Source organism: Oreochromis aureus, linkage group 3, assembly GCF_013358895.1.
Source record: "Oreochromis aureus strain Israel breed Guangdong linkage group 3, ZZ_aureus, whole genome shotgun sequence".
Classification (NCBI taxonomy): domain Eukaryota; kingdom Metazoa; phylum Chordata; class Actinopteri; order Cichliformes; family Cichlidae; genus Oreochromis; species Oreochromis aureus.
Window position 1 is genome coordinate 129,716,613 of NC_052944.1, and position 72,089 is coordinate 129,788,701.

Genomic DNA, 72,089 nt, shown 5'->3' on the forward strand with positions numbered 1-72,089 from the left:
GTGTTTGGATTCAATGATCAGTCCTGGAGTCTGAGCAGCTCTGATAGATTTGGTTATTCTGTCAGGCACAATAGCATTCGAACATCCATCTCCTCCTCCTCTGTCTCTAACAGCAGGACAGTCCACATACTGTCCACCTCCACACCTTCAACACCACATTCACTGAACCTCTTTACCCTGGGTTTGTGTTCTGGCCTGGTCCCTGTGCTGAGTGTAAAGAGTGTCTCCTGTTAGAGAAACACTCTGACTGTTGAACAGATAGTTCAGTCTGTACATGTCTGTCTCTTTCACTCACAAACACGTTTTCACATTCATGGATTCAATCAGTTGATGTTTGAAACTCTTCTAAATGATTCCTTGTAAACTTCTTTCTCTTCAGTCTTTTAAAGAATGAAGCTCCCATTATTCCAGGATCCACATGTTGTTTTTCTGTCTTTTTCAACTCAAAGCTTCACAGTGAATCTCAGTATGTTGTGTTTCTCTGAAGCTCAGTTCACAACCAGCTCCTCTGCATTTTCAAAAAGTCTGAGCTCATTAAAGTGAATCCAAATGTTTGATTTCCCGTTCTTAGTGGGATCTCTCCACCTGCTCTTACTGTTTCACTCATTGTTGGAAGCTCATCATTTGAAAATGTTTCAGACATACAAGCTGAAAATATTGGCAACATAGTTTTGAATTCAGTTCTAAACAGTATCTGATTGTATTGAGGGATAACAATGCATGTGGTTTATCTAATAAACAGCAAAGGCTTCAATCCTTATTTGAAACTAGGCTTGTGTTTTTCAGACATTTTCAACATGAATATTTTGCAGTTTGTTGGTAACAGCTTTAATTTTCTTAGAAATTTGTAAAAATTCCTATATAGCATTGCATATGTTCTGTATCACATTGTTTGGTTAAAGAGTTTGTTCACTGTGCTGAATTTGTGAGCTAAATAATGAACATCGGCTTTTATTAATAATTTCTTTTATCTCTGATATGAAATAAACTTGGTTGCTTACTCACAATGTTATATTCATATGTTACACAAATATTGCACAGACCTGTTATTTTATTGTGTTTTTTATATGACTGGTTTTTTTTTTCATGCTGTAATCTTGTCAGTGAGCCTCTGACAGTCTGTCCTGATATGAGTTGTGGTCAAGTGACTAAAATATATTAGTGGTGTGTTGATAGTTGTTAGGGTTCAATATTGAGAGAAGAATCCATAAAAACCACAGATCCAGGCGTGTGCAATTTAGACGGCATTTTAATGAACACATGTGTGAGTTCAACAACCCAATCAGTGTTGAACTGAACTTACAATCATGAGACAAGGTTTTATATGGGTACAATAACAAAGCCCCCTCTTTTACAAAAATAGACAATAGTACAGCTTACGTCAATCCAAACCACAAAATGTTCCCTGACCTTTAACATTGCTCTAAAAACATTGTCTCGGTCGGTGCTTCCCCTCTTCGCTGTCGCTTGTCGGGTGCACTTCCTCTAAGTACTTGGCACACTTCTGCATTTCTGCCCTACCAAAAATAGATCTGTTATGGTGTGTGTGTGAGTGCGTACACGTGCAAGGCGCGTGCATGTTGTGTACTGCGACGTGTCATGACCTCTCACTATTTGTCTGTCTGTACTGCATCTGCTTTTCTGAACCTTAGTTGACCTTAACTTAAGCAACTTGAATTTTCCCCTATCAGTGATTCCTATAGATGTACTCTACTGAATTAATGTTTTGATCAAAAGCCTCTACTAAAAGCTTAAATCAAAGATAAATGCATACTAACTCTTTGGCTCTTTGGCTTGCACTCGCTCTGCTTTCGGTTTCACTTCTGCAAAACATGCTCTGCAGACGCGTTTCGTTTCCTGTCTCATTTTGGCACAGAGAGTATTTTCCTGTCTCTGCCCTCTACACAGAGATCATAAAAGCATTAATAACTTTTAAATTATAGATTCAACTCAACCCTTTAAAATGGTTCTTCTTTGGACCTGTAATAAAGACTAATATAATACCAATATATTTGAACATCTGAATGCATCTGAATGCAACATCACATGAAATGGTAATGATGATTATAAAATAGCAGCAAATAATAGCAATAAAATATTTCTATTCCCCACATAGTGTAACAGCACAGTTGGCGTGGTGTGAGAGTCCAGCTTCAGCCTTCATGTTCGACACTAAGATCTTGTAAACAGAAACACTAATAAAGAATCAATAATGAATAATTTTTGTTCAGACATTAGTTCCTGATGGAGAACCTCCATCTTTTTCACAGCTCTGATGGGGCTACAGTTCACTTTTACACTATTCAAGCTCTTTGTTTCAATTCAGTGGTTCTTATTTAAAAATTTCTGTCTGCTAAATCTCCTGCTGCTTTTTCTGTTACACCAACTCGACTGTGCAACAAGCGTTTTCCTGGATTTGTTTAAACAGCTGATTATTAAATGTGCTGTGACTGTTCCCTTACATTTACTCTGTTTAACAGACACATGAAGCTGTTGGAATCATTCACAAGCCAGAGTTTTAAAGCATTTTCAAATATGTTGATATCCTCAATGACATGTCACAGCCTTGATTTGTGTCTGTAATACTGTAATACAGTTAATTATTTAATTTAATGTTTCAGGTATTAAGCAGATACCTTTTCAGTTTAAGTCTTTGGGCTTTTCCTTTGGTCGTCTTTCTTAATAACTGCACATCATCAGTAATTTACAACTTGCTTTTTTGTCAGTGAATGTGTTTGTCATTCAAATGTAATGATCATTTTAATGTTTCCCCCCTCGTGAATATTTTTCTATACTTATTGAAACAATCTGTGAAATAATTCAATAAGGAGAGATTGTGTGGAAAAACTAAAGCTCTTTTATTGGGATACAGAAATTCATGAAGCTATTTGACAATTAGACACAGAGTCTGGATGCTGATGGTGGTGAAGTTGAAGACAGAGACTTGCTACAGAGAAGGCAGCTGAGAAAATGATTGGACCATGGAAATGATTTGAAGTATTATTGAGTTTGACAGGCAGAGAAATTGAAGTGATGGCAAGAATAAGCAGCCAGGAAGCAGCAGATGTTTGTGTAGATCATCCTTATTGAACTAATGCATCAGTTACATTTTCTCTGTCATCACAGTTTATGTGTGTTACATCTTTTTGTTTTGTATTTGTATTCAAACTGGGACATCTGCAGCCCTTAATTTTAGAACAGAGATTTGTGGATGTCATCAGTCACTAATAGCTCTTTTTCCACTAGTACCTACTTGGATTGGTTCATTGTGTGCGACACAAACACGACAACAAAGGTGGATGTTATTATTAATCTCATCCACATTCTTTTCTATCTCTCTATCTCTCCTTTTCTACTCCTGGCTAAAGTGGGGGAGAAGCTCCCGTGCAGCATGTTCTGTTCTACAATCAGAAAAGCAAGGCCACGATTCTCTGCAAACGGTATTACTTTTATAAAATCAGCAGTGTGAAGTACCATAAAACAGCCTAATTCATTCACAGTAAATCAGCAGTGTAATGAAAATAAAATCAGTCTAATAAACCTAATAATTTCCCCTTCAACTTCACCTTCAGGAGTAGAATGTGACCTAAAACTATATAATGGTTTCACAATCTTTAATCAGAGGTATAATGTGGCCTATAGCCGTATAATGATTCAACAATTTATTGATTAGAAGTATAATGTAGTATAAGACAGTGTCATAATTTCACACTAACTTCAACAGGGTGTCTTTTGTCCTATTCTACTCTCCTTGCTCTCATAGGAATAATATTCTGTGGAAGATGATTAATCAAACAAACTTTTATGTTAGTCAGATGCTGCCAACACCACCCCCTTCATGTGGGCACACAGGTGACATCCTGGATTAACTTCATGGGTTGAAAGCCAGCTTTGTGTGACAGTTTATTGCCGTTAACTGTGTTTTGGTAAGTGGAAAAATACCCCGGATATGTAACTGACTGGCTGTGGTGAACGTTAAACAGGATCTATTAGACTGTCAACAAGTTTCCTGGCTTTGTATGTTTGCTTTGTCCATATTCCAAAGGAAGCAAACACTGTCAGAGCTGATCTGGGATCAGTGTGTTCAAACTGGCAGCTACAACACCCAGTCTGACCAGTTTAAAGGCAAATATAAACAGTGATGAGGGAAAGGAAGCTGAAGTTAGATTAACATTAAATAACAAGCATAAAGACAGTAAAATGATCAGGATCCATTAAAAATGTCAGACTGATTTGACTTCTCTTCATTACACTTTTTCTCGATTGCTTAAACACTATAACCAATCGTTTGAACTAAAATATCAAATCCCCTGCTTTACCACATGAGTTAGATTTGGTGAACTGTCACTGCAAAACTCTAAAAATCCCTGAATTTGTCAGTGAATACACCATGTGGTCATTTAGAAAGCACTAGCATTCAATAGCTTAAGTCACCACAGCTGGAGCTCAACTAGCACACCATTAATAGAGTGGAAACACTAGAAGTCAAAACTTATCACACACAATGAGAAACTTTGATGGATAGATAAAGGGGCCAAAGTCAACTCATTCAGGTTTGAAACAATGGATCCAAAGACATGCAAAGGAAGAAGTCGAGGAGGGGGAGGAGGAGCAGGAGATCTAGGACACCAGGGAGGAGGTGGAACATAATTGGCCATCAGGTTATTGTAATGTTATTGTTGTTGTTCTTTGACAAAAGTCCAGCTGGAAAGGCACCTAAAGAACGCTCCAGCCGATCCAGGAGAGGACAACCGCTGCCCAAGCGAAAACCTTATCCATATGTGTCAGGAGTATCGGAACAGTTGAGACGCATTTTTTCTAAACACCGGGTCTCTGTGGCTTTTAAACCCCAAAACACGCTGCGCCAAAATTTGGTCCACCCCAAGGATCGGGTCCCCCGACACAAACAGAGTAACATAGTGTACGCTGTTAAGTGCCAGGAGGATTGTCAGGATTTATACATCGGGGAAACCAAACAACCTCTGGCGAAGCGGATGGCACAACACAGAAGAGCAACCTCATCAGGCCAGGACTCTGCAGTCTATTTACACCTACAGGCCAGTGGACACTCTTTCAATGATGAGGATGCACACATCCTGGACAGGGAGGAACGCTGGTTTGAGCGCGGAGTCAAGGAGGCCAGTTACGTGAAAAGGGAACGACCATCTCTGAATCGAGGAGGGGGCTTAAGGGTACATCTGTCGCCATCTTACAATGCTGTGATTGCAGCCATTCCCCAACTCTCTGTGAATGGTACTCATGGCCATTGATCAGTGGTCTTTGATCAGTGGGTTTTGGTCAGTGGTTGTTGATCAGTGGTCATGAGAATTTGCATAATTATGATTAAAGAACTGACCTCTCAGCCCATTGTTCCTTCAGTGGGCTGGTTTCAGTCATTATGCAAATGTACTGTTTATAAGGTTTGGGAAACCTGCAGTCAGCTGAGACTGAAGAAGTCACTTGGATGAGTGACGAAACGTTTCTCCCACAACATGCTACGTTCAGATGAACAGAATCAACTTTTGGAGATTTATTTTCCTGGATGATTGAGAATGCATAAAGAAGGAAGATTAGGAAAGCACAGAGTGGACATGGGAGATGAACCAAGGAGCTGATTATTGCAACCATAGCACAGAGTAAGGAATTTTTCTCATGGAAAACACTGGTGATAAATCTGATTTACCGCAGATGATCTGGCGAAGGGTGAGGTTCATGTTGCTCTTTAACACTGCTGCATTAGACTGATTAATGAGTTGCAGGCGAGAATGGCAGGATTGCTCTCAGTCGTAGCCACCCACACATGGCTCGCTCCTCAGGCAGTGGAGAATAGTAGATCCCTGATCACTTGCCTGAGACATGACAGCTTGTAAGTAAGTGACACCTGTTCATCCATTCATGATGTATGCATAATAAACTGTGGTCTGTAGTAAACATAGACATGCAACGTCAAGATATTCACATCTAAACACATCTGTATGAGGCTGACCTTTGACCTCAAACCCAGAAATAAATATCTCTGATGTGTCAGTCATGAGGCTGATGACATCACTGCCCTGTCACTGTACAGAGACTGTGGTCATAAAAATGAGTTCATCACATTAATATCAGCTCAGAAGTGTTCTAGTAGAACAGCTTCATCCTTTCATTTTAGCCGGAGGCTCAAACAGCGCTAGGAGCTCATAAAAATATAAAAGCAGAATTCAAAGAGCTTTTAATAACTCATAAATACGACAAAGCTTCAAAGCTTCCGTCAGTCTGTGCTGTCATGCTTTACTCTCAAAGATAGAGCACATCAATAACTACAGCAGTGACAGGTTTATGGATCATATCATCCACAGAATCTCCATCATGTTATTAACCCTTTAAAGCCGGTCGGAGCGGGCATGCTCAGTTTTGCGTAACTATTTTTAAATCCCGGTAGCACTGCAACCACGTAGGCTAGTGTGACCTCTGTGTAGTGTCTTCTCTGGTCTGCATTCACAACAAAAAGGCAATGGTTAGAATGCTCTCTTTTAATGTCGTGGGCAATCAGCACAAGATCTCGCAGGAATCCTCCATTATTCTGAGGATTACATTTCCACTTGCAGTGCGATCGTATAGTGGTAGATTTATATACAACCAAAATAGAAAAAGCTCAACACCATTAACATTGCATGTTAAATTTCCGAAATGAAAGGAATACAGAAATATATTTCAAAACTGTACATGAAACAATTTGAAATTCTCTAAACAGTGTGGCACAGTCACATACCTGCATTCACAACAAAAAGGCAGTTGATGAGCCAGCATGGCAGGTAATTCTACATCTTAAATATATAGTTGAGTTGGTTATTGCCCATGTCCACACAGATGAAACCTTAGCTTACCTTGAGGCCAAGATCTATGATCATAGGCAGCTCTATCTTGATCTCTTTCCACATGTAAATCTGTTGCCAAAGCATCATTATTTGGAGCACTATCCACAAATGATTTAATGCTTTGGACCTCTCATTTCTCTATGGAACATGCGATTCGAGGCAAAGCATAGTTTTTTCAAGCAGGTTTCACGACATACAAACTGCGTCAAAAACACACCTTTCTCATTAGCTGTTAAACATCAGTTCATGATTGCCCATCAGACACATAAGCTCTTGAAAGCAAACTCTTTGAAGGTTTTGCTTATAGTTGTGTCCAGCGTCGAACAGCCAGACTCTCTATTGTCGTCCTGGAAGCTTCTTTCAGCTCTGGGAGACCCAGCAGCACACTTTCTTAGGTGACACTGAAAAGTTAATAAAAATAATACTGCTGGGTGAGCATACTAGAAGAATCATACAAAGGTGTTAGAAATGTATATGGCTTCAGAGCATGATATTATGCCATCATTTGGCTGTGCTTTTTCTGTTCCAGAGTAAAGATTGTCCCATAATGGCAAGCCCTGTTCTCAGAATCATCTTTGGGGATGTGTCAGACTCCAGGAAAATGCATCTGGACTCTAGAATTCCAGCAACATTATCAGAACTCCATATGTTGGTGAAGACATTCTTCGATTTGAAAGAAGACTTCTGTTTGCAGTACATGGATGAAGACTTTAATGCATTTATGAACTTAACTTCAATGTCTGATGTAAAAGATAAAGACACACTGAAAGTGATATCCAATCCTAAACCCAGTAGCGGTTTTAGATACGGGCGACACGGGCGGTTGCCCAGGGCGGCATCGTGGTGGGGGGCGGCATCACGGGCATCGGCAAAAAAAAAAATTGCTCGTACTCAAGCTGCCCCGACATCATGCCAGCGCATATTGGGAATGGCATACGCACCGATCGGTTTTCTATCGCCCATTTGCTGGGAGTAAGGGCGCCCTCCGTTTGTGAGGTGCGCCTGCTGCTTGCAGCATAGGGAGGAGAGGGCGGGGCGGCGGCGATTCTCTGGCTGGCTGGAGCAGCATCTAATAACCAACTCGCAAAATAAAACAAAATAAAAACAAACCAACAACAAGAAAACACCAGACATTATGATACAGACTTATAATTTGCACTGATGTTTTTTCAAAATTCTATACGCGAAAAGTGAGCGCGAGAGCCCTCGGTGCGCCTGCTCACCGCTGAAGTCAAAGTAAACTTTATTGTCATCTCCGCTACATACAGTCCAGTATATAGAGAGACGAGACGACGAGGCTACAGTTACAGCAGTGCAAGGAAACAAACAATAAATATTTAAGAGTAAAAAAATAAATATACACTTTAGGACTTGGGGTAAAGGGATCAATAACAATTTAAAATGTATATTTTATTTTTTTTTTATTTAAAGTCTCACACACAACCCGTTTTTAAAGTTTAAAAAAAAGAGAAAAGAAGAGGAGTGTAGCGACTTCCACAGTCGCTCGAGGCTGGGGGTGGAGCCTGCCTATTTGCCTGTTGCATGTCAACTTTACGCAATAATGCGAGAGGTGGAATTGCTTGCTTGTTTATTAAAGTGCTTGAAAAGTTTACAGAGCAATGTGATCGGCTCGCGATTCAAACTCTTAAAACATCACAGGCTCTAATGCAAGAAGGGGAAAGTCGTTGTGCTGCGGTCAACAAAAACTACGGCTACCCAGCCCTGCTCTGTCAAAATCAAACCAGTGATAGACAGACTGACAACGCCCTCTTAATGTCACCGCTAGCACCCACGTGACTCCCGTTACACATCACCATAGCAACCAAACAAATGAAAACCCAGTGATCATTAAAATTCAATACATTTAATTATGGCTCTTACAAGGAGAAACGAGCAAAAGATACAGGTAAGCAGATGTATCATTGGATAATGGCAGGTCATGTATCCTAAAACATTAAGAATCAGAATACTTTCTTAATCCCTAAGGAAATTATGTGGGTTACAGTTCCTCCAAGAAGAAATGGTAAAAATAGTAACAGTAACAGACTAAACTCCAAACAATACATACAACAATATAATATTAATTAGTCAGTGTCAATTGTTGAATTTGTCCTGTTCTCATTGTATGACGAATTATGATGTCTGTTTGGTAGCCGTTTGCATACTATGCATACTCTCTCTCTCTTCATGTGTGTGTGTGTGTATGTGTGTGTGTGTGTGTGGGGGGGCTATTTCTTAGCCCAGGGCGCCAAACAGGCTAGGACCTAAACCCACACTTGAGGAACAATTCATCACTTTGTACCCAGTTGAGACGTCCACAAAACAGCAGTGTTTACACTTGCCAAGGAACTTCCAGCCCTGGGCCTTCTTTAGTTTCATCCTGCAGTGATAATACCCTACACACATCAACCCCTCATTCATCACCAGACGTTCAACCAACAAGACAGTTTTCCTGGGCCAATGTGTTTGTGGTCCCTAAATTCACATATGACGTGGAATTGGAACTCCAGCAGAAAAACGCAGAATATGAAGCAAATGGCACACTCTTCAAGCCTGGGATAAAACTGAAGGGAGTCATCCTTGATGGGTTAGAAATGCTGAAATACACAAAATATCCTAAAGACTATCAATGTGAAGAGGTGGCAAGCAGCACTGACAAGGACCCATCCTTGTTTAGGGCAGCTAGGATCTAAGACAGGATTTTGGGGAAGGAAGCAATCTCTGAAGTACAAAATGAAAAACTATCGAACAAAGCTTGGGCGGCTTGGTGATCCTGAAATCCGTGTGAATTCCTTAAAGCACAAACGAGAAGGCCAAGGAAAAACTGCTGCCAACATCAAAAAACCAAGAAAGGCCGAGGTCTATTACAGTGGGGCAAAAAAGTATTTAGTCAGCCACCGATTGTACAAGTGCCCCCACCTAAAATTATGACAGAGGCCAGTAATTTGCACCAGAGGTACACGTCAACTGTGAGAGACAGAATGTGAAAAAAAAAATCCATGAATGAATGAATTTAAGCCAAAGCCTGGCCTGTTTCCGTCCCAATTATGTTAATCTATCATATTGCCGCTGTATTCTTCCAGTAGGTTGAGCAAGTCCATGGGTACCTGTATTAACTGTAATATTTAAAGAAATTAGTTTACTGCTGAACTGTATATAACCATCATCTTATCATTGCATTAATTATCATTTCATCAAAGCATTTATTGAAGCTGTTGGCATTATGTTATAATTTGTATTATAGGGGTTATCATAATCAGATATTAACATGTTTATTACAGGTGCAGTTATAACTACTTTAAAATGATTGAGTTAAATATATATATCATAACTCATATGCTGAGTATATTGTTACAGTAAAATAGTAGCTGAGCAAAGGCCTGAATGTATTCAGCTTCTTGTGGTATTTGAGTTTGCTTAGTTACAGGTGACGGAAGGATGTCCAGTCCATGGTGACCTCAAAGGCCTGAGATCATCACCATATTCGGAAGAGGATGCCAGAAAGAGGAACCTCTATGTTACATTTAATTCTTAAAATACATGAATGTTCTGTACATGCAAATTATGTGCTTGTAAACGCAAGAAGGGGCGTTACAATACCCTGATGTTATAAAAGCAATCTAGAGTGTATTTTGGGCAGAGATGTACAACTGTTTTGCAGTTTACACCTCTCCACGCTGCGTACATTAAAATCAATTGTTTGAACGTCCTCCTCTGGACTATCATTGTTTTACTCTCATCCTCAATTTCGAACTCGTAACATAACACACTAAGACATTTGTCCAATATCATTTTCATTACTATTTCTTAGCACTTTCATTCTCTAATTCCTCTGTTTTCATTTTGCAACGTCTCTCACCAGCTCACAAGCTATAATCAGACTTGTTGGTTCACTTCCTGCTTCCCTTCTTGCCAGACACACACACACCCATCAGCGGTGTTCACACACACACACACACACACACACACACACACACACACACACACACACACACACACACTTCACTTCACTGGATTTTCATCAATTTATACAGCCTAATGGAGCTCTTACTTTTTATGTTCACACTCTATATACCAGGGGTGTCAAACTCCAGGCCTCGAGGGCCGGTGTCCTGCAGGTTTTGGATTCCACCCTGTGTCAACACACCTGAATCAAATGATTAGTTCATTACCAGGCCTCTGGAGAACTGCAAGACATGTTGAAGAGGTAATTTAGACATTTAAATCAGCTGTGTTGGTTCAAGGACACATCTAAAACCTGCAGGGACACCGGCCCTCGAGGCCTGGATTCCGACACCCCTGCTATATACCCTCTGTAACTCTACTGATTTTAATATAAAAGAATGCACCCTCAGCACACACACACACAAATATACTAAGCTCTTTGCATTTGCAAGCATTCACATCAAAATCCTCAGCGTGCTTAGCAGAGCTCTTTTGGCACAAATCTTCAGCACAATTAACATTTTCTTCCACACACATCACAATTCTTTTAGCTCAGCTCTGTAGCACAATTCACACAATACTCTCACCAGCATTTTTGCAGACTCCCCTCAACTTCCTTAAAAAAAAAATCTTCTCACACACACACACAACACCCTTATCTATGATACTTTCAAAACAATATGCACTTTTGATCATTCATCCAAAGGACAATTTTACACGTAACTATATGTTCACACGTTTATACACATAACAAAAGACACTAAATGCCAAGATTAATTATTTAACATTTCCATAACTCAGTATTCAACAGGCCCGAGCCCAGCTCTTTACTCAAATAGCACAGTAAAGAAGTGATCGTTGACCACTTGGTTTTTAATGCGAGCCCGATTCCCCACGGGAACCCCCCGAGCTAACCCGACGTCACCAGGCCTGACCGTGAGTCCGCGATCAGGAGTCGTTGACACACGCTGAACACTGCGCGAGTCCACCCCTGTCCTAGATTAATTTAAATAACTTTAGAAGCATCACTGTGGACTCTAACCGCCAGTTTATTTATCTGATGCTCGGGTCCAACCCTATAATCAATTTGGGAATTAAATCCCTTAACCAAATATCCTAATCTATTCTCTTTTCTTGGCTGATATAACACAATTAACATGCCCCTAACACATCAACTTTAAGCACACATCACATCAGCTTTGAAATTCACCCCAGCATTAACAACAATAAGCTTTCATCAAATATTCTCCAGACTTTACTTTTTATTTCACATATTACCCAAAATTACCATGGTAATAAGTAGTATTAAAGTAAAATCACCATGGACATGTCACCATAAATCTACTTAACAGATTTTATAATTTACTTTAATTTCACCACTACTGATCCAATTTAACGGTTAAGATCATCAACTCGGTGAACAGATCATTTAGAATTCATCCAATGTGCACAATTTGCTTTTCTTTGAACAGGCTTGTGCTTACCTTTAAATCTTTTTAGACCGGTCTCCTGTTTGCCTCATTTCCAATCGCACCTTAAGCCAAATTTGTCCTCTCAGCCGCAAAAAAATCCGGGTCACTGGCACCAAGTATTAAATTCCTTTCTTTTGAAATCTTTTGGTGACAGAGAAAGACTGAACTCAGAGTTGTCAAGTTCAAAAAATTATCTTTATTTTACATTTCCGGAAATGGAGACCTGTCACACGAGCACACACACTCAGGCCTGAAAACGTTAGAAGCCATTGAATATATAGTTCTGCTGCACGTCGCACACACCGCTTTTTCTGTCTGGTTTCCTGTATTTTATTAATATGCCTCTATAGCTCTGCACTAAACTTCCTATTCCTTTACTTCCCTTTACTGAAGTCTCTGTTGCCAAGGCGACCTGTCTTTCTGACCTCTGTCTGACCTAGTTCTTTCTTACAGACTTTATTACAAAGTACAAAAAACAATATAATCAGAAAATAAGCACTAAGAACATATATATATATGTTCAGGAAGAAGGAACACGAGAAGCTGGAGAAATACCAAGGGCTCAGAGAAGAGCTCGAGAGGATGTGGAGGGTGAAGGTAACGGTGGTCCCCGTGGTAATCGGAGCACTAGGTGCGGTGACTCCCAAGCTAGGCGAGTGGCTCCAGCAGATCCCGGGAACAACATCGGAGATCTCTGTCCAGAAGAGCGCAGTCCTGGGAACAGCTAAGATACTGCGCAGGACCCTCAAGCTCCCAGGCCTCTGGTAGAGGACCCGAGCTTGAAGGATAAACCGCCCGCAGGGGCGAGATGGGTGTTTTGGTTTCTTTTTAAATATATATATATAACAGTACATACACAGTGATTAGTAACTGTCCCATGGAGATTATTCTGCATGGATGCCTCGGATCTGGGTCTTTATATAAAAATCATATATAGTGATATTATAATACTAAGCTGCTACTGGTAATCAGAAGTATAAGAATATTCTGTAAATATTTATGAAGTTTTATGAATAGTGGTGCAGGTCAGTTAGAAAAATAATCCTATAAAAGTAATAAACAACTTTTAACAAATCATTACATCACTTTTTTAACTTTAACTTGTTGATCATCACAAATCAACAAAAGGTGTTTTGCAGTATGTTGAAGATAAGAGAATGGTAAATTTTATTCAAAAGCAATAAGTCCTTTTGATGTTTTCAGTTCTGTTTACTTGTCTAGTGAGAAAAATCCAGCCTGTCTTAGGATCTGGATTTGTTGAAGTTCATCACCGAGAATGTCTGTTCACATAAATAGGTAGGTCCAAAGAGGACTAGAATCCTCTGAGTATGTCTCCTCATGTCTGTTCACTTCTTTCAGTGAAGAGTAAAGCTTAAGCAGTGGGACAGACCTAAAGTGCTCTGCCAGACGTTTGTCCATCTGCAAGTCAAGGAGTTCCCTCTGAACATCACTGTGTGCATTTAAATCACCTTAAAAGCTCACCATGCAGTGCTGATGTCACACAGTGGAAATTTGTGTTTTTATGTTTTATCAATCTGTGTATTGGTACATAGTGTTTATTTTATTTGCATGGTTTTATTGTGATATTTATATTGCATGTTTGTTTATTGATATTTATATTGCATGGTTTTATCCTCATATTTACATTATGGGGTGGGGCGATTGTGGCTCAAGAGTTGGGAGTTCGCCTTGCAGTCGGAAGGTTGCCAGTTCGAGCCCCGGCTTGGACAGTCTTGGTCGTTGTGTCCTTGGGCAAGACACTTCACTGGTTGCCTACTGGTGGTGGTCAGAGGGCCCGGTGGCGCCAGTGTCCGGCAGCCTTGCCTCTGTCAGTGCACCCCAGGGTGGCTGTGGCTACAATGTAGCTGCCATCACCAGTGTGTGAATGGGTGAATGACTGGATATGTAAAGCGCTTTGGGGTCCTTAGGGACTAGTAAAGCGCTATATAAATACAGGCCATTTACCATTATGTATTTTAGTGCTTTTGCACAATATTCTTCTAATCCACTGTGGACTTATCAGACAATTGTAGGCACCTATGAGGTGGGGGCGTTCCCCTAGGTGGCCTATCAGCTGCCACACTGACCTGTTAAAGGGGATAGTGAGTACAGAGACAAGAGGAGCGACACATGAAAGGTGAGCAGGAGAAAAAGAAACGCATGTAAGCCCGCACATGTGTTGGAGGAACTGCTGCCTGACTGTGGGGTGCCACGAGTCATTCGGCGATCCAGTCCCAATATCAGGAACGGCAACAGTGGGTGGCCATGGCCGCAATTCACAGCAGGGCAGGGGAGCCGCTCTGCCTGCATCTGGCAGTGCTACGAAGGAGGCCATGTTCAGGTGTGGAGTGGGGTGGAACTTTGCAGTGACGCACTGTCAGGAGACATGTCTGCGACAGGAGCCCCCTCCTTGTTCTTCTGGCTAGGGCTTGGAGATGAAGATTTAGGTCCACCAGTTTTAGCGGCTACACTTCTACCATGGATGAGTCCCTGTGGAGCTGATCACCTGATGGTGGGGCTTCCCTCAGTGTTGGCATGTGAGTAAGGCTATTGTTCCCCATTTGACTTGAGAGAAGTTAAAAGTTCCTCATGAAAGCCTCCACTACGCTGTACATTTCAGGTCCTTGCATCTTGATAGTCAATTAATTTATCTGAGCAGTCACATGTCTGCAAACCAGTCTGCATCTGAAACCTTATTTATACCTTATTAAGATTTTTATAAGTAATTCTAATCATGCTTTAGTTTTCCTCACTCTGTGCTGCTTTAATGTGACATGTCTATGCTTGTGTGTTATTTTATCCTCCTAACGTTTCCTCGATCAAATGGGCGGAGAGAAAAATACACAGCCTAAGAGCATTTGAAGCCACACAACACGTGTTGAGACAAGAACACATTGAGAAAGTCTCGGGTGTGGAGACGAGATAATTCTTCCTCTGCAGAAACTGTAAGCTTCCCTTCTTTCTACCTTTAACCTTTTTATAGCATATTGAAGGAATGGAGTTAAATTGAGGAAAATCATCATCAAATGATGATTTGAATTATTTCAGAACACAGACTATGTTTTTTTTTTTTTTTCAGGGAAGAAAACTGCTGTTGTTCAATTGAGTTTAGTGTGAAATTTTTTCTGGCTAACATCAGCTTAGTTTTAAGAGAAATCTGCTGTTCTATAGTTCATGTTTACAGACTCACAACCTGTGGAGTATGTGTATTATCACAGCCTGGGAATAAGAGCAGCAGAAGAGTTGGTCATCATGTTTTCTGCCTTATAAGGATGTTTGATGTTTTGGTTTTGTATTGATGGGTTTTGTGTTGTGGACACTTTACCACCAGCAATGTTTTTGTTTTGTTTGTTTTAGAAATATTTCCTCTGACACATGCTGATATATGACCCACAACAACAAAGTAATAATGACTAAAGAGTGAAACCAGACCATGAGACTGAAACAAATAAAAACTAATATGAAAGAAATAGAAATGAATTAAAAATTATAAAACTATAATAACTCACTGATTCTTGTTGAGTAAACAATTTTAAAAAATGAACTCATCTCTTTTTGAGCAGCTGCGGTGAAGCACATCAACTTTACACTAATCATTTTTCACTTTATGAGAAACATCAGCTCAAATTTAATATTCAAAGACAAAGAGGCAACACACTGTAAAGTGTACGTTTCAAACTTGTTCATTGCTCAGGTTTAACAAACCGTCTGTTTCTGTTGGGGGCTACTTAGACAAGCACAATGTTCACACACAAACACTTGTGAGGTGGCTCTCATGCACTCTGCTGTTATTTGCAGGTTTACTTAGTTTTCTGCAGCTGGAGCTCATTAATCCATGTTATACAATTCTTCTTTTTAACAACAATTTAAGTAATGTTAATATCTAACCTAACCCCCTACCTCGTCGTAATTCAACCCTACCACCCCACCCAATCCCTAACCCCAAAATCATGGAGGAGTTAAAAATTTAAAGATTACATTTTTAAAAAAAATTAAGAGCAGCAGAAAGTTTTAAAAACATTTAAAGTAACTTTGGAAAATATGTAGGGTTGATAAAATTGATGAGGGGTCTATATAGGATTGGGAAGAAGGATTAAAACTTTAATATCATTAAAGAACAGAACAGTAATTTAGAACTACAAATCTGAAATGGTTAAAAAATGTATAATTATACATTTGTTCTGTAAATATGATGGACAAACAGCGGTGTTAAAAATTTTACAAAAACAAAATTAATATTAAAACATTTTTTTAAATTTAGAAAATAAAATGAAAATGTATTACAAGTGATTACAAAACTCTTTTATTCTGATTCTATTTGGAAAATGTTATATTCATAAATGTAAGTGTTGCAATACAAAACTCAGCTCACCTCAATTTAAAACTTCCTGGGGAGTCTGAAAGGCTTAACAAACCTGAAAGCCTCTGGCTGGAAGTCATATCTCAAAAAAGTTCCCGTGACAAGAGAAATGCATGTTTAAACATTACCACATTATTGAATTATTTTCATTTTCTTTCTGTAGTAATCACTTGTTTTGATCAATCTATACAAGAGCACTTCCAATTCACTCTTCTAAAAATTTCTTCAATCGCTTTTCCTTTTTCCGTAAATCACTCCCCTGTCATGGAACTTCCCGGAGTCATTCCTCAACTTCAAGCTTTAAGTGTATTTTATTAAACATTCACACTATTTTAACACTCATTAAAGTAGCAAGCTGATTTTCATTGCATATGTTTGTGTTTTTAGCCAGGTTTAATCAATTTCTGTGCATTAATCTTCATGAGCTCTCTTGTCTTCGTAAGGTTAATGCATTTTCTGTTTCTGTGTTTGATTTTCTAAATGTTTTCCAGTGTTTCAGACTCCTTCACACTTTTTCCACTTAGCAGTCAGTTTTCTTTCTCCGGTTTGCTAACCCAAATTTTGATTTCCCACCTTAAATAACATCATTCCTTGTCCTCAGCCAGTTCAACCAGAAACTCGGCCTGAAGGTTCCCAGTCATGTTAACCTATAACTTTCTTCTGACCGCTGCATGTGGAAAATTGGTCCAGGTCTACTTGCACCTACAGACAACAAAACTGAGACATTTTCATTATTATTCTGAGTGCTTAAACGACCCACTTCTCTTTTTCCGGCCAGAAATACAAATTTATTAATATATTCACATTTATAGTATAGGCGTGTTCTTCCTTGCGTTCATGTGATGTGGTCATGTCAATTTCAGTGTAAGCGTGTTTCTTAATTGCATATGTATTTTATAATCAGGTTTAATTCATGCCTCTTTGCACTGAGCTGTGGATTCAAACTGTCTCACTTCTGCTTCTCTCCAAAAATAATTTCACATGTAACAATTTACGTATGTGTGTTTTCTATTCATAATTGTTAGTTAATTTCTCATTTTTTTTTACCTTCTTTTTGTTTACCTCTTTGTTTGTGACGTGGTGGACATCTCTAAACCATCATGAATTCAGGCTTCAATTTCAATCCAATTATATCCTGTACGCTCACATGCGAACTCGTCCGGCTTGATCTCTGACTGGTCCCTGTCCCTCTCTTCTCACAGAGTCCTGTATGGGCTTAAGTCTCCAGCAAACACAGTTTCTTCTTCTCTGTTTCTTCTCCGTTGATCTTTTCAGTATTTTCTTATAGGTTAACTCCCAGCATGGCAAATATCAAACTCTGAGTCCAGTGCTTTCACACAGTTCTTTTTTCCACTGTTCTTACCAGCCTGTAATTCACCGTGCATGTTGCATCACATGCTTTCTTACATGCTGCTGCTAGAGTCGTCAGTGTTATGGTTCAGTTGCACTGTCTTTTTGCCTGCTGTTAATTCTTCAAGTCCACGATGTTCTGTCGGTCTTCATCAGGAGATTAACTGTCCTTTAAGCTTCTTCTCAGGATGGGGACAAAGTGAGAGGTCAAGCTGTAAAATTTTAGCCAAAGCCTGGCCTGTTTTCCTCCCAATTCTGTTAATCTATCCTTTTGCCGCTGTACTCAAGTTTCCAGGTTGAGAGAAATCCACCTGTATTGACACACTAAAACATTCAATTAATATCCTTTTGATTTCTTTTCTTAAAACATCCATTCGCTTCATCTGCCTAGATTTTAACTCGTCTCTCTCTTTTCTGGGTGTACACTTAACACACCTTTTATGGGCATGCAAAGTTCCTGTCACACACACACACAGCTACTCAGAGCCATATTTTCTGTTTCTCTCTTTCCTGTTTTTACAGGCTAATCGAACTCTTGTTTTTTCTTTGCATTTACAGTCTACAACCCCTCTTTAGTTCTGCGAAGTCTTAATCTAAAAACAATGCACCCTTATTTCACGCACACACACTTTTAAATATACTAAATTCTTTGGTTTTACAAGCATTCACATCAGTCTTTTCTCTCAAAACAATGTGCACCTTTAATCATTCATCCAAATAACAATTTTACACTTCACTTATACATTAACACATTTATATAGCAAAAGACACTGACTGCCAAGATAAATTATTTCCATTACCATATATATATATATATATATATATATATATATATATATATATGTGTATAGATATAAATATATATATATATATATATATATATATATATATATATATATATATATATATATATATATATATATATATATATATAGATAGATAGATATATATAGATAGATAGATATGTATAGATATATAGATAGATATATTACCATATCACATCTTCACTTCATCTTCCTCTAGTACTAGTCATCCTACCGTTTCGACTAATTTAAAAGCATCTAAGCCCAGGTTCGCCCACCTTGCTGGTCAATTGTAGCCGTTATCTGTCCGGGACAGCGACCTGATTACTAAGCCCTAAATTAATTTATAACCGCTTCCCGCAGCTCGACAGGAAGCTCCACCTCCAGCATCTAAGCATCCCACTTGCGCCTTACAGCTTTACTTAAAGCTCACCTGTCAGTCATGTTGAATGGTCACGGCCGGGACCCTGCCCTGTCAGTCAAAAAGCACGGTAAGGAAGTGGTCAATGACCACCTGGTTTTTAACGGGTGCCCGAAGTCCTGCGGGAACCCCACCCGGACTTTAACTGGACGCCGCCAGGTCTGGTGACGCGTTCGCCACCAGGAGTCGCTGTCACACGCTGAGCAGCCACGCTCCTAGGAATCGCCTTTCCCATCCTAAGTAATTTAAATAATTCTATAAGCATCACTGTGGACTCTAACCACCAGTTTGTTATCTGATGCCCGGGACGCACCCTATAATCAATGTGGGAATAAAATTCCCTGACCAAATGTCCTAATCTAATCTCTTTTCTTGGCTGACATAACACACCCATGACACACCAACTTCAAACATACGTCACAACAACTTTTAACTTCACCCTAAAATTAATCACAATAAATTTGATCAAATATCCCCAAACTTTTCTTTATTTCTAATTTCCTAAAATTATCATGGACATGTCACTACTGAAAATCTACTTAACAGATTTTACAATTAAATTTAATTTCCACTACTGAGCCACTTTAATGGTAACAAACATCAATTCGGTGGACAACTAATTTAGAATTAATCCAATGTGCACAATTTTCAACAGGCTTGCGCTTACCTATCCTCTTTTAGACCGGTCTGTTGTCCATCTCATATCAGATCGTACCTTAAGGCCCAAATTAGTCCCGTCAGCCGCAACAGAATTCGGGTCACTGGCACCAAGTATTAAATTCTGTTCTTTGGATTCTTTACGGCCAAAAAAAGGACACAGCTCAGAAGTGGTCTCATTACTTTAAAAATGGTCTTTATTCAACATATCCTGGATATGGAGACCTGAACACACGAACACACAAGCTCAGGTCTAAAACACAAACAGGAAGCCTAGTTATATTTATATACTCCATCTTGACGTCACACACTTTAAGTTTCGATCAAACACTCTGCTTAGTTTCACTTTCCTCCTGCAAACGCATGCTCTGCAAAAGCATGTAATTTCCTGTCAGCCTGCAACCTAGTTTTACACTGAAATCTGGGCCTCTCTTATATAACCAATATAATCAGCATATAAGCATTTAAGATTATATATTTATTACCTAACAAGCTCCATGTAGTCCGAAAGGCATAGTTCTGAAAATATAAAGTCTGCTGGGAACCCTGAATGTAGTTAAATCTCTTGAGGACTCTCTCCTCTAGATGGCTCTATGATCCCCGTTTCGAGCATTTCTTCCACCTCCTGTTTTTTTTGTTTTTCTTTTTTATTTTGCATGTCCCGTTTGGTTCTTTTGCCATCAGAATTGTTGTCTAAAGGCAAAGTAAGATGCCCAATTTATTTACTTTACCAAATACACCATCCCAGCCTTGCCGTATTGGTCTATTTTATTCACCTTTGCTTTTATTGTTTATTTTATTTAATTTTATTTTCACTTGCTAAACACGGGACAGACTTGACTGGGGAAAAGAAAAGGGAGAAAGAAAGATGGATAGAAAAACAGCGGGGAAGAGGAACGGTGATGAAGGGCAAAAAACAAAAACCAACAAAAAAACAGACAAAAAAATACATATATCAATCACCTGGATCACCTGTTGAGAAAGAAAAAGGAGAAAACAAGAAAAAAAGAGAGCAATATAATAAACAACATCATCGCGATAATCTATTCGAATATAACAGTAAATACTAAATATTAAATATTACTGTGCAGCACGTAAGATCGACAGCGCACAGTGTGCTTTGAGGTAGGAGCCCAAAAAGGTGTAGTTTGTTTGTGTGAGCACCCTTGTGTATACCTGTGAGCATGAACGCGCTTGTATTTAAAAGGTTCCTTCATGTAATGATCTGCTAGAGGGTGTGGGGGGCATAGCCCCGTCCTCCAGGGCATGAAGCACGTATGGATGAGATCCAGGCTCCAGACACAGGCCCTCAGAGCACAAGAGACCAAGGACGACCAACAGAGGGGCAACCGTGCCACTATCCCGGAAAGAGCTGAGGAGAGCCCCAGATGAGGGGGTCACTCAGCAGCTGCGGAGCAGAAGCCAGGGGGGGTTGCAGTGACGTGCCTGTGAGCTCCGCTGGCAGCCAGCTGTGCCAGAGTGACCGAGCCCCAAGCCGAGAGGCCGAGGGCACCCCACCCCCAAAGGGACCCGAGCGAGCCCCAGGCCGAGAGGCCGAGGGCACCCCACACCCGAAGGGGCCCGAGCGAGCCCCAGGCTCCAGGCCCCGACAAGCAGCCACCAGGAGTGAGCCGCTAGGTACCTGGATGCCCATCCCCGGACACAAAGAACCACCAATGCACCGATGTCTGAGGGCGTCTGCCACTGGCAGGTGAAGTGGTGAGGGGAGATAGGCCTCCATACCTTGGAGGGCCTGAGATGTCCCCAGAGAGGTGGCGTCTGATACCCAATCTGACATTTAGATACAAACAAACAGGCACACACAGATCCAAACATCCATTCCCACCCTCATGCTCTCATATGCAGTTACTCAACTCTCACCCAATGTGGAGACAGACATAAATAGACACTGTACACACAATCACACTCCCCAAGCAAACTCTATACCCCAGAAACTGCAGCCAGACCCAGGTGGTGTTACCCTTTTCCCTGGGGTGGAGAGAACCAGACCGCCCCGACTCAGCAGCAGCAGGGAGGCCCCACATTCCAGACCCCAGTCGGACGGCCAACTCCTCCTCCTTATAAATAACGTTTATTATTATTATTATTATTATTATAATTATTATTATTATTATTATTATTATTATAAGTGATGTTTGATCCTTGATCTGTGAAAATTTCTTTGGGAATACCCACCCTTGAAAACATCTGTATCATACAGTTAGCTATTTGGCGGGCTTTGACCTTTCACAATGGGAAAGCTTCAGGATACCTTGTTGCATAGTCACAAGGTATCCTGAAGAAAGAACCTATGTCCTGAATTATGTCTCTGCAATGGACCAACAATGTACATGGCAACAAGAGAGAAAGGGATGTCTATCACAGGCATGGGAATAAGTGGGGCTCTTTCTTCTTTCCTACTTGGAGCTGTCAACTGACACTGTGGACATGATTTGCAAAACTGGACAGTGTCTGAGAATTGCCGTGGCCAAAAACAAAAACAAGTAAGGTTTTAAGATGTCCTAAATGGCCTGCCCAAGGAACTGAATGAGCCAACTGCAAGACTACATACCTTAAGCGTTTGGGAGCAACTGACTGGTCACCAACTCTGCTACAATGGTACAGTCGTTCATTCTTTACAGTGAATACTCGCTGTACTCCGTCTGTAATCTGTGTTGATTCTTGGGTGCTCTTAGCAAACAGGGGTGCTAAAGAGGGGTCCTCCCTTTGGAGTTGGACAATATTGCTCAGGACAACCAGGAGGTCATCAACCTCTGGTACAGGAAGTGACTCAGCAATTTCTGCCCCCCCCCCCCGACGTTTTCCTGTCTTCTCTGCATTTTAGTTTTCTTTAAATGCGACCTACTTAATCAGTGAACATCCGGAATTTCACTGTCTGCCAAGGGCAACTCACTCAAACCTGGCTCTGACTGAGACCCTCTATTACTAGGGACTACTAGCAGACCTTCACATGAAGAATTCTGATTCTTCTCTCCTTCTCTGTCTTTGCTAATAACTCCCCAAGAATTGGCATGTCCCGGTCCAACACAATCATGTAGGGACGTTTATCCATTACTGTAAGTAAGTACTCCTTTTCATTAACTTTAAAGCAAACATGGGCAATAGGACAATCAACATTATCACCGTGAACACACCAGACTTTCACTTTGCCACAAAATATGGTGTCACTAGGGAGACAATCTTGACAAATGCCTGAATCCAAGAGGGTGACATACGGCTTTCCCTCAATGAAAACACAGATGGTGTGCTCCTGATCACTGGAGGGTACTAGAGATTCAGTTTCTTCCTCTAGCAATTAAAAATACTGTGGTGAAAGACACATGTAACTCTTACTGACTTGATGACCTGGGCAATCTGCCCTAAAGTGACCTGCTTGATCACAGGAATAACATACTCTGGGGCCTCTGTGTTTCACTTCTCTACCACGGCTACTGCTAGTGATTGGAGAACTTTGCTTAGGGCCTTTAGCTCTGTATACATTCCCACACCGTGGGCTAAGAACTCTGAGAAACTGCTCCATCACTATGGCATCTTCTCCTTTGGGAGCATCCACTTTTCATACAGGTCTTTAAGGCAAGTTCCCAGCTCTTTGGGCATCTCATCATCCATCACCGTCATGTCGCGGAATCTCATTCGCTAAGTCTCAACACTTATTTCAGATTTTTCAAGAATAGCAGTTTTAACTTTATAATAGTCCATTGTCTCTTCAGTGTCCATAGCAACATAAGCAGCATGTGCTAGATGCAGTGCCCATTCTTCCCTCTCTCTCTCTCTCTCTCTCGCACTTTTTTTTCCGCTTCACTCCGCACGCGAGCCTTGTGCTTTGCGCTGGGCAGAGGGGGGAGGGGCGGTAGTTACAGTCGCAGTAGCAGAGGAACAGAGCGGGAGGGAGAGACAGAGAAAGAGTGCCAGGGACAACAACGTCACATTAGAAAGGTATAGTAATCATCCACAACTATTTTCAGTTGCAGATGATAAAGGATTCAGAAAGTTTATTCATGCAGGTCCATATGACAGAGAATGTGCATCTTCTTTTTCATATCTTAATTTATATTTCATTGTGCTGTGGTTTGCAGTGTTTTGTGTTGTTTCATTTTAACTTTGTTTAAAAGGAAAAGCTGAAAATTACATAGTTAAAAGTTGAACAGTGACTAGTTGGTTTTTGTATTATATGATTTATTTATTACATTTTATGTGGAGTGACTAAATAAAAGTATATTTACGGTGGCCCCTAGAGACAAAGCAGCAAGTACATACTCCAAAACACGTAAAAACGCAGAAGCACGTAAAAACTCCAAAACACATAAAAACTCAGGCTACATCCACACGTACCCGGGTATTTTTGAAAACGGAGATTTCTAAAAATGTCTATTTTCGAAAACTCCGTTTTTGCATTTACACATGGATGAGGAAAACGGAGAAAACACAGCGTCAAAGATGTGCGCCTTTTTTGACGTCACACTGTGCGCCACGTTTTGTTTCGGTGAAATGAATTTCTACAATACTGTTACTGTTAATTGTCCTCTCTGCAGTGTTTAAATGCTTACATATACACACACAGTTACTGTCCCTCCACACATACGACTCGGTTCTGCTTCTACGCCCCATCTTTGTTTACTATTTCCCACCGAGGCTTCTAGACTTCTGATTGGCCAACATTTCTACACGTTTAGGAATATATCGGCACCTGTTGCTTTGGCATGCTCCTAGCAGCGTTTTCCTTCATTTCTGCATTTACATGTGGACGGGATTATTTTTTAAAACGAAAACGGAAAATCTCTGTTTTCAAAAATACCCGTGTACGTGTGGACGTAGCCTCAGAAGCACGTAAAAACTCCAAAACATGTACACAAGACAACAGAAGTGCTCCAGAATGCTAGGCGCAGTGTTGAGCTTTTGTTACCTAGAGGCTACACAAGCCAGCAAGTACCAACGACCGGTGTGTGGTAGTAAGAGGTAAATGAACTTTTTTTTTTTATTATTTGAATATATATGAGTGCTTGTGTATAAATACACAAACAATACACATATGCTTTCAATTGTGTAATTTAAGTGATCTAGGTAGCTCTGTTTTGGAAGTTCAGTTAACGCTACAAAAATGTGTTTTAGAGTTTGTACGTGCTTTTTGGAGTTTGTACGTGTCTCTAGGGGCCACTGTATATATTTACATATAAACATATATAAATAAAACCACTTTTTTTACATTAGTAATTCCTTTTGTGCATAATTTTGTATAATTTTTATATAATTAAAGCAACAAAACAACCTGAAGAGCAGGTTCGGAGCCGAAAGAGCCGGCTCTTTTTAGTGAGCCGAGCTGAAAGAGCCGGTTCTCTAAAAAGAGCCGGAAATCCCATCACTATTTCCAACTGCTTAATCTGCCCAGATAGGATGACTGTGTTGCTTTAGAATGTGGTTCCTCTCTGTTGAACAGGTTGCAGCACGTTTTGCCATACTGTGGGGTTCAGCTACTGCACCCTCCAACAGCATCTGATGCTCCCGGAGCTCCAACTGGACTTCCTGCTGCAGTTGGATGAACTGGTGTTGCATTCTCCACCACCGTTCATCTTGGTGTTCTCTGCCCTGCTCCCATTTTACTTCATGGTCAGCATGCTGCTGCATCAAGCCTTTTAATAAAGTTGAAAGCTCAGCGACTTTGTGCTTCAGTGCCGTGCGATTCTAGCTTCTAGCTAGCTTCTGCCAGGTTACCATCATCTTGGGCCTCCTCTGGGGGAAAATCTGTTGGCCCTTGAAGTTTCTTTGACTTGGTTGATTTCTGTATTGCTATTAACTATTTGCCTGAAACCACTGCTGCTATCATTTGTGAGGTAGCATAACGTAAGCAGCAAGGAAGGTGATAAGTTGACAGCATCAGCAGGCTATTTAAGTTTCTTTTAAGTATACAGGGTGGGCCATTTAATGGATATGTAACACTTCTGGAGTCGTTACAGTGTACTAGGACCAGTTAGGTTTGACTACTAGAGTAGTAATGAGTGTAGGATGTAATAAAGACCACAGACCAGAAAACAAGTTTAAATTGCCGGCTTATTATTTTGACAAGACAGAGAATAGACAGTTATAGACACATTACATAAAACATTCAAATTCACATTTAAGGAAAACAAGATATTTTCTTTCCCCTTTTTAGCTTAGTAATTTCTGTTAATTTATCCTATTTATTCCAAAACCTTTTATTTGGCTTTAAAAGGATGTTATTCTCAACCTAGGTTATTGTTTTATTCATTTCAAGTTCTAAGTTCAAGTCTATCCTTTGATCTATTTGCATTAAGACTGTGTTATTTTAAATCAAGTTTAGTTCCTTTATGCCCAAGATTTAATTTAATCTTGGTCTAGGTTCACCTTTAAATTTCAACCAGTTCTTATTTTGTTTTAAACCCAACAAAATTATTTACATTTCCATTAACATCATTACAGCATTAAAATGTAAGGTTGACCAAAATGAATAACAAAAATAAATAAATAAATGTAAAACTGAAAACAATTCAGCAAGAGGCTGAACAAATCCCTTAAACAAACAAATAAACAAAAGAAAATTGTCTCTGTGTCCTTTAACTATAAATCCTGGAATTGCTCTGAATGATTATCCAGTGCTTTGAAAGTCCACTGTTCTTTTGCAGAGGTGTATGGATTAATCCTACCAGTTTTTTAGTGAAAGAGTTCAACGTCCAGCAGGGGGCGGTTTCCTTTTTACTGCTCGGTACAGTTCAGTGGGTCTCTGGGTGGCTCGCCATCTTGTTTCGCGCTCAGCGGATCAAACTCCGATTCTAGCTCGGCATTTCCCGATCCAAACCTTAATGGCCTACCATAACAACAAAGCAATATACATAAACATTTGAAAATAACACACGGGTAGCCCTTAAATAACAGTAAAAGTCCGTTTTTCCAGCTTATTTAGCCGTAAATGAGGTGACGCCAACATGGCGCGCTGAAACACCGTCAAAGGCCTTTGAACTGCAGCCTGTGTGTCGGTTAAACACCAATCCACTGTTTTTTAACATAAAACAGCATAAATCTGCTACCTTGACTTCCCATTTGCATGAAATGAACAATATAATACAACAAAACATTTCTTGCATGAAATAAAATACAATTTCTGAACTCACCAAGTCCCGTTCGGTTACGTTCACAACGTCACCAAGGCAAAGACAGGTCAGAAAAACAAAAATATATTCTCTAGAGTACAAAAATGACTTTATGTAAACTTCTGGCTTGTTTTTTAATATTTTTTCACTCATTTAGGCAGCAGCTCCGCAAGGACTATCTGCATTTCTCCCTCTCCAGCATCAAAAAGAAGGAACAACCCGATTGGGTGTGGCTATCACAGGAGTCACGCTGCAGCGTACCCTTTCACAATAAGAGTCTGAACACATATTTTAGCCATTTTACCTGAATTAATATAAAAACACAATGAATTAGCAAGTTTTTTAACCTTTTAACATATTTTTAAACACAAATGAAATCTTATACCATGAATTATATCATTGCTGATGTTTTTAATGAATTTTCTTAACCATTATGTTCTATTTATCGACTATTTATCACCTGTAATATATTTCTTATGACTGTTTTTACTAACAGGCTTTTGTTTATTGACAACTATGTTAACCAGGGTTACACCTACACCGTAATAACATGGGAATGGTTGGTGATATTAAAGTCCTGTTTGTGGCACATTAGTATATGTGAGGGGGCAAACTCATCAAGATGGGTGGTGACCATGGTGTCCATTTAGAAGTCGGCAATCTGGATACAACTTTTGTTTTTTCAATAGGAAGAAGGCCATGTGACACATCAAACTTATTCGTAATGTCACAAGAAAAACAATAACTTTATTTTTTCCATGAGTTTTTCTTGTGACATTACGAATAAGTTTGATGTGTCACATGGCCCTCTTCCTATTGAAAAAACAAAAGTTGTATCCAAGATGGCCGACTTCTAAATGGCCACCATGGTCACCACCCATCTTGAGGAGTTTGCCCCCTCACATATACTAATGTGCTACAAACAGGACTTTAATATCACCAACCGTTCCCATTTTATTACGGTGTATCCATATAAATGGCCCACCCTGTACTGTATTTCTGGTATCTCCATTCTACCATAAAACAACCAACCAAAAAATCCCACTTGCTTTATAGATGACTTTACACACACCTGAACCTTATTAGTCTCTACCATTGGAAACAATAGGTCAGACAAAACAATAAGATTCTAAACAAAGTTCAGGAATAAGATAAGTGGAAAGTGGTAAATGAGTTCATGCCTAACCACTTTGTCACATATGTCAGTACTGATACTTCTAAACAATTACACTGTTTCTGTAGCGCCTTCACAATGAAAGCAAAGCAGAGTTTTGTTTGTTTGTTTGGGGGGAGGTGTAAATGGTTTATTTTTAGAGATTCAAGAACCATCAAAAAGTTGAAAATCTACCGATCACATCTGTTTTGGTAAAGACACTTATGTCTGTGAAGGTTCTGAGTCATCCAGGTCATCATAGTCTAAGGAACTTGGAAAGAAAAGTGTCTGGACTCCTTTTTCCTTGAAGATGTTTCATCCAAGAAGCATGTTCAGTTCTAAGAGTAATTGGTGGAGAGTCCAAGATTTAAGACCAATGGGGTGCCCCCAAGAGGGTCATGGCCCTGCTATTTATCCTGTACCCAATTCCACCAGCCAAGGTGTGAAAACAGTCGTAGGTCACAATCAACCGAGGTTTCAGGTGAACCCAATTGTAAACCTAGTCCTATTATATCATGTGATTTTGTCACAGTTCTGGATCATTTTGACCCAGCTTTTTCTGTTTCTTATATTTTGGTGTTTTTCTAGATTATGTTCATTATATTTATGTTCTGATTTGGAGTCGTGCTGGTCTGATTTTGCACTACGGGTTATATTTTCTGTCAGTCTGTGTCTCTCTGTCAAGTCCATGTCTTAGTAAATTGTTTCTTATTTACTGTTTTACTTTGATGTCAGTGTGTTCAGTCTTACTTCTCCTCTTTCTCGTTAGCCTAATTTCTCCCAGCTGTGTCTCCCTCCTGTTTCCCATTCCCTGATTACTCCCCTATGTTTTCATTTGGTCTCTGTCACGTTGTAACCTCAACATGCTGTGTGTTTGTTATGTCCAGTTTTCCAGTGCCTCTGTTCTGAGTTTTGTTTTGCTTTTGTGAGTTTTTTTTTAAGAGAAAGTGTTGCCAGCAATAAAGCTGCGTTTTGAGTTCCAGTCCCATTTTGAGAGTCCTGCATTTTGGGTCATTTTTCCTGGCTGCCTGCCTCCCTGCCTGCGACACAGCCAGCCATTACAGATTTACTGAGGTCAGTGGACGTGAGTTGGCATTAAGGTGTTTGGGAAGGGATCTCAAAACTGGATTATAGATGGCAGACAGTTGGTGTCGTAAGCCCAGCCCTCTGTTCGAAAATGGTCATTCACAGTGGACATAAATGGCTTCTTTCACTCTGTCATCTCTGTGAAAAAGGTGAATATAGGCATCCTAAAGGAGTTACTGTTTGACCTTTAGATGCAGATGGACTGCCGAGTCTTGTGCCGTGGAGGTGGCTCTTCTATGTTATGCATTTATGAAGTGGCTTTTTGGTCTCTCCAGAGAGAGACCTCTCTAGAGGTCTGAGCATTCCTCACTGCACTGTACAGCATACACTACAATGTTAAGTTACTTAAAGACGTCCAGACACTTTTCTTTCCAAGCTCATTAGACTACTGACGCTTGTTTCTCTCTTTTTAGAAATGAAATTTAAAATGAATTTTTATTAAAGTGTTTCTTTTCTTTCTCCCTCAGAGTGCAGACATGTCTGCCGCCAGCAATCTGCGATCTGAAGATCAGTTTCTGTGCCCCATCTGTCTGGATGTGTTCACTGATCCAGTCACTACATCATGTGGACACAATTTCTGCAAAAACTGCATCAGTCAGCACTGGGACATCAGTGTCATGTATCAGTGTCCCATGTGTAAAGAGACTTTCAACACCAGACCTCAGCTGAGGGTTAACACCTTCATCTCTGAGATGATTGCTCAGTTCAGACGTGAAGCTCAGCAGAAAACCAGCAGCAGCACCTCAGAGCAACAAGCTGCCAAACCAAGAGAAGTTCCCTGTGACGTCTGCATTGGACCCAGACAGAAGGCCTTGACATCCTGCCTGGTGTGTCAGACCTCCTACTGTCAGACTCACCTGGAGCCTCATCTGACAGTGAAAGGTCTAAAAAGACATCAGCTGATTGATGCTGTGGAGAACCTGGAAGGCAGGATGTGTATGAAGCACGATAAACTGCTGGAGCTATTCTGTAAGACAGACCACACATGTGTCTGCATGCTCTGCCCTGTTTTAGACCACAAGAACCACGAGTTTGTTCCTCTGAAAGAAGAGTATGAAGGAAAGAAGGCAGAGCTGAAGAAGACAGAGGCTGAGATTCAGCACATGATCCAGAAGAGAAGACTGAAGATTCAGGAGATCAAAGACTCAGTGAAGATGAGTAAAGATGCTGCAGACAGAGAGAAAGCAGAAGGTGTTCAGGTCTTCGTTGTTCTGAAGGAGTCTGTTGAGCAACGCATGAAGGAGCTCATAAAGGAGATCGAAGACAAACAGGAAGCTACAGAGAAACAGGCTGAAGGTCTCATCAAAGATCTGGAACAGGAAATCTCTGAGCTAATGAAGAGAAGTTCTGAGGTGGAGCAGCTCGCCCACTCTGAAGACCACCTCCACCTCCTCCTAAGCTTCTCCTCCCTGAAAGCTGCTTCACCCACCAAGGACTGGACAGAGGTCAGAGTCCGTCCACCATCATATGAGGGGACTGTGGGGAGAGCTGTGGATCAGCTGGAGGAGACAATCAGGAAACTCATGAAGAAGAAGCTGTGTGAGGGTGTTCAGCTGAAGAAGGTCCAGCAGTATGCAGTGGATGTGACTCTGGATCCCGATACAGCAAATTCCTGGCTCATCCTGTCTAATGATGGAAAACAAGTGTACTGTGGGGATGAGCGAAAGAAATTTCCAGACAATCCAGAAAGATTTTCTGACAGTCCTTGTGTTTTAGGAGAGCAGAGTTTCTCTTCAGGCAGATTTTACTTTGAGGTTCAGGTTAAAGGAAAGACTGACTGGACTTTGGGAGTGGCCAGAGAGTCGATCAACAGGAAGGGAAAAATCCCACTGAGACCTCAGGATGGTTTCTGGACTGTGTGGCTGAGAAATCGAAATAAGTACAGTGCTTGTGCTTCCCCTCCAGTCCCCCTCTGCCTTCAGCCTGGTCCTGAGAAGGTGGGGGTGTTTGTGGATTATGAGGAGGGTCTGGTCTCCTTTTATGATGTAGGTGCTGCAGCTCTGATCTACTCCTTTACTGGCTGCTCCTTCACTCACAAACTCCACCCATACTTCTGTCCTTGTCACAATGATGGTGGTAAAAACTCTGCACCACTGATCATCTGTCCTGTCAATCAAACTGAGTCGGTCAATGACTGATTTTATTTGATGAGCTGATTTTTATTGAGTGTAATTACTCTACAGTCTCCATGTTTTCTATAGAATCTGATTATCAGGACTATCAGAGAATAAATGTCCAAACACTTCATTTCACAATAAAGTTTGTTATATGCTTTGAGTGAATCCAGAATCATGTGTGAGTGTTATACGGAGCATTCGGAGAATCAGAATCGTGTTTATTGGCCATGGACATGTGCAGACACATACAAGGAATTTGGTTCCGGTAGATGGTGACTCTCAAGCACAGCAATGTAAATCACACACACACACGTGTTTATAAATACATTACACATGTCACGGTTTGCCAAGTGAAACTGTGGGGATGTGGGGAGAGGAGCACCCAAAACACAGGATTCTGCGATGCAAACAGTGCACTTTATTTACAGTGAAAGCTGTAAACACAATAAATCCCCATTGCTCCCTTGACTCCTGTGTGTGTGCTTCCCTTCGATGTCTGTGCTCGTGCTCCCCGCTGTCGTGTTTCCGCACACCCTGTGTGTGTTGCCTTTCTGGTCTACTCTTCCTCCTGCAGGAAAACCACAGAAACAGCTGTCAACACTGACCCCCACGGCATACAGGAACTGCACTATCATACACTGACACACACTAACTTGGGATGACAACGCAATGATCCCGCGCCGGTGGGAGCTCCAACACTCTCCTAAATAGCTCCCCCGACGAGCCCTGATCAGCAACCGGTGTGTGGCAGGGACTTCAGGTGTGGCCAGTCTTCCCGCAGGCCCACACCCATCAAGCCTGCAGGTGGCTGTCCTCCATCCAACAACCACACCGGCAGACACACATATACACACCCACACCTTGCCTATACATATAATGAGTGGAACACAGAATAACACAGCATTGTGCAGAAAAACACACACATCACCAAATAATGACAATAATAATAATAATGATGATGATGACAACAACAACAGTCCATACTGTTCACGGACACCCGAGTCCTCTAGAGCTGGGTCCATGACAACACATGCATACACATACATACACAAAGCTGTATAAACCAACTATAAATAACCAGTCTAAACTTATGTACATAGAATACAGGATGACAGAAATGAAATGAGGTGGAATGAATACTACAGAATGTGCATAAGGTTCAGTTGCAGTCTGGCAGTGGGAGCAGCGTGACAGGTCAACTGTTTAGGATGGAGATGGCGAGGGGAAAGAAACTGTTCCTGTATCGGGTGGTCCTGGTCTGCAGGCTTCTGTACCATCCACCAGAGGGCAGCAGGTCAAAAAGTCTGTGTCCAGGGTGTGAGGGGTCTCTGATGATTTTCCCTGCCCATTTCCTGGTTCTTGAGAGGTACAGATCCTAGATGGAGGGCATGGGGGCGCCGATGATCCTTTCTGCTGCCCGTACTGTCCGCTGCAGTCTGCATCTGTCCTGTTTAGTGGCTGCACCTTACCAGACTGTGATGGAGGAGCACAGGACAGACTCAATGACCGCAGTGTAGAACTGGATTAGCAGCTCCTGTTGAAGACTGTACTTCCCCAGTTGTCTCAGGAAGTGTACATGATGGTGAGGGGAGCAGAGTTGAGGGATGTCTCCTGAAGTCCACTGTCATCTCTACGGTTTTAAGAGTGTTCAACTCCAGATTGTGCTGACTACACCAGAGACTCAGCTGCTCAACTCCCTACCAGTATGCAGACTCATCACCATCCTGAATGAGGCCAATGACAGTGGTGTCATCTGCAAACTTTAAGAGTTTAACAGCCGAGTTCTTCGAGGTGCAGTCATTAGTGTAGAGGGAGAACAGTAGTGGTGAGAGGACACATTCTTGAGGGGCACCAATACTTCTCCTGGTGATCTCCCCCAGCCTCACTTGCTGCTTCCTGTCTGTCTGGTAGCTGGAGACACGCTGACCTGGGAGAGTTTGGAAGAGAGAAGTTCAGGCACGATGGTGTTAAAAGCCAAACTAAAGTCCACAAACAGGACCCTGGCATAAGTTCCTGGGCGGTCGAGGTGTTGCAGGATGTAATGCAGGGGTGATACAGGCAAACTTCCCAGTTCTGGTCAGAATGCGTGCCACATTCAGTCCTGTAATGGTGGGTTTCTTGGGAACAGGGGTGATGGTGGAGCGTTTGAAGTAGGAGGGAACTTCACACAGCTCCAGGGATCTGTTGAAGATGCGGGTAAAGATGGGAGTCAGCTGTTCAGCACAGGTTTTGAGGCAGGAGGGTGAGACACCGTCTGGTCCGGGGGCTTTCCTGGGCTTCTGTTTCTGAAATAGTCGGCTCACATCCTGAGTGTGTATTCTGAGTTTCAGGGAGGAGGAAAGGGGGGTGAGAGGTGTGATGGCGGTCGTTGAGTCTGGATTTGAGAGGGTGGTGGTGGTCGCTGAACCTGGAGTGAGGAGGGTGGTTGTGGTCATTGAGTCTGGATTGGGGAGGATGAGAGGGAAGGGGGGAGGGGTGGGAGGTGTGTTGGGGGTCAATGTCTGAAACAATGTCTCTGGGGAGGGGAGGGTGAGGGGTGAGAGTCTGTCCATCTCAAACCTGCAGTAGAATGTATTTAACTCATTGGCCAGGTCTTTGTTTGCTTCAACAGTGGGTGGGGGGCGTCTGTAGTTGGTGATTTCCTGCAGGCCCCTCCACACTGACGCAGGGTTGTTGGCTGAGAGCCATTCTTTCAGCTTCTGGGAGAGTTCAGCTGAGGAGAGTTATGTTGGATACAAAGTGGTTTGGGTATTTTGGCTTTGAGGATTTTTGATCTGTATACTGAAAACTGATAAGACGGGATAATATTCTAAGATAAGATAAGATAAAACTTTATTAATCCCTTGGGTGGGTTCCTTTCAGAAAATTCGGTTTCCAATAGCACAGCACTGATAGAAGTTACAGAATGTGAGCAGAAATATACTATATATGAGTAGGTCGTTATCACCAATTGGTGATCGCTGTGTCGCTGTTGGAGGGACGACGATGAATCCAGATCCAGTACAGACAGACTCCAGTTCACTTCACACTGAGACGGGAGCATTGCAGCTAACTACTGAAAAATGTCTGTTTAATCAGTTTGAATATGATTTCGCAATGAAGAGAAACAGATTTCATAATGAAAAGACTTGCCACGAGCATGATCTGTATGATGGAAGTTGAGCCTGGAAATAGTTTTTTGCTAGTATTTTACTTTAGCTGACGATAACTTCAAAGCATGCCACGAGAGTGTTAATAACATTACTGATGTTCAGTTATACTTTACTAGGTCACATTTGTGAGACACATCACTTTAATAAAGAAGGAAATATTGGCTCTATTTTATATGCTGGGCCCAAAAGTGACTCCTCGTATTTAAACTGCTATGAATAACTTGTTGTTCTATAATATGTGAATTATGTGTCAAATGTATCCATCATGAAAGATATCAGGTCATCTTGAGCCATGAGGTAGAAGCGGGAATCAGTTTGTTGCAGAGGGACGTTTATCTATCCGATATTTATCCAGTTAAAGTCACATTGAAATTCAAAAATGTCTTTTCAAGAGTCGTCTGTCCAAGAGGAGCAGAAACAAATATAACAACAGTTATTTAAGCTGTTTTAAAGGCCACAAAGGAGCAGATTGGTTATAATGCAGCTGCTTCAGAGGAATAAAGATGAAACACTGTTTTTATTTCATGTGTAACACCTTTCAATCATGTGTTGACTAAAGTCTATTGACCACTAAAAGTAAAGACATACACACACACAACCACATGGAAACATTGGAAATCTGATTTTGGTGTAAAAGCGGTCCCAGTTGGTCGTATAGGATCTACCAGCATCATCAGCTGTGCTGTCCAATCATTGTGTGCTAGGTTACCCTTATAGTGCAATGGCTGTTTGCACAAAGAGAACCATGTGTGTCAAATATAAATAAGCACAGAACAGAAAAAGCTGCTATTTTCTTCTATTTAGAATCAAGTTAGTGTTTTGTGTCTTTGTTTTAGGCTTAGGACTTTATCACCTTTTTATCTGAAAAGTTAATGGTAATATATAACCTAACTGGAATTTAAAGTGTAAAAAAAAGAATGTAGATAAAATTTAGGGGTTTTTTTTATTTAAAGGACTGGTTCTAATTTAAAGAGTCAAGCTGTTAAAAGTAGATAAATGTTTTAATAAATATACATTTTACAGTATTTTGTGAACATACACAAAAGTTGCTATTTTTGGCAACGACCAACCTGAGACAGTTTTATATTTTTTGCTCTCCTTGAACAAAAATAACAGTGCATAATAATCAATGTTGATATTAATCAATCGGATGTCCCAGACTCTACTATTAATAATACAGTGGTCCCTAATTTATTGTGGGAGTTACGTTCTAAAAATATCCCGTAGTAGGTGAAATCCACGAAGTAGCCAACTTTATTTTTTACAATTATTATAGATGTTTTAAGGCCTTAAAACCCCTCACTACATGCTTTATACACTTTCCTCAGACAGGCATGAACATTTTCACACTTTTCTCTTTTGTTTAAACACTCTTAAAGTTCAAAACTTCATGGAAACATAAGTCCAGTATTATAGAATGAAACCGTGCAAAAAGTTTCGTTGGCATTGTTGTGTTTGTTGGGGAGAAAACTTACAAACATGCAGTAAAGCACTTCAGAGTTACACTGCTAGCAATCGAAGATTTATGTAAATTAGATAAGCTAAATGCATTCTGTACTGTACAGCAGTGGTCCCAAACTTTTTTTGCACTATGGACCAGTTTAATGTCAGACAATATTTTCACGGACCGGCATTTAATTCAATTCAATTCAATTCAATTTTATTTTTATAGCGCCAAATCACAACAAAAGTCGCCTCAAGGCGCTTTATATTGTACAGTAGATCGCACAATAAATACAACAAAATAAAATGATACAGACAAAGAGAAAAACTGTGGCATTTTGTAAATATAATAATAAACGCGAATTCAGCTGTGGGATTGTGTAACTTTATTAGCAGGAGCATCCTGAAATGCACCAACAACATTGAGAGTAACATCCTCCTCTCTGCTTTCTGGTCGCTATGGTAACGCGTAAATAGTTCTTTCAAAATAAGACACACGGCTACAACAAGGGAAAAGACCCAGGAAAACCGACTTAACAATACAAAACCCTGAAAACCATACATTTCACACCTGAGCCTCAACTCTTGCGGCCTGGTACCGGTCCTTGGCCCTGTTGGGGACCGCTGTTGTACGGTAGGCATGGCACTAGATTGATGTACAATGTTCTATAGCAATCAGAACGCACAACACAATGTGCTGTAAAAAATAAAAATAAAAATCAGCGAAACAGCGAGTCCGTGAAAGGTGAACCGCATTATAGCGAGGGACCACTGTACAATAATTTCCAGTAGCACTGCTGATATATGAAATGGTGAGTTTTGAGGTTGTCTTCAAACAAGTGCATATACTATACAAAGGTCCTTGAAGGATTAAAAATGTAAAAAGTAATGACTATTTTATATTTATGAAAAACATTTATGCAAAAAAAGTAGCAAAGAAACAAAAACATAACACATGGACACTTTTTGCCACGAACAAGCTGAAGGGATGGTGATTTTTTTTTAATAAACCCAGAGTGTTAAAAAAACACTTAGAACCAGATTTATTTATCAGCAGCATCAATAGTAACAAAAACACAATTTAGTTTTCGCTGTCAAAGTCGATTTAACTGAAGTTACGTGTTTCCGGTTAGTGTGGAGGTCACGTGTTTCCGGTTAGTGTGGAGGTCACATATGGCGCTCCCCAGTGGCTGCAGCCAGGTGCTCGTGAGCAGCTCCAGGTCCGGACGGCATACCGATACTTTAACGGAGATGTGTCCAGGGTCACAATATCTGTTGTTAATGTAGACAATGAGTCCCCCACCTCTGCTTTTTTCGCTGGCCTGTGTGTCTCTATCGGCTTGTCCCATCAGAAGAAGTCCCCAGGGAAGACCCAGAATATGCTGGAGACATTAGATCTCGTGGTTAAGCTGGCAACGCCTTGGTGCTCCCCCAGACAAGCTGGAGGAGAAAGCTGGGAAGCTGGTGGTATGTGATTCTCTGCTTATGCTCTTCCCCAGATAAGTGGAAGAAAACTGAGGGCTTGATGGATGAGCATTGTGCTTCATAATTTATCTATTGAATATTAATTAAATTAATTAAATTCAAATTCAAATTTTATTTGTCACATACACAGTCATACACAGTACGATATGCAGTGAAATGCCTTATACAACTGCTCGTGACCTAAAGAAAAAAAAGAAAAGGCTATGAATAAAATAGGAAATAAATATGAAAATTAAAAGGGGTGAATTTAACTAGGAAGGAATAAAATAGAATATATATGAATTAGAATTGAAAATAAAATAACTGTACACCAAAAATTAGAATGAAGGGTAAAATTAACTGCGAAAGAGTAAGATAACATATATCTGAATTTAAGTTGAAAATAGAATATTTGTACAACAAAATGAACAGTATGGAAATAATAAGAATGTATGAGGAAATATAATATAAATATATATACAGTATACAACAGCAGCAGCTGTACAAATATTAAATGGAAATGAAGAAATATAAGAAATATAATGTCCAGTGTTGTGCAAACCACATTGTGAGTGTCTTGTGCAGTGCAAATATGCTTAAAGTGATTGAGTGTAAGCAAAGTCCAGACTGTCCAGTGTGTGTGTGTAAGAATCATATGTGTGGGTCCGTTTCTATGCGGTGGAGTGGTTGAGAGACCGTATCGCCTGCGGGAAGAAGCTCCTCCTCAGTCTCTCTGTGTTGGTCTTCAGGGAGCGGAATCGCTTCCCTGACCTCAACAGAGAGAACAGTCCGTTGTTGGGATGGCTGAGGTCCTTCACGATCTTCCTGGCCTTGGTCCAGCACCGCCTGCTGTAGATTGAGTGCAGGTCAGGGAGCTCGGAGCGGATGGTGCGCTCAGCTGATCGCACAACCCTCTGTAGAGCTCGTCTGTCCTGCATGGTGCTGTTCCCGAACCAGGTTAAGATGTTTCCCGTCAGGATGCTCTCTATGGTGCATGAGTAAAAGTTCCTGAGCACCTTGGAGGGCAGTCGGAAGTCTCTCAAGCGTCTGAGGTGGTAGAGACGCTGTCGGGCCTTTTTCACCACGGTGTTGATGTGACAGGACCATGACAGGTCCTGCGTGATGTAAACTCTGAGGTATTTGAAGCTGTCCACTCTCTCCACTGGGCACTCGTTGATGACAGGGGTCTGGTAGTTCCTATCCTGCTTAGTACTGAAGTCCACTATCAACTCCTTTGTTTTGCTGACGTTTAGAAGGAGGTTGTTTCTCTGGCACCAGGTCTCCAGATTCCTAACCTCCTTCAAGTAGGCCGTCTCGTTGTTGTCAGAGATCAGGCCCACCACGACGGTGTCGTCAGCAAACTTGATGATGGTGGTGGAGCTGGTAGTGGCCACACAGTCATATGTGTACAAAGAGTACAGCAGAGGGCTCAGAACACACCCCTGGGGGGCTCCAGTGCTGAGAGTGGTGGAGGCTGAGACATGTCCGCCCATCCTTACTGCCTGTGGTCTGCCAGTTAGGAAGTTGGAGATCCACTGACACATAGATGAGCTGAGTCCCAGGTGCTCCAGTTTGGTGGTGAGTGTGGAGGGAATTATGGTGTTAAATGCAGAGCTGTAGTCGACGAAGAGCATTTTAACATAATTCCCCCTTCTAGTGTCCAAGTGAGTGAGTGATGTGTGGAGGAGATGAGAGATGGCGTCGTCTGTGGAACGATTTGGACGGTAAGCGAACTGTAGTGGGTCCAGTGTGTCTGGTAGTGAAGAAATGATGAAGTCTCTGACCAGGCGTTCAAAGCACTTCATCACTACTGAGGTGAGGGCTACAGGGCGATAGTCATTGAGAGAAGCAGGGTGGGGTTTCTTCGGGACAGGAACAATGATGGACTCCTTGAAGCATGTGGGGATCACCGACTGAGATAAAGAGATGTTGAATATCTCAGTGAACACAGGAGCTAGCTGGTCTGCGCAGTCTCTGAGGATACGACCTGGGATGCCGTCTGGTCCTGCTGCTTTCCTGGTTTTCACTCTCTTGAAGGCTCTCCTCACTTCATGCTCAGAGATGACAAGCACGCTCCCGGTGTTGGCAGTGTCTTCCTGTCTGCAGCCGTTAGCGCCGCTAGCGCTAGAATCGTTGGAGTCCTTAGCTGCAGCCTCGAAGCGAGCGTAGAAAGTGTTCAGCTCGTCTGCCAGAGTCCCGTCAGCGTTCGTCATACCGGTTGTTGGTGCTTTATAATCCGTTATTGTCCTTAGTCCCCGCCACAGGCTCCTAGAGTCACTCTGTTGGAGTTGTGACTCCAGTTTCCTCCCGTAGCGCTGCTTCGCCTCTTTCACCGCCTTCCGCACGTCATATGACGCGGCTTTGTACGGGTCCATGTCCCCCGTCGTGAGTCCCATGTTGTAGGCAGCGGTGCGGGATCTCAGAGCGTCGCGGATGGTTTTATCCACCCACGGCTTCTGGTTGGGAAAGCGTTGTGATGGTCTTTGTCTCCACGGTATCATCCGCTAGTTTCGATGAATCCCACCACCGCTTCCGTAAACACGTTGACGTCATCATCGGAACTGTGTTTGAACGCGTCCCAGTCTGCGTCGTCGAGTGCGTCCTGTAACGCGGCCACCGATTGGTCCGTCCAGCGCGCGACCTTCCTCTGAACCGGAACTTCCTGTTTCAGCCTTTGTTTGTATTTTGGCATGAGGAAGATGGCGGCATGATCGGATTTGCCAAAGCGGAGGCGAGATTGTGCCTTGTAGCCGTCCTTGACCGTAGTGTAGCAGTGGTCCAGTGTCCTTTCACCTCTGGTGGGGCAGGTGATATGTTGGTGAAAGTTCGGCGCTGCGCGTTTGAGGTTGGCACTATTAAAGTCCCCCGTCACAATAAGCGCGGCGTCCCGGTGTTGTGTCTGGTGCTGGGTGAGAGCCTCATGCAGCTCGCATATGGCAGTGTCCGTGTCCGCTTGTGGTGGTATATAAACGGCACTTATAATGACCGATGTAAACTCTCGAGGTAAATAAAAAGGACGACACATGATGGACAGTAGTTCCAGATTTGGTGTGCAGGAGCGTGTGAGAGGAACAACGTTAGCACTGCTGCACCAATTGTTGTTCACCATTAAGCACACGCCGCCTCCCCTTGACTTCCCCGAGTCCCACGTCCTGTCCATGCGGTGGACCGCGAAGAACTCGGCCGGCTGGATGGCGTGGTCCGGCACCGCTGGGTTCAGCCATGTCTCGGTGAAGCAGAGGAGATTGCAGTCCCGAATGTCTCTCTGGAACTTTATCCTGGCCCTGAGGTCATCAAGCTTGTTCTCCAGTGACTGGACGTTGGCGAGCAGGATGCTAGGCAGAGGTGTGCGGTGTGCACGAGCTCTCAGCCTGTTCCTGACGCCGGCTCGTTTCCCTCGAGGCCGCCGCCGGCGTCGCGTCCTTTGTTCTCCCTCAAGATCTCACTCGGCCAGCTCGGATCCGAGTTAGAAACTTGAATTGTGAGTACATTGTATACCAATAGAAACAAGAGTGTCCCTGTCATACCTAATGTACCCAATGGTGATGAATTTGACGATTTAAGAACGCTGAAAACTAACTTAAAAAACAAAAACAAAGAAAAGGTGGTCGGAGCAGTCGTGACGGCAGCCGACCTCACCGGCGCCATCTTACCTCATTTCTTTCTTTGGTCCTGGTCCAGCAGATTGAGCAGTACTGCCTGAGACTCCCTGCTCAGCCACATAACAGGCCTAGTGAACAGTGCCTGTACATACTGGGACACTCAGGTTGATCCTAGACTGCAGTGATGGGTCCCATTGAATAATTGTTGGAAACCGCAAATGCGGCTCGTCTGTGAAGCACTCTGATGTACACGTGACTGTTACATGTGCTATTGAAATAAAATTGGAATTGAAATTGTAATTGTCATGTTGTGTGTGGGTGTCTTGTGTCATTTGTGTTGCACTGATGGTATTCCCTCATTTCACACACTGACTGTCCTCATGCAGGTACACATATATTGTGACGTCGTATGCAGTATGACTGACTGCTCCAAATACAGTTGGAGTGTAACATAATATTGTTTATTCACAGGACTTTGTACATTCTGTTCATTTTCCACATTTGTACAACAATTCAAATCAAAAATGCAACTTGTATTACCAAAACTTAAATTGTTTGTTACCAGAACTTAAAATGTCACATGTCCTGCACAAAAATGAATATGGGACCTGTAGGTGTTTGTACAATGATGGGTCCTATTCACACTACCTCACTCATTTTGTTTCTCCACAACCTTCTCCAGTAAGGTTATGATCCTGTCCATTCGCTCGGCACTTCTGTCTTCAATCTCCCTCTGTAGCCTCATGTCCTCTTTTATCAATTCCAGGACTTCATCCTCCCTGCCCCTCTTCCGCTTTTCTGGTCGTGCCTCCAGCTGGGCCTCATCCTCCTGCCGTTCCACATCCTGCCCTTGTGTGCCCACAGCTGTACTGGGCCCTGGAGTGTCCTCTTGGATGGAGGCAATCAGAACTGGGGGCCTGGTAGAAGGCCTCTGTCCTAGGACCTCATCCATTGGGACAAACCAGGGCCAGGTGGCAGCAGTGGTCTTCCCACTCACCCCCTCACCTGTTGCGGGATACTTGCAATCCTATAGGCAGAGGGGATCAAAGTGGCAGTTCACTGAAACAGTACAGGTTTACATGATGGGGTTCATATGATTTTCCAATGTTACAGCACATACTTTGTATTTTTTCTTTAGGTTGTCCCATTTTTTTTTCACCTGCAACGGGGTGATTTGGCCCGCCAGCCCCATCTGCTCCAGGATTTCCCTGGTGGACGGATTATGAGAGGACATGTCAATGCTGTTAATCCTTGCACAGGGGCCTGAGCAATATGTGCCAGCTGCGAACTACAAGGCAGGACAGGCACTCTCCAATATGCCCAACAGATTTGGGCATGCATACTGTTGCTATACCTCCATCCAGCAGCGGCTGAGTTCCTGGCACCAGTGAACAGGTGTTTGTTTTCACCCCGGAGTTTGATGAGCTCAGCCGTCTCCTCCTTACTCCCTGGGATGTGACAGGACAGTGGAGTACATTTTATACCATGTTACACTTCTGTGTTATCATTTTTCTGTTTGACATCTAGTATGATACGTTTGCACATTCAGCTGTGTGCAGCCTCCCAACTTTACTCTCAACCAAGGTGATTTTCTCAGGCACAAATACAACACTGTCATGGGCCACGCAATAACATTTGTATGTTATTTGGGTGACTTCTGTGACATGTTTAACCTGAGTGGCGACTGTGTGCGGGTGGGTGCGTTGGGACAGAGAACGCTGTTCTCGCCAGCAGGATGGGTTACCGGTAACAGAGGTCTCCGACAACGTGGGCGCACTTGTGCAGATATGTGATGTGTTGCCACATTGCGCAGATATTTGGGGTTTACACGGCTACATTTTTGTGTTTTGTTATCTTCAGGTTTTTGTTAGTGACCCTCACTAGGTAATATAACAGACCGGCCAGTTACAACTCAGCGGGACGGTGTATTTACAGTCACCTACGTGTGACGGCTGTGGATGAATTCACCGTGACATGTACAATTACACTGCCATTATCTTTTGCATCTTGACAATTGTGTCGGTACTTCCAACATAACGTACATTTATGGATGTGGGTGCCCTCCGCCGCTGTTTCTGCCGTGTCTGTACTTGCTGCCATCGTTGCGAACTGAATTGGCCGGGCTGCGCTATGCATTCTGGGATATGTTGGGCCACGAAGTCTACATCGCCACAGCCTTGAAATTCAGGGGGTTGGAGGCCGCATTTCAGGGCCGCATTTCGAGCAGCCTTTGGATTGGGACAGCCTTCGGCGCGCCGCTGTGACGTAATCGGCCTTAAAATGCAGCCTTTAAGGCTGCAGACCCTGAATTGGGATACAGCCTCTGGCTCCAAATTTGCAAGATGGCAGCCTCCACAAGCGGGATATTTTGGCTTCATTTTTGCACAATGGTAGGAGGCGGAGTCACGTCGTCCATGTTTTCTACAGTCAATGGTGTAAACGATGTTAGCACAGAAATATTAGCTTCTGTCATGACTGATGAAGTTACTAGTTAATAAAGTTTCCATTAAAGTGATTAATCGCAGCCACAGATTGACAGTAAATATCCCGATTAGCAGAGGTGGGTCGAGTATCCAAAAATTGTACTCAAGTAAGAGTAGCATTACTTTAAAATATTTCCTTACGGTAAAAAAATACATTTTTCCTGGCCAAAATATATTTCAAATATATGGTAAATGTATGCTGTATTTGTGATGCTCAAAAAAATATATTTTTAAAATTGAAAATATATTTTTTTCAAACCAAAATACATTTCAAAAGATATTTCAGGGTGAAGAAAATACATTTCCATTTTTTTTTTTTTTGTCTGTCCCATTTGGTTCTTTAGACGTCAGATTTCTTGTCTGAAGACCAACAAGGATACTGTAGAAATGTTTAGCTTATTTTAGAGTTTAGACATGTAAGAATGTTTAGTTTGTTTTAGAGTTTAGAAATGTGTTAAGATTGAATGTAGAATTATGGTAGAGACACTGACACTGCCCTGGATATAAATAAAGGCCTGACTGTGTCATGAACTTAGGAGTAGATCTTAGGAGACCCTCCCCAGTTTGAACTGTAAAGCTAAGACAGAAAGGAGTTAATGTTAAGTGGAAATTCCTCAGGGTATACCTAGGTGGGGGTCTCAACATTTAACTTTATAACTGTGGTCTGGAGGGGAGATGGTATTTATGGCCTCTAGGAAGAGACACACACCCACAGTGTTTTAACTGATATACTCCCACACCTATATGCACGTGCACTCACATAGGCATACGGGTACGCGCACACACAGGCACTCACGTGCTCGTGCACATAGACACAGAGACAGAGTTTGCAGCATACCAGGGGAGCATTTATGATAGGGCAGCTTCTATAAAGCTGGCTGTGACTAACAAAGGGGTGAAGATTTTGCAGAGGGACACACCGGCCTCGTCTTCCCTTCTAGAAGTGCATGCTTAAATGAAGATGAATAAAGATGAATAAAGATTTAGTAAAAATGGCTACTGAGTTCCGGTGCCGTTTCTGGATCCCTCGACGAATAAAGAACCGGGGCCAAACTGATTTCATAACAGTTTTGGTGCCGAAACCCTGGGATTCGCTCGAGGCCCAGAGAGGATGAATTGGCAGAGCTGAGATCGTGAAACGAGGCGAACAGAGAGCTTGATTAAAAGGTAAGCACCACCTGTTTATTTTCGAAGTGTGCATATTGTTTAAAGTCTAAATTATCTGTTCGCTAAGTTGAGCGTATCCCAGTGTAAATTCACTCAGTAGAAAAAGGCGGCTAGGGTCCGTCTCAGTGTGTTAAAGCAAGAACTTCAGGTTGATGTTTAGCGTACTGTTGAGCGACTAAAGCAAGAGACTTTTGTTAAGAACTTCAGGTTCAAAATCTCCGTAAGAAAATCTCCGTGCGTTAAAGCAGGAGACGCTTGTTACGGATTAATAGAATCGGTGTTTCATCCGTGGCGGTGTGTGATCTGTCTTAGTTATTAGGAAAAAAGTGGCGGTGTGTGATCCGTCCTCCGTGTGTTAAAGCAGGAAACGTGTTACTATTAGTTAGAAAGCGGGGATGAGAGGCCTCGTCGCAGCTGACGGCTGTGTGCTCAGAGTTTGGCAACTACACCCTCTTTCGGACGCGTCGTTGGGATTATAGCCGGGGTGGTGACCTAGGTAGTGAGGGCGCCTTAAATAACTAAAACTAGGTGTTGGATCCTAGTCGCGGTTACTAACCTGCATGAAAGTGGGGGCAAGTTGCTTCATTGACTGCAGTGTTTGTAGACTGCGTTGTGTGTGTGTCAAAGCGCTGTTAGAGTCGGCGTCTCGTTTGAAGTACGGGAGTCAATTAAAGTAACAAAAATAATTTGTGTCTAAAAGTGTGTGTTTGTGGTGTGCAGAAATTGCGGCAGGAGGCCGTGTCATGGTGTTGCAAACTGTGAAGTCAATTGGGGTTTAATTTGGTTTTTATTTTTATGGGGAAGAGAAACTGCGGTATCCAGTCCGTGGCACAGTTTGAATAATTCGTGAGGCAAATGTGGCGCGATCTGAAGATCGTGAGCCTAATTGTCCTAGTTAGGTTGAGGTGTACAAGAGCGGACGGCACCCGCTCTTTGTGCTGATCAGGGTGTTGTCCTGAATCAGCAGAGGTGTCTTGCAGAAAGTTTGAATGGGACTGTGAGAAGCATGCGGTGTGTGTGAGTGAGAGAGAAAGAAAGGTGGGGGCAAGTTACCAGCCTGTGAGTATGTGTGAATTACTTGATGACAAAAGAGTAAAAAAGTAGATTAGTTGATTTTCTGTGAAATAATAGTAGTTAAGAAATCAAAGCGATCAAATAGGAGAAAGTGAACTAAAATAAATAAAGAAAACTAAACAGTGGATTAGTGTTAAGGTAATGATAAATAAATTGATAAAATTAATAATGACATTTGAAGGTGATCAAGTACTCAAGGATGAATGGAGAATTTGATTGCTGACTGCATGAGAGCTGTTGGGATTAAAGGAGAATGCGGTTGGAGGAGTGAGTTTACAGGTTAATGTGTGGGTGTAAAACAATGGGTTAAAAAAAGATTCTGGTTTGACCAACCAGTGATCAGACAATAAATTTAGTTGTTAATATAGTAAACTGGAAGATGCTTTCTGCTTGATTGGTGCAGCAGAAGTAATTTACAGTATGAGGGAAATTTTATTTTGGTGATAACATTTTGAACTTTCATGTCTGTCCTGTCATCTTAGTAGGTTAATAGCTGATATGCAAATTAGTTGATCGTTCTTAGATTAACGACAGGTGACTGAATTCTAGCACGAGTGAATGACATGTGTTGGAGTTTGTTGGAGTGGAGATTCTAAAACACAGAGTTTCCTGTTGTGATGTGCGAGTGAATCCTGCACCCAGATACACAACTCTGAATACAAAAGAACAAACTTCTTTTGTGAAATGCATGACAACATGTCACATGTTTTATGATGAAAGGGAAAGAGGAAAACTAAATAAAATCTATGGCCCAAGTGAGTAAAAAGCACAAACCTGGGGAAACAAAAACTGACTGCTTAAAATGGAAAATTGTGAAGGGATCTGAAACACTGCAAAAAGAAATATATACAAAATCACACACACAAGCAGGACATGCATTAACCCTACTAACACAAACACAAGAGAGCTCATGAAGATTAGACGGCATCTTGAGCATGTGAGTCTGTTTATCATCTTGTCCAAGTCACCTCGTGTGATGAAGAGATCAGTGGACTCATAGCATATTAATTAAACAAAATGATCAATTAATAGCAGAAAAGTGTGTAGGAAAGGCAGCTTTAAGAACATGTCCTGCTGGAGATGCAGCTCCACAGACATCCATTAAACCTGCCTAATAACACAAACACACATGCAATGAAAATCAGCTTCTTATCTCTTATCAGTGTTAAAATAGTGTCAATTTAACAGACACTTGTTATCAAATGACAGTTGACTCTCTAGGTTGCAGGACAACATTTAAATTTTTGTGGAAAAAAAGAGAAAGAAAATGATGAAAACAAAGAAAAATAAAAAGTGTGGAAGTGTGAGTGGGAAATTGTCTCCAACTGGGGGAAGCAGTGACACTACAGGTCATCTTCTTCCCCTGCTGGACACAAAAGAAAACATAATTTGGAGTGTTGTGGGTGAAAATAATTAACAACAACATCAAGAAGATATTTTGTGTTTGCGGTTAAGAACAAATACAAATTTCATTTTCAGGGTTTAAAGTCAGTAGAGTTCAAAACAAAATAAGTGGAGATCTGTTCCTTTAGGAGTGATGAAAACATATGCAGTCACAGTGAATAACGAAAGTCTCTCAGTCTGTTGGTTACAGGTGGGAAATGGACCTGGATCAATTCTCCACGGGCAGCAGTCGGAAGAAAATTATAGGTTAAGATCATTAGAAACAAAAATATAGAAACACCCAGCCAGAATTTTTGGCTGAATTGTTTTGCAGCTTCTCGTCCTCATCCTGAAAAAGCAAGCTCCAAGGAAGCTAATCTCTCCCTGAAGACACAGAGTGCAGTTCCAGAAGCACCAGCATGAAGATCAACAGTGGACAGCAGTCCAAGAGACAATACCAGAGTCCTGAGCAGAGAGATCCAGCAGCACTATGGGCAAACGGCATCAGAAAGAGAAGATCCGTCATCTTGATTGGATGAATGGAGATGCGTTTTGTGAGATTATTCTGTTATCATATGTTACCTTATATATGTAATAAAAGTAGTTGAATTATGATACTGCTGTAGATCATATTATACCCCTTAATATAGAGTGTGTGATCAGTATGTAGTTTTAGTTTGCAGTATACTTCTGACTTAAAAGAGTGTGAAAATCATTAGATCTATTGGATTGACCTGTATTATTCGACACTGTTGAAGGTGTTACACTGTTTCTTGACATTTCATACTGCTGAATCATGAAGAGAATGTTGTGTGCAGAGGACCTTGTGCCGATAGTAGAAGAGACAGACCACATTCCATGCCCCCACCTTTACAGAGAGCAGAAAGACAGGGAGCCGAGGTCATAACTTAGGCACCGTAAGAGAGAAAACGTGAATGTTTAGGCTTTTTATGACTAGGTGGGGGCTACTAGAGGCTATAAGAAGCTGAGTAACCCGTCACCATTTTGAGACTTGCTGTGACCCTCTGCAGGCAGGTCTCCCCATCATGATGGTTCTTATGCTCTTAAGTGTTGAATTATATGGAAATAAATAATTGTTGATTGAGCATTTATACACCGAGTATTGTCCTTCCTTCAGCCCAAAGATTAAAAGAACTGGGAGATTTTAACAGTTTCCAGCAAGCTGCAACTTCACGGTGTGTGAAGCACTTTTGAGAAGATTGTTGGAGTTTGACACTTGCTGTGTTTGGAGCAAGATGGCAATGAAAGAGACAGTGGGAGCATACATGGGACAAAGCTGAAGAGAACTGACTGCCATTGGACGGCAAAGTGGGAGAGGAGAAAGGAGCAGGTGAGGACAGAGGAATGCTGTTCTAGTGTGGGGAATCAAATTGGGTTAAGGAATCTGGGGAGACAGACGACTGCCTGGAAGTGGAGGATTGATAAAGTGTCCAGACCACCACAAAAGGGGGAGGAAGACGAGCACTGAGGTATGCAAGTTTACTGTTAGAGAAAATGGAAAGGCAACACCACACATGCACATGATGTGTACTAGAGGTAGCACACAATTATACATAAAGTGTTACACATCAAAAGAGGGTATTTGTAGAAGGGGTTAATAACACACAGCGTGGTTGCCGATGGTAACCTGCAAGCATTTAAGGTTTAGCTGTGCCGGACTGTGACAGAGATTTTCATTCAGATGTTTCTGAAACAAAATTTGGAGTGAACGGAGTTTTGTTTCAGAAAAAAGGGGGAAGGTACATAAAAGAACGCACAGAAATAGAAAATGTATTAACCCGACAAACACACACACACACACGCAATGAAGCTCATTAGAATCAAACACAATTTTAAGTAGGCAATACTGTTACCATCATCCTGTCTGGTTTATTGAGTGGGTTGAGACGGGATACATAGACGACTGAATTAGTATTATTTTGGGGAAGATGATAACAGGGGTGAACAGAATCTTGCAGTCAGAGTTTAAATGAATAAAACAAGCAGATTTTTTGTTTTTTGTTTTGTTTTGTTTTTTGTTCCTGATCTATGGGGGAGGTTGTACCATGGCACCAAGTTTTAGATTTGGTGTGTTTTCACCTATTAGAAAAATAATATTCTGGGACAAGTCCTAAGACCGGGCTTCTGTATTTTTATTTACTTTTGTTTTTCACTTTGATCTGTTATTTTTAATTTTTGTTTTGTTTTTGGAGAGTGCACTGGGAGTTTTGTTTGACAGTTTTGTTTGTTATTTTATTTTATTTTATTTTTTGTTCTAAACAAGTGCACTGACTTGTGTTTGTGAATTTCTTTTCTTTAAGCAGATCTGCACGACGGGAATTAAAAGTGTTTTACAACATGTCGAGAAAACCGTTGCAAGTGAGTTTCTCCAAAAGATTACAATGGGCTCTGGAGAAAGCCGCTTATTTGGGACAATTAGAAAATGAGAGTCCCTGCTCAAAAAGGATTCACCGAGATAATCCATCTAAAGTTCTTTTTCTTTTTTGAAATGACGTCATTTTGCTGTGGGTGGAAATGAAAATGCGATGATATTTTCCACTACCAGCAAAGAAAGATTGGATGAATGAATGAGTGAGAGAAAAAACTGACTGACTGGTAAAAGCTGACAAAGGCTGACAAGACTTGACCACTACTCAAGGTTAACCTCCACCTAGACAGGACAAAAGGGTGGATGAATTTAGGTGTGTTTCTTTTACAGGAGCAGGAAGATGACAGCAGCATCCTAGGTTGTGTGACGATTTAAACTTTTAGATGCCATTTTCTGTGTTTGTGAATCTATCAGGGGTGTGTTATTCATGGGCTTGTGCGCAGCGTTAACATTTACATTTCTTTTCTACAGCAGAAAGTTAATCATGTGTTTGATTATTTGAGTTACAGCAGGACACACTAATGGTTAATGTTCTTTCTACTACAGGATTACTGGGTTTATGAGTGAAGGGAACTGTGTTTACAGGCTATATGTTGATTATGCTATTACACTGTGTTGTTGGGAAAATGTTGAATATCACGGGGGAGAAGTTAATATAGTGTGAGACACATCCTGTGTTGAAATCACTGTAATTTCTTTTACAGCAGGATTAACTTTATGGTCTTTTTATAGCACCTCTGGAACTTGTCGACCTGCGCCTGACCATCAGGATGATCCATCTGTGTTGTTAATGTTTGTTTTTCTAAGAGTGCATGTAGAGGATTCAGCAGAAAACAGACAAGTGACATGAGAAAACAAATAAGAGAATATGGGCTCATTAGCTGGCCACTACTGAGCTCATAGTAAGTTGAGTGACATTGTTCAAGGAAAGTCACCGATTAAATTGTGGAATAAATTGGGATGATTCATGATTTAGGACAAATTATGGCAATAATAGTGATTTGATGATTTGAGAAAACCTGCACATGATACTTGTCTTTTATGCTGAATGCTTTATTACTCTTATAGTTGGTTGCAAATGTGAAGTTTGATTTAACAGACGTTGTCTTCCAGGATACAGGCTCCAGGTGGAGCTGGGAGTTAGACAAGCTAAATATTTAATTGCTGACTGATGTTTTTACACTGGGTTACAGGTTGGAGTATGGCTGCTCCAAGTGGGAAACCCTGGAGATTGTTTTAGGGAGACTGTGCAACATTCTTGTACATGTCTCATTGGGAGTTGACACATGGCGGAAGCCATGTGGCGAGAGGAGTGTCATTTTAATTTGCAGATGTCGTGAGGTGCTATGACGAGAAGGAGTGGCTGAGGAGATCGTCTACAAGATGGAAGCTGAGGCCTGGAGAGAGTCTTCAGGAGGATCAGAGATGACCTTCAGCACAGCAGATATCGCACAGGAGATCATCATGAGGAGACTCTGCACAGCAAGATCTTGAATAAAATGAAAGAGTGTCGATGTTGACGTTGAAGAAGGCAGCTAAGGTGTACGACGTGCTCTGCCTTAAAATCTTCAGCAGCGTTGGAACGTGAGAATCGAGGGATGGAGAGAGCGTGCCAAGCTCCAAAAGTGACAGCGCAGAGGAAGTCCAGCGATGGAATTGTGATTCTGTGAACGGCACAAATGATTTGATCCTTTGCAGAGAAGCCTTCTGCATGGGAAAAGATGTAAACAGACAAGCCAACTTCTCTAGGCTGGTTGAGGGGAAATTGGAGAGAAACGGTAGTGTTAGGTGTGATAATTGTTGTTATTGTAACTGTGATTTTGTTTTTTATAAGTGAATTGCCCAGAGACAGATCCGAATCCACTCCAGCTACTCCACCATCACAGGCCACGGCGAAGCAAACCAAAACGTAGTGAAACAGGTAAATCAGATGAGTGTTTTGATTATTATGGCGGTATAGAGTTGGACCACGTTAAAGGGTCCACAGCCTCGTATACATTCAACCTTTGTGCTGTCATTAAATGTAAAGGTTTAAATAGTTCATGGCGGGGATATGATGTACGCGGTTGAAGGGCTTGCTGATCAGTTGGGTCCACCATCTTTAATGGCAGTACAAAATTGGATGGCGTTATATATGTAGTTGGGAGAAAAAGGGGGCGTTTGCACGATGTTTGTATTGTACTTTTATTTTGAATAACACAGCTCCAGACAGCTCTGTGGCCTGAAGACTGGAAGGCCTAAAGACGTTGTCCACCACAAGGTATGAGCATTCGGGATTGGATAACCTGCTGGAAGCGTGGATGACCTCTGTCTTTGGGCAATGGAAAGGTTTCATTATGTCAATTAGGGTTTCTTTATCTGTTTTTATTGCAATAATAGTGACGTGTGGGTGTTGTTGTGTGCCTTGTATCAGAGGTTTGCTTGTAAGACTTATCAATCGTGCTGTGGGAGAATCTGATACAAAGGCAGACACCATGATGCCACTTTTGGGAAACGGGGAGTCATATTATGAACACATTATGGTGAAAGATTTAGTTTAGTTTTATCTGCCATAGGGCAGATAAAAAGGGGGAATTGTAGAAATGTTTAGCTTATTTTAGAGTTTACATATGTAGGAATGTTTAGTTTGGTTTAGAGTTTAGAAATGTGTTAAGTTAGAATGTAGAATTATTGTAGAGACACTGACACTGCCCTGGATATAAATAAAGGCCTAACTGTGTCGTGAACTTAGGAGTAGATCTTAGGAGACCCTCCCCAGTTGAACGGTGAAAGTAAGACAAAGAGGAGGTAATGCTAAGTGGAAATTCCCCAGAGGATACCTGTATGGGGGTCTCAACATTTGTAACTTGATAACTGTGGTCTGGAAGGGAGAGGGAGTTTTATGACCCCTAGGAACTCACGTACAAAGAGACACACACACAGTGCTTGAACTGTTACACTCACACACCCACACCTACATGCACATTCACTCACGTGCACAGACATACACACAGGTACGTGCACACAGTCATTCACGTGCACTCACATAGGCATACGGGTACGCGCACACACAGGCACTCTCGTGCACATAGACACAGACACAGAGTTTGCAGCATACCATGGGGGGATTTATGATAGGGCTGCTCTATAAAGCTGGCTGTGACTAACAAAGGGGTGAAGATTTTGCAGAGGGACACACCGGCCTCGTCTTCCCTTCTAGAAGTGCATGCTTAAATAAAGATGAATAAAGATTTTGTAAAAATGGCTACTGAGTTCCGGTGCCGTTTCTGGATCCCTCGACGAATAAAGAACCGGGGCAAAACTGATTTCGTAACAAACCCCACATACAGCCCAGCCATAAAGTGAACCAAGTCATTTGGTTAAAGACAGCATGGGAGCAAATGCAACCAGCCTGCACCAACCTGACATTTCTTCCTCCTGAATTAAATGAATGAATGGATGAAAGTTAAATAACTAAAAACCTAAATCCACTAGTTCCCACACTGGAGCTCCCTGACACTGTGTTTTAACTATATTTAGCTTGTATCAACAGTTGTAACAGGCTAAGCTATCTGTACACTGCATTGAATTATTGTTACTGTCTTAATGATTTCAGCTGACTGGTTTCAGCTCAGATGTTCTGCTTTTTCCTTTCAGTAGATCAAAGCAGCTCATGCTCTCTCTGTTTTCATTTTAATGGCAAGAAGAAGAAGGAGAATGCTTCAGCGAAGTGGCGTTCATGGTCTCAGTGGACAGTTATGGCCACACACTGCTCCATCTTATCTCTCTTTAACAAAAATAATCCAAGCAGAGCCCTCAGGTCTGCAGATAAGTAGCTTCTGACCAGAACTAGACGTAAAAACAGAGGTGAGCTTTATCGATGGCTGCAGCCAAACTCTGGAACAGTCGCCCTTCACATCAGGTCGTCACCAACACTCGACATGTTTAAAACCCGGTTGGAAACACATTTGTACTCTGTAGCTTTCAATTCTGACGAGTCTTTATAGTAATTACTGTGTATGTTTCCTATTTTATCTCTACTCTGTGCAGCACTTTGGCTCAAGCTGTTTTTAAATGTGCTGATAAAAAATGTAGATTTCTTTGAATAAAACAGTGGAGCCGAGCTTTGAGCTCAGTGTGTAACAGTGTGTGTGTGAGAGCCATGTAATGTCCATGTGTGCATGCTGACTGCTCTGACCCCTCCTCCTTTCAGGGTGGAGCCTGCTGGAGTCCGATGGTTGAGACCAGGTCTGAGGAAGTGTAAGTGTGTTTTTAATGGGATTCATGAAAACAAAGCAGCACACATTCAACCAATAAGGATGGCAAAGGGCGATGTTTTCTTCCAGGGAACTGAAAACATGGTCGACGCCTCATTAGAAGAATCATCTGGACATTTGTGAGGAACTCTAACCAAGAAAGCAACACAAGAAAGCAACGTCACACAGATCCAACAGACAGTTTCCATGACTGGAAGTGTTCAGTGTAAAAATGCTACATTGCATTATTGCATCCTCTCACCACAGGAGGCGCTGTTGGCACCACTGATTGCTGATCATCTCTGATGATCTGATTGATACTGTGAATAACGGGACTCACTGAACTCTGTGACACAGTGAAGATTACAGAGTTTAACATCTGACTGACGTCACACAGACAGAAGGATGAACCAGTGAGGCACAGAACACAGTTACTGGAGATACTGGATCAGCTCCATGTGAACCTCTGATGGAGAAGCTGCTGACCCAGAGAAACATCAGGACATGACAGGCAGCTGCACTGATCTAACAACATGTAGCAGAGCTGATCTATGTTAGAGGATCTATGACAGCAGCTGAAAGTCCAACACTGGATACCAGCTGAGCCTGTGCTGAGTGTTACAGGAAAAGAAACACTGACACTGGTAGACACAGTGATGCTGACTGGGGCACAGAGCTGAATGATGCAGCATCAGGACACTGTTTCAGTCTGACTGACAGAGAAACCTGTAGCTGCATCTACATGTGAGGCAGAGGCCACACAAGCAGCTTTCTATGTTTCACAGTGACTGAGATCTTCAGTGGGGTGGACATGCTCCTGTACAGACCTCTGAGGAGAACCAAGGTGCAGTCAAAGAGTCCAGTCTGTCCTCACAGATGTCAACATGTGGTTTCATCAGGTCTGCTGTCAGCTAGCAGGCTCACATCAGAATCACTGTTCCTGAAAAACACAGTCTGTGTGACATCATCAGTCAGCTGATCGTCCCAGATCTGAATGGTTTCTGTCTCTACTGAGGAAGTCAGAGAATCTCACTGAGGTGTGGATCAGGTCTGAGTGACCTGTGGAGGGACAGCTTTAAACAGTCCACAGGTCTCACGTCCTGCTCAGTCTGGTAGCAGATACCTCGTATTGTTCCAGATGTGCTGACATCACCAGCAGCAGCAGCAGCAGCACAGCTGTGTGATACGATGAATCTCAGTTATTGATCCAACACACAGGAAATACAAAGATCAGGATTTATGAGAGTAATCATTATGAGTCTGAACACATGATCACTGAATGTTAGTCTCCACAATAATAAGCTAACACAAGCAAACACAGCTTTCAGCTCTTATTTTGAAACTTCTTTAGAGAGCTGTGATGTGAGCGTGCCTGGCTCTGAGGCACTTGGGTCAGCCTCTGTTGTTTAGAAGTGTTACAGACTGTGAATGACACAGACCTGTCAGTTTCATGTTTGTCTGTAACACAGCTCAGGGCTCCATGCTGAACGCATCCATCCAGTGTTACTGATCCAGGACTAATACCAGCATTGGGATCAATACTACACAATCACATGTGTCCACGTGATGGATTTGACCAGCTTTATTCATTAATGATCAATCAACTTATTTACTGCATCTGAGTCCAGCTTCATTTAAATGATCCAAGCATGAAAATGACATCAGTCCTACAGAAGCACTTAATGCTAACAGGAAGTCATTTATTAAGGTGGAATAACACAGAGACACACAACCACTCACAGTTAACCTGACCCCACTAACTGCATGTGTTTGGACTGTGGGAGGAAGCCGGAGTACCGGAGAGGACGCACACAAACACGGGAGAACATGAAGCTCTGAAACAAAGATGGTGGATTTGACCTCAGGACCAGGCGCGTAATTTCCAGGGGGGTTACGGGGGTCATGACCCCCCAATAATCAGATCCAGCCAATATAATTTCATCATTCCAGTTTATAAAATTATTAATTATCTTGATTTTCTTTAATCATTTCAATTATTATCAGCAAAATAGTTTCATGTTTATTCATCTAGTAATGTAACCCCGCCTCCTTCGCCGCATACTTGGTATTACCCAACCAGCTTTCTCTACCAAACCTTCACTGTTTGCTGTATGTTTGTTAGCGCAGTCGCTGGTGCCAGAGACTGCCAGTGACTTCAGTCTGAGGGTTTGAAGTTTCCATGTCTGTGTGATGTGTGGTGTGAAGGCTGCTGGTTAAACTGGGACTCACTGTTTAAAGCACTGAGTGCTCATAGAGAGATGCTCCATGAGTCCCAGTACAGACTACAAACATGGTGGAAACTTAGCTTTGATATCCACACACTCTGCACGTCTGTGAGTAACTGTGATGAAGATGTGCAGAGATCTGTGTACAAACAGGAGAAAGACTGTAAAGACTCTGTGCTTCTAACAGCCTCTGTTAACATATGTGAGGCTGTTTGTTGTTGTTGCCATGGAGCTTTTCACTGTTTGGGTCAGCAGGTCATGTGATCAGGTTTGTTCTGCTCGACGATGGTTCAGTGTCAGGGTTTGTTTGCATTCATCAATAAATATCTAAATAAATCAAAGACTCCATGTTTGTTCTTTCATCATGTGACCTCTGCTCATCCATCTCTGTGTGTATCAGGATACATTTAGTTCATAATACACAGAAAATCAGAGTTATTACCTGTAATAAATGTGAAAGATTCCTGCAGTGATAACCAGGCAGGACTGAAACACATCACAGCTGTCACCACGGTAACAGCACCGCCCATCCACAGGTGAGGGAGGAGCAAAAGAGGACTTTCACCATTTTATACTAAAACACTCAACTAATGTTTCTAATATGAAACAAATAAGCCCACATTAATGTGAGCATTTATTAAATAATAATAATAATGATTTCCTCCTGATCTCATAGAAGAATATATATGGCACCTTTTGGGGGGAGGAGGGGGTGGGGTGGGGGAGGGTCAGAGGTCAGGGTAGGGGTGGGGTTTTGCCTGGGGGGATTGCCCCCACACCCCCTTTGCCGAGCTTAAAAACTGGCATGTCGTGCACGTACGAGCACGCGCGCATGCACTCTCATGTACGCGCTTTCACTCTTCCGAAAAGGGGCACTTCCTGCGGCGATGAGATCCCACTGCGCATGCTCTGTCTCCTCCTAGCAGGGTGTTTTTTAATTAAAGGTTCATCAACCGCTGTAGGCATTTCGGGCTTTTTCATGGTAAATTTATGCAAACAGGAATGACTTTGTCTTTTTATTCTATAGAAAGACTTTTGTTGTCAGACAATCGAGCTGAAACGTCAGTGTGTTTTATAAGCAGATTTTCTACAGTTAGTAGTTAGTTAGTTGGCTGTTTCAGACTTTAAGACGCTGTTTATCTCAAGAAATGGTGAATAAGGATGTGGAGAGAGACCAAACTTTTATCCCTTTCATTAAATAACTGCATCCCCCCCAGAAAAAACCTTTCACCTAAGAACAGCGCCGTTAGTTAAAATTTAAAATAATTAAAACAAAAATAGGCGAGGGCTTTCCCAGACATTCTTTAAAACACAGATGTGCAACGCATTATTTAATTAGTGTTTATCAGCCGATGCGTTTTAGTTTTCAGTGTGAATATATACAAACAGGAGTTACTTTTGCAATAGTGTTTTACACACTCTAACCGAAATGGTAGATTTTGTGTGTTTTTTAACAACTGCACTTTGGGGAGGGGGATAGTTAAGGTGAATTTGAGGTCTGTGCTTTGGGGGTGGGGGAAGAGACATAAAGGTTTATAAAAGCCAGCAAACTCTATCCTTGAGCCTGACACCCGCACGTTAGTTTGTGTATTCGACTGTAAATTTTTAGAGAAAATACGCATTGAATTTTGATGCCATTTTTAAAACATAGATGTGCAATACATTATTTTAATGTCGTTTATTAAACGCTGTGTGCGTTTTGGTTTTCACTGTGAATGAGTTACTTTTGTAAATGCAGGATCACATTTTTTTAATGGTGCTTTTGAGACACTGATCTGAAAGATAAATGCTTTCGGTAGAAGCAGCTTTGCTGGATTTGTTTTTTAACTTGGTGAAACATAGTGCGAAACTCTTAATTTAGTATTTTTACAGGTTTTAACTGTGTGGTCTTTCTGTCTTTCTGGAAAATGTTGGTAAACTTGTGACATGAGAGCATGCACCGTGCTCTTCAGACCTGTCAGCTTTGCTCGTTTCATGGGTCCTCTGTTGATAAAACTGATAAAACTTTAAGCTCTAGATGTTAAATTTTAAGGCTACATATTATTTATCTCGCACTAAGTCTGCTTGGCATATGCTATGTATAAAGGCTCTTTCCAAAAAAGTGTAGAGGCAACTTTAGCGTGATTAATTTATTACAATGTCAGTTACTGGGAAGTTTTCAGTTTTCCCTCCTGTGTCTAGCTGGTGCAAGTTTTTTGTTTATTTGTGAAACTGAGCGCGGTTGTGGACAGTTCCGACTGTGCTGTTTGATTTGTGTTTCGTGCTGGATCACTTTCTTTAATTGTTACTTCTCTGCGAGCAGTGAAGAACCAAACTAGTACTTCAAAGTTTAGAATCAGTTTTGCCCCAGTGGCCAGTGCGAAGTTGTGCTGCAGATCCCAGTATGAAAGCTGAGGGTCCAGCCAGCCGGCAGAAAGGCCAGTTGATGCCTCGACGGGCATTGGAACCGGTTTTGCCCGCACCGAGCGTTTCTGACATGCTGACGTTGCTTATGCATAAGAGAAAAGCAACAATACAGCGTGCTTCTCTGCTCCAGGACATCCTTTCACACGGTATGTATGTAGGGGAGACCGGGGATAGTTGTAACATTTTTGACGTTTCTGTCTGTAGCTTGGAGCTCTTTTAAGGTAGTGGATTGAAAATTTAATGCAAAGTATTTACATGTCTCTGCTATTAAATAGTGCAGCTATTTGCTCTGCAGCACAATTACCCATTGCATGGTATGGTCTCAAACACAAAGAGTGAAATGTTACAATTAACCCCATAGTCTGGGTTAGTTGTAACATGTCCTGGGGTGAAATGTAACACAATGAAATAAGGGTACTGACAAAACATTAACATGTAATTTTTGTTTATTCAACACATGAATGCACTTAGAGCCATTTATGTAGCTATGTGTGTGTGTGACAGAATGCAGAAATCTAGCTTTTGAACATATTCCAACCCCCCAAAAAAGACAAATGATGGAATTTTCTGCAACTGAATATTTCATTAATTTTGGTTGGTCTTCCTTGAGTTTGGCCTCATTGGCTCAGTGGGCATTATAACCTACAACTCTTGCACCAATTTTGAACATAACAATGAAGCTGAAAAAATGTAGTTGTGCACCAGCATCGCAAATCCATTACTTTTTATCATGGCTTACCTTGGTGTGGTTTGCAAAGTGCTTCAGAAAGATGAGGAAATCTGTTTCTTGCACCCAACCTGATTTATTTCCACTACCAATACTTCCTACTGGTCCATCTCTGACACAGTGGTCTGCATAATGTATGTGTGGGAACACAAACAGTGGAGGAATTGTGTTGCCAATGGCATTAACCACATATACAAAGGCGACTAGTGAACCTCTCTCTGCTGATGTCGTTGCCCCAACTTGTTTAATATAAGTTAAAGTAATAGTCTGGTAAGTTGTAACATCTGCATTATTGTTACAACTAACCCAGACTGTTGCTGTTACAACTGTCCCAGACTCCTATAGCCACGAACTAGCTAACATTACAGCCAACGGCTAAAACATTAGCACTAAAGACCTACACAGAATATATCCCCATAGACATACAAATAACATAATTTAAGTTTGATGAGTTTAACTGCAAAGCAGATAATGCTATTAGAAATTGAAATAAAGTAGAAAAACTTACTTTTTGGCATAGAAATCACTTTTTTTCGTGTTAAATTGTCTGTGTTTGACAAAATGTGCTGATTTTTCACATGTGATAGCAGAACTGAATTGGGCATGCACAGGATGAGTCACATCATTTGAAACTTAGCCCTGACTGGAGAAATTGGAAGTGTTACAACTGACCCACGTTACAACTATCCCCGGTCTCCCCTATGTCTGTCTGTCAGCGCTAATTATTCAAACCCTGTTTAAAAGGCGACTCATTTGTTGTCCAAAAACATTTCCTCTAAATTTGCAAAGTTACTGATTTAAAAATATATATTTTCGATTTTAACTGGATGTCACACTCTAGACTCTTGAGCATATTTATATAGCAAAATTCACAATGGTATAACCATGTTAAATAAAAGATGCCCAAGTGTCCACCAATGCACTCTAATGCATGCCTTTAATGACCTCTATAGCTGAAAAGAGTCAGTATCCATAATTTGTGGATCTGCTGATTTGTTTTTAATGTGGCACTTTTTTTTCACGAACTGCAGATGATGAAATCGTCTTTATTTGAGAAAGTGTCCCTAAGCTATTGTTGTTCATACTTACTGAGTTCCCTAACCACTTCTTTACTATGTCAGCAAACTTTCTGAACAGGAAAGGTATCGTAGATTTAAAGACACATCTTCATTGAAACAAAGGCAAAAAATTGGAATGAATTTTATGTTCATATTAAAGAGTGAAAATCCAAAATCTGCTGCAATCTTTTGTATTAATGATCTCTCTCTCTCTCTCTCTCTCTCTCTCTCTCCCTGTGTGTGTGTGTGAGTGAGTGTGTGTGTATAATGCTGCGTGTGTGTGTGTGTGTACAACGTTTTTTTTGTTTTACAAGAAGTGTATTTCATACATTGGAACAAATGTAATCTTTTTTATACTTTATAACTATGAAACTCTAAAGATTTTAAGTTCATGCACATTGTGAAACAAGAATCTAAATCTTTCTGTCACAATGATTTCTATAAATGCATGATGTTTATGGGGATAATGTGAAAAATCTTTTGTGGGCTCTAATAATGATCAGTGGTGATTGAAGAGGAAGCTTGAACCCCGGCTCTGGAGATTTTCATGACAACTGACAGCGCAGACATTTGTTAATGAGAGAATATGTTTTATCATCATAACGACTGTGAATTTAAGCGTCGTTAAAGTGTCACTTCAGCAATGCTGCCAGGAGAAAGAAGTGTTGACTGATGTTTTTTAATAGAAGACTTAAAACACTAAACTCTAATTTCAGGGGTTTATTTTAAGTTTACAGAATATAACGTCTGGTATGACAATGAGTTTTACTTCTCACTGTCTGTGTTATGTGTATCCATTTATCATGTATTCTACTCTACTCTGTGGACTACAATGTTTCATTGTATTCATGAAATAAACCAGAATTTCAATGTCCAAATGTTTTTACTGTTTTTTCTGCTTTTGTTCACTCCAAGTTTGACGAAAACCACAGCTCACTAACAATGTGGAGCAATCTCAGTGTATTTAGCTGCTTTTTCCCTAAACACAATCAGTTGACTGAGAGAAATGCCTGTAGTCTTCACTTTGGTCGTTGTGAATGTTGAAGGAGATTTGTTTCATAGACACCTTATACTAGTGTTTCCTACACTTAATCCATCACTACTATGTTCTATTTAAACCCAGATTCCTTTTATAGTTTGCAGTGAAATTTGTTAAACCGTTGCTTAATGGGACAGCAGTACAAGTCACTCTTTCCTAACACATTGTAGATAAGTTTATTGCTGGACAACACAGCTAGCAGTCTCACACACTCTTTAGGTTTTTGAAGTTTTGTGTGTAATGGTTTATTCTATCAAACCTTACCCTTTTCTCCCAGTATCACAACAGTATGACTCCCAAAGTACGGAGCAGTAAACAAACAAGGACTCTGAAGTCAGAACAGAAAGATACAGTTGGAAGATGAATGATTGTGTTTTTATGATGCGTAGTAAAACTACCCCCTCTTCTTTTTCTCTGTGTTGTTGTTCGTGTGTGTGTGTATGCTTTAAAAGTCAAAGTATACATTAGCAACACTTACAAAAAACATTTTGAATTTCATTTAGAACTGAGATTCTACGTTGTAAGCAGAAATCTTATGCTCAGCCAGAAGCGTGTTTCCCCACTTTCACAATGCTGAGGTGTCAAATCCACAACCCCCAACAGATGGTTTGTCACACACTGGGTTCAAACACTCAAAAGCAACACAACAGCAGGTTCAAGAAGGACAAGGCCCCTTTATTTGCACGGCCTCACACACTATAGATTTTTAAAGTCGTGGTGTACAATGGTATAGCCACAGATGTGACTTCTACTTTTGATAAAGATCACTCCACATGCATATTTCTTAAGAAATGAAGCGTCTTTATTAAGCTCTTATTTATACATATCTACACAATAATAGACACCGTGTGCTCTGTGACATTATAGTCTTCTACTTCTGCTTCCATTGGTTTGCATTTTCAACTCCCAACCTTTCAGGTTGTTATGAACGGCTTATATTTCTAATATTTTGTGACGTAAAAGTAAATCACGCAGCTTTTTTTATTTTCTGTCTGATGGAAGGACTTAAGACACGAGTTATTTAAACAATTCTAAATGACAGTGTGACGGCCATAGTACTTTATACGGGTGAAATATGTTAAGGACAATGTTTCTCAATGTAACATGGCAAAGAACTTTTGGTTAGGATACAACATTTTGTAAACAGCTACCTCAGAAGCTGTACTGTCAGATCTATGCATGTAAGCTTAAACTTTCCACAGTACATCCACTTAAGTAAGTAACCAAACACATAAAGTCACCCTCACCAATTTTGTGTTTTTATGGCTCGAAAGATTGAAGAAAAATATGTTTAATAATTCAACAAGACCCTGCACCTTCAACACATGTGCATTCAAATTTTGGAACAGGCTCAACATTGCTGTTGTTCAATAGTTTTTATCCACTCTCAAAAGTCATTTTATGGTTTTAATATTTCCAGCTGATAAGGAGACTTACAGCATTTCAAATGCCCGTCCAAATGCTTTAAACATCCGCATTGTCTGTAACAACAGCATCAAACTGCAGAGCATTGTTTTTACTCAAATTCAGCATTTTCTGATGAAAATTAAGCTGTTTTTTTTTTTTTTTTCCACTGTAACACCCCCTCAGTGCCATTTTTAGGATGATATTTTTGGAGATTCATTTTTTATATATATATTTATGCTTTTGGAGTGAGGGTATCTAATACGCACGTTGTCACTGTGTTTTGTACTACCAACTGTGAGGGCTCTGCTTTTACTTTGAGAAGTCTGGTTTTATTTTGTCTCGTGAGTGTGTGTGTTTTTCAAAGGAGATCTTCATCAGTTTGATTTGTATAAAGTTCACAACAGAGGTAAAGAGATTTAAACACACCAGTTTAAGGAGGCATGCAGGGGTTGGACCAGCTGCACATGACAGGTGAAGAAGAGAGTGTCAGCGGAGATGTGCAACAGAAGCAGAGGGAACATTTTACAAGATGATAAATGGCAGATTTAGATGATTACGGATTATGTTGACAAGATTAAAAGACACGTCCGTCAGAGTTCAGCAACATTTCAGTTTGATTAAAGTTGTTGGTTTTTTTTTTGTTTTGTTTTTTTAAACTACACAGGGTTTATTTTTCTCCTTTGATAGTAATCACATTGAACATGTCAGTGATGGAAACAAGAATATAAAGAAAAATACTAAACGTGTGTCTAATTAAACTGTTCCTGTGAACCATAAATCATCCTTTAGTGTGTTCGGTCAGACATTAATCTAATGAGTTTTCAGCCTTCATTCATATTGAAATGTTGAAATCTTTCCTGCTAGACTGAAGTGTAGCGTTTGATACCGTTGGCCATTACATTTTATTACAGCTATTATTAAATGGAGAGGCCTCTTCACACACTGAAGTCAATTATGAAGCTCCACGGCTTCTGTGCAAAGACTAGTTCTGTTTACATTATACTTGCTTTAGAAGGCATAGCATACATTTTTACTGCTATGCAGATGATACCCACTTTTATTGGTTAAACTGCTGGTATGTCTTAGATACATAATGAGCTTTAATTTTCTGCTTCTAATCTTAGAAATCCTAGAAATCTTAGAAACACTGTGACTAACAAGATCCTTACTCTGGGCGGCATCGTCTGTTGTAGTGATTAGACACATTATAAGTAAAATTGAGGCACACAATCCCGTCGCACAACATCAACATTTATTTATATACAAAAATAAAAATGCTTTTTTTACATAAAAGAATTGTAACTTTACAATTCATCACCGATTACGTGGGTACATAGTCCTCATCCTTAGCCCATAGTATAATAGCCCACAATATTGAATGACAGAGACGCTGTGTGAGCTTCCACAGATACACTGACGTCAGCATCCAGAGTCCTCCTGCTGCTCCCCCCTCAGAGCCCCGTGATCAGCACCAACACATTCAGTTAGATGACAGAGTCCAGCTGCAGCTAGAATCAGCTCTGTGAACAACAGCACAGCGTCAGTGTTTCACACTCAGTGAAAGGAGGAAACAGCAGAAGAACACCATGTGTGCTACGTTTCCCAGGACACACTACAAAGTGCACAAATACAGCACGTGGAAGGACCTGGAGCTGCATTTAAAGAGAAAAGACAGCGTGATGTCCTGTATGGACAGGTGGAAGGAACCAAGTCCTCAGCTGAAACACTCGTGTTTGTCCACAGACAGGAAACACAGCAGGAAACAAAGAAGCTCATGGATAACACACTTCCTGTCAGTCACAATGAGGCTGGAGCCAAACACAGAAAGGTGTTTTTGTCCAGATGAGCCCAGAGAAGAAACACGAGTGTTCACAGACATCAGAAGCTCAGAGAGGTGAAACATGAGGTTGGAGTCCTCGTCAGCATCCAGAAGAGCTGCTGTGAAACCCTGAGTACTCATGACAGACTCTGATGGCACAAACACATCATGATTCAAACAGAAAGACAAACATGGAGCTCCTGATCCTCCTGCATGAGAACAAGCTGACATGAGCGCTGTGTCTGAGAGTGTCTCCCTGTCACAGTGACAAGAACACAGCTGCTGCTCACAGTCATTAAACTGACCTGAGGTCAGCTGCTAGGACGTCTCTGTGCTCCTTACATATGAACCATGTGACCTCACATCAGTGCTGTGGATGACTGTAGTCATAGAAGAGTAGAGCTGTAGCAGGTGGTGTGAGGAGGAGGAGGAGGTGGTGTATTCTAGTTAACGCAGTACTGAAACACTCCAGCAGAGGGCGCTGTTAAGTCCTTATTGTAACACAGTTACTGTGTGCAGTTATACGTCATACATAATCTGCACTTATTTCCATCAGACATGCTGTCAGTAAATGATTGGTTTCTATTGATTCTACTTCCTGTTGACTAGTTTGATGACAGTGAAACAATCACAGCTGATTGTGTGATGATGTCACTGTTACATTCAGTGTGTGTGACATCATGTTAGTGCAGCTGATAACAGCCTGGTTATGATGCTGTTAGAAACACATGAACGTGTCCATAGATCAGTGTGTGTTTAACATGAGAGCTTCAGCCCTGCTGATGTGTTCAATAAAGACATGCAGGAAAACTGATGAGACTCTGAAATAACTCTTTATATTTATAATGTAACTCTGCATCAAAAGAACAACAAAGGATCCCAGACAGGTTTATGTCAACAAAAGGCGATGTTTCTGTGTTTCTAACAGTTTGACATTATTAGTAAACAGACTGCAGTGAACAGGATTTATAAAGAGCTTATATATAAAGATATGACAGCTGTTTGTTGATCACTCTGTGTTTGGACCTGATCAGTCCAGCTGTTTACTTGAAATATGTTCATTTACCTGTGACGTTATATTTATGTTCTTGTCTCTGTTGAAAAACACATTTTAATGTCCCTCAGATTTTTCTCCCAGATGAATAAATATAAAATGAGACAAACTGACTGCAGCTACTTTTTGTCCTTTCTGTCAGAAACCTTCATGTGACTCATGAGAGACACGTTTCAGCTGTTTGTGACAGATCAGAGGCCAACAAGTCATTTATAACACTTTCCATCATTGTTTAGCACAAACACATGTTGACACAGCAGCGGGGCCGCAGTGAGAGTCAGAGCCAGGAGATAAAAACTCCTGTTTGACCACAGCCTCACTTTGTTCCTGCAAACACTTCCTGTTGTTGACTGGGTGGAGTCAGGAAGCCAGCGAGGCCCTGCAGGACTGAGACTGCAGACTGGGACGTGCTCTGTGATGGAGATCAACAGCATCACTGACTGTTTCTGTGAGGACACCATCATCCCAGCAGGGCTGTTTCCCAACAACAAGCCTGGACCATCAGAGACCTGAAGCTGCTGCTGAATGAAAGAAGAGGATCTTCAGGTCTGGAACAAGGACGAGCTGAGAGTGTTAATAACGTTACTAATGTTCAGCTACACTTTACTAGGTCACATCTGTGACACACGTCACTTAAATAAAGAAGGAAATATTGGCTCTGTTTTATCTGCTGGGCCCAAAAGTGACTCCCGTATTTAAACTACTATGAATAACTTGTTGGTCTATAATATGTGAAACATGTGTCAAATGTCTCCATCATGAAAGATATCAGGTCATCTTGAGCCACAAAAACATTCCTATCATGAGGTAGAAGCTGGAATCAGTTTGTTGCAGAGGGACGTTTATATATCCCATATTTATCCAGTTAAAGTCACATTGAAATTCAAAAATGTCTTTTCAAGAGTCGTCTGTCCAAGAGGAGCAGAAACAAATATAACAACAGTTATTTAAGCTGTTTTAAAGGCCACAAAGGAGCAGATTGGTTATAATGCAGCTGCTTCACAGGAATAAAGATGAAACACTGTTTTTATTTCATGTGTAACACCTTTCAATCATGTGTTGACTAAAGTCTATTGACCAGTATAAGTAAAGACATCACACACACACACATGGAAACACTGAAACCTGTTTTTGGTGCAGCAGCGGTCCCAGCTGCTCGCCTTTATCTAGACTGGGTCGGCTGCTTATCTCAATATAATCAATGTTTAAAGTTCTCAGTGTTTCTGTGTTGCTTTGCCAGTATAGGATCTCCCAGCATCATCACTGTGCTGTCCAATCATTGTGTGCTAGGTTACCCTTATAGTGCGATGTGTGTTTGCACAAAGAGAAGCATGTGTGTCAAATATAAAGAAGCACAGAACAGAAAAAGCTGCCAGTTTCTTCTATTTAGAGTCAAGTTAGTGTTTTGTGTCTTTGTTTGAGGCCTAATGTCAAGCAGAGGTGTGTGTAACTGCACTGCTCTGTTATATGTGTGAAATGTGTGCTTCAGCATCATCTTCGTCACTGCTGATTCCTTTGTGTCATCATGTGTTGAGAAGAGAGAACAGTTATAACGGAGGAGCAACAGGAAGCCCTGAAATCTGCATCAACAAGGAAGTGTTGGCTCACCAGTGATCCCAGCAGAGCCACTGGTTTGGCTCCAGTTGTTCTAGATTCAATGATGTTGTTCCTACAGATACATGTTAGCATCTTTATTGTAGTAAAGTCTTGTAATGTGAAGCTAGAAACAAGGCAGGAAACAGCTCCATGATCTGATCTTAATGATGTTGTTTTTAGACCATTTAGACCATTTACTGCACTGTCTACATTTCTCTGTATGTGCTGTGTTTGTCTTTCATATTTCTCCATATTGACACAAACAGTGAACAGCAGTAGATCTACTCTTCATCTGTTTTAGGCCCAGTGAAAGATCTGAAGCAGAAATGGTGTCATTAGGAGAAGAAGAACGGCGAGGAGGCAGCAGCTCTTAAAGATGAAACACAGCAACTTAGCCCTGAGCTCAGAGAGCTTCACATGAAAAAGCTCCTCAAGCAGATCATGTCAGAGGTTTGTCATCAACAGGAGGAACTGTTCATATCATAGAATGAAGGATGCTGTCAGCTGGATGAAGAAGGTTATTTAATGGCAAACGTTCACATTGAAGTCAAATTGTTGTGGTGTTGAACAGATTCATGGACTGATTGTCTCCAGAATGTTAGAAGAGCTTCAATGAATCATTAGAAACAACTTACAGCTGCACAGTTGTGTCAAACACATCTTTGTGTCATTGTGGGATTTTGTGTTTCTACATGTGACACACGTCTAAAACATGCACACAATTTGAAGACAAACAGGGATCATTTGTTCCCACAGCCAGATGCTGAGAGCCATTTCCTTGTAGTCCTGTGTCTATATATATGTACCATTAGATGTTATTGGAATGATTGTCAGCTTTGATAGTTTCATGTATGTTTAGCTGGACGGCTGTTTGATCCTCCACATGTTTAAAGGTGTCCAGTCCTGAGACACTGGGGGTGGAAACAGCTGTGATGTCATTGGACTGTCACAAAGACAGAAGTGCATGAAGTGAGCAGCCAAGGAGCCGCTGATGTTTTGGATTCAACAGCATTTGAAAGGTTGACACAGACACATTTGCACATAGAAAGCTGAATTTGTCATATGCCACAGTGAACTCACTGTTCAGTGTTTTTCAGGAAGCTTCTTAACTGCCTCTGCTGCCAAACAAGCAGCTGATGTCCTTGAGAAGAAGCTGAAGAAGTCTTCAACAACAAATACAGGAAGTGGACTTTCAAATACTAGATTCACTTTAGACTCACACAAGAAATGACTCAACTAGCTGTGTTTGATTGACTCCTTTGACTCTATGAAAGCTCAGTGTGTGTCTGTACACAGACTGTTGTGTTGGACTATTATTCAGTTGTTTTCAAATGTCTGCATCTCAGTGTAGATGAGGCTGGGGGTCATGGGAGGCCACCATAGCAGTCTCTTCAACATCATGACATCATCATAAATGCTGCTGGACTGTCTGATGGGCTGACGGTGAAAAAGCCGTCGGGAAGGAAACAGAAGACATTTCAGAGGCTGCAGCAGATTTCTTTGATTTGGGGCCTTTTTCAGCTTTATTGGACAGAGCAGTGAAGATAAGTGACAGCAAAGCAGAGGGAGAGAGAAAGGGGCGTGGTCAGAATCAAAGCCAGGCCAGCTGCTCTCCACCTCGTGGCACATGGTCACCTGCTCATCCTAGTGAGCTCCACCAGCAGCCCTTTCACACAGTTTACACTGTCAAACACTGTGTGTGGACCTCAGCTAACAATAGGCTACATTTAAGTCTGGACTACATGCTTTTATATTGAGGCAGATTTTTACCTGTTTTTATTCCATCAGCAGCTCAACATCATGAGCAGCTTTGACATAAAGACATCAAACTCAAGCTGACTTTAAACTGGAGCTACTTTTAATACAGGGGCTCAAAAACAACTAACATCTTTATTATATATCAGGACAGAAAGTCATCTCAAATGGAAAACAGCTTTATTTGGAATAATCAGCACTATCAACTGGTTTGGGATCAGTTTCATGTCTTTCCAGCTTCTCCAACAAAGTTCCTGTAAAATCAGCATCTTTATTGGTTTGATAGTGATTGATTATTCAGTCCCAATCTGCTGTCATCTAAAGAACAAAATGATGTTTCTATGAGTCAAAAAGCTCCAGATGTTGTTCACAAAGAAAACAAAGATTAGGAACTTAAACACAAAGTGTTTGGAGCCAAAATGTTCCCAAGCTGCTCTTTTTGAAATGGCAGAGGTACAGTGGTGTCTAACAGCACACTGTGGAAGGCAAACATGTTCTTGTTGGATGAAACTTCATGAATCCTTTGTAGATTTGAGCTTTTGGAGCCTTTCTTTTCTCTTCAGGTGTACAGAGGCTGAGGAGGCAGGTGAAGCAGGTGGAGCTGTTGTAATGCTGGCAGAGGGTGTGTCTTAGTAACTCTGTGAGGTAGAACTGGATCCAACATTGTGGATGTGTTGATGTTGGAGCCATTAAGATTCTCTGCACACTGTAGGATTTCCTGTGATTCACTGCGGGGGCATTTGGAGTCTGTCAATGAAACTCTTCATATTTGTGTTTGACTCCAGTTTATAGAAACAGACAAATGTGTCATGCTTTTGTTCGGCCTCCACAAATATACACATTTGTTCATTGGTTGGACTTTTGGAAGGAGACACATTGAAAACCATGTTAATAAGATCTTGTTGTTTCCTGTGGATCCGACACAGAGAGTGGACTTCAGACAGAAAGCGTGGAAGAGATTTTAGAGGCCGTGTGTGGCAACAGGAAGTTTCTGTATGTTTGCTGATCTTACATGTGGAAAACAACACGTGATGTTTGTGAAGTTCTACAATGATCATTGTTCTGACAGCATTTTGAGTGGGAACAGTTCAAACTGGGAGTAGTGGGAGTTATTTACTGATTGAAACAAGCTGAATGTTTCTGTGCACGATGAAGATCAGCAGCTCAGCTGATCAATGAATTGACATCTATCAGTCATTTCATGAGATGAAGTCATCAGCAGACATTTGTTCTAACTGTGTGATAAATGTCAGAACGTCAGGGCTCTGCTTTAGTCACTACTTGATGATCATTGGCTCCTTGTTGAATCACGTGGCCCAGTCTGACCTCTGACCCTTTGCTGCAGGTCTTCTGTGTTATCTCCACTTTCATGTCTGATCTTCTGCTGTATCGTCCAAAATAAACATCTGAATCATTTCAACACTTCAGCAGATCTTTAGTTTGGGCAGCACAGTACAAAATAACACATATTGTACTATACTGCCCACTTCCTGATCTTATTGGATCTGTGTGTGAGGTTGGTGAAGGAAACACATGTTTACTGAGTGAATCGCTGCCATTAGGAACTAGTTTTTATATCACAGCCTAGAAATCACACAGGACCATTTCTGCAAGTGAAAAGTCCTAATTGGAGGAAAATAATTGTGTAGTTTGTGCGACTGTTGTTTTAAATGAAGAATTGTCCCAACTACATGTGCTGCTGACCTTTGACCTTTTCTTTAGGTGCACAGAGGAGTCTGTGGAAACATCCTGAGGCAGTGCTACAGATGTCTTCAAATAAAGTGGTGTATTATCCATGTTTTCTATGGATCACATCAACATCCTGATCTAACAAGCCCCCTTTTTGTGGATTTTAGAGCCTCTGACTTTTGCTGCGTCTGCATCTCATTTCAAGCACAAGAGCAAGAAGTGGATGAAGAAATGGGGCGAGTGGGGTCAGTGTGGTGCATGTCAGCTGTGCTCATGCTTTCACAAAGAACATGTGTATTCATTGGCAGCATTAAGGTGCACTTTAGTCTTCATAATAATAAAGTATTGTGACTTTCTTATTGTGAATCCTCACAGTCATGTTGCAGCTCTGCTTTGCTTTAAGAAAATGTTCTACCAGGATGTTACTTTCCTAAACGTGTTCTCCAAATGTTCCCAAAGACTTTGTTCTAAGTAGTTCTACATGATGAAACATTCACACTAAGTTTAAGAAGGACACACAAACACCATCTGTCCTTTCATCATGTGTACAAACGTGTTCAGATGTCAAATGTACCGTGAATGGATGCAAATGTGGATCGTTCCAATAAAATGAGACAGTTTTGTAAGTGGATCCCAGTTTGAAGTTCATTGAAACCTATAAGAACATGTTATTCAAACCAACTTTATCCAACAGGAAGAAGCATCAGGGGAACAGGAAACATTCAAACATGTTTACTGTAAGAACTGCACAAAGGAAGGAAACACAATCCTACACACGAGCACTTTAAAATGGACATTTAGCTTTTCAAACATCAGGGAGTGCTGCAATAACAACACTGTGCCCATTCTGATCAGACTGAAAGATTTATAGAGATTTATCCATGTGCTGGAAAAGGATTTGATATCAACATATATGCAGATTAGTAGGAGCATTTTCTTCATATTGATTTAGAGTTCAGTACTAGGAATATGTAGAATTAACATCTGTGTACATGACGAGTGATGAAAACTTTCAAAGGACGTCAGAATTGGTGTCTCTCTTAAATGTAAGTGTTTCCAGTCGCATCTTGGAGCAGAAACAAACTGATATCAAAGCAGTCACATCATGAACTCTGATTCAAGTGGAGTTAAGATTATTCAGTCTTTTCTCTTTCTCTCAGGCTCTCTCTGAGAACTGACAGTGACTCAGTCTGAAAAATGAAAGATAAATATTAAACAAACACAATGTTTGTCATGTGAGACTGAGGCAGGCAGGAAGGATGTGGACCCAAATGCAAAACTCAAAAACAAAAGGTTGCTTTATTTGGGGGAAAAATAGTCCAAACATAACATAAGCTAACAAAACAAACTAAACTTAGAAAAGAAATCAGAAACAAAAACACTGGTAAATGAAAATTCAAATTCCAGGAAACCAGAAATGAGAGGCTGGAACCGCAGAGAGACTCATACACATGAGAAGGACATTACAAAAGGAAGAGAAGAGCTTAAATATACAGAGGAGTAATGAGGGAAACAGGAGGGATCACAGCTGGGATTAATTAGAAATAACGAGACAAGGGAAGCAAAACTAGACACAC

General features: G+C 41.3%; 1 protein-coding gene across 2 annotated transcripts; it reads left to right on the forward strand.

The window, feature by feature from the left end:
* Positions 1–15,168: 15,168 nt before the first annotated feature.
* On the forward strand, positions 15,169–31,460 carry LOC116315258 (E3 ubiquitin-protein ligase TRIM21-like). 2 transcript variants are annotated; one of them, XM_039608526.1, is made up of 2 exons: positions 15,169–15,219; positions 29,696–31,460. In XM_039608526.1, exon 2 carries the CDS (start codon positions 29,705–29,707, stop codon positions 31,364–31,366), a length of 1,662 nt encoding a protein of 553 aa, XP_039464460.1. In that variant the 5' UTR covers positions 15,169–15,219; positions 29,696–29,704; the 3' UTR covers positions 31,367–31,460. The 2 variants fall into 2 exon arrangements, with proteins under 2 accessions (XP_039464460.1, XP_039464461.1); XM_039608527.1 differs by lacking the exon at positions 15,169–15,219 and adding an exon at positions 29,106–29,216.
* The last annotated feature ends 40,629 nt before the right edge of the window (positions 31,461–72,089 follow it).

Bases quoted from the DNA above. Each gene is read 5' to 3' on its own strand.
- LOC116315258 (XM_039608526.1), top strand. From the start codon at position 29,705: ATGTCTGCCGCCAGCAATCTGCGATCTGAAGATCAGTTTCTGTGCCCC.